At 29.8% G+C, this 72,089-nt stretch overlaps 6 protein-coding genes across 7 annotated transcripts; 4 read left to right on the top strand and 2 right to left on the bottom strand.

The window, feature by feature from the left end:
* Nucleotides 1-14,434: 14,434 nt before the first annotated feature.
* Nucleotides 14,435-16,059, top strand: LOC114173371 (probable inactive patatin-like protein 9). The gene is made up of 2 exons (XM_028057718.1): nucleotides 14,435-15,448; nucleotides 15,608-16,059. Exons 1-2 carry the CDS (start codon nucleotides 14,522-14,524, stop codon nucleotides 15,791-15,793), a joined length of 1,113 nt encoding a protein of 370 aa, XP_027913519.1. The 5' UTR covers nucleotides 14,435-14,521; the 3' UTR covers nucleotides 15,794-16,059.
* An 18,586-nt stretch (nucleotides 16,060-34,645) lies between these two features.
* LOC114177824 (ARM REPEAT PROTEIN INTERACTING WITH ABF2-like) lies at nucleotides 34,646-42,853 on the top strand. Its single transcript, XM_028063390.1, has 22 exons — nucleotides 34,646-34,653; nucleotides 34,737-34,822; nucleotides 35,948-35,977; nucleotides 37,380-37,592; nucleotides 37,690-37,877; nucleotides 38,449-38,621; nucleotides 38,762-38,882; nucleotides 38,956-39,030; nucleotides 39,131-39,225; nucleotides 39,402-39,477; nucleotides 39,569-39,676; nucleotides 40,124-40,252; nucleotides 40,547-40,615; nucleotides 40,765-40,824; nucleotides 40,930-41,053; nucleotides 41,143-41,288; nucleotides 41,380-41,443; nucleotides 41,549-41,625; nucleotides 41,745-41,809; nucleotides 41,879-41,996; nucleotides 42,094-42,218; nucleotides 42,309-42,853. Exons 4-22 carry the CDS (start codon nucleotides 37,385-37,387, stop codon nucleotides 42,394-42,396), a joined length of 2,109 nt encoding a protein of 702 aa, XP_027919191.1. The 5' UTR covers nucleotides 34,646-34,653; nucleotides 34,737-34,822; nucleotides 35,948-35,977; nucleotides 37,380-37,384; the 3' UTR covers nucleotides 42,397-42,853.
* Nucleotides 42,854-43,942: 1,089 nt separating this feature from the next.
* Nucleotides 43,943-48,219, top strand: LOC114179934 (DAR GTPase 3, chloroplastic). Its single transcript, XM_028066447.1, has 9 exons — nucleotides 43,943-44,193; nucleotides 44,358-44,507; nucleotides 44,600-44,716; nucleotides 45,730-45,873; nucleotides 45,963-46,049; nucleotides 46,477-46,592; nucleotides 47,061-47,242; nucleotides 47,488-47,545; nucleotides 47,657-48,219. Exons 1-9 carry the CDS (start codon nucleotides 44,074-44,076, stop codon nucleotides 47,778-47,780), a joined length of 1,098 nt encoding a protein of 365 aa, XP_027922248.1. The 5' UTR covers nucleotides 43,943-44,073; the 3' UTR covers nucleotides 47,781-48,219.
* A 543-nt stretch (nucleotides 48,220-48,762) lies between these two features.
* Nucleotides 48,763-51,285, bottom strand: LOC114179942 (cyclin-P3-1). 2 transcript variants are annotated; one of them, XM_028066468.1, is made up of 4 exons: nucleotides 50,896-51,285; nucleotides 50,517-50,606; nucleotides 49,604-50,008; nucleotides 48,763-49,268 (listed from the first exon to the last, which is right to left on the bottom strand). In XM_028066468.1, exons 3-4 carry the CDS (start codon nucleotides 49,999-50,001, stop codon nucleotides 49,013-49,015), a joined length of 654 nt encoding a protein of 217 aa, XP_027922269.1. In that variant the 5' UTR covers nucleotides 50,002-50,008; nucleotides 50,517-50,606; nucleotides 50,896-51,285; the 3' UTR covers nucleotides 48,763-49,012. The 2 variants fall into 2 exon arrangements, with proteins under 2 accessions (XP_027922269.1, XP_027922260.1); XM_028066459.1 differs by lacking the exon at nucleotides 50,517-50,606 and having other exon boundaries at nucleotides 50,896-51,281.
* A 12,162-nt stretch (nucleotides 51,286-63,447) lies between these two features.
* Nucleotides 63,448-65,572, top strand: LOC114179390 (KNR4/SMI1 homolog). Its single transcript, XM_028065719.1, has 6 exons — nucleotides 63,448-63,627; nucleotides 63,706-63,843; nucleotides 63,957-64,070; nucleotides 64,439-64,663; nucleotides 64,745-64,909; nucleotides 65,073-65,572. The coding sequence occupies exons 2-6, from the start codon at nucleotides 63,721-63,723 to the stop codon at nucleotides 65,400-65,402; spliced, it is 957 nt and encodes a 318-aa protein (XP_027921520.1). The 5' UTR covers nucleotides 63,448-63,627; nucleotides 63,706-63,720; the 3' UTR covers nucleotides 65,403-65,572.
* Nucleotides 65,573-66,355: 783 nt separating this feature from the next.
* LOC114195272 lies at nucleotides 66,356-68,946 on the bottom strand. The gene is made up of 5 exons (XM_028085688.1): nucleotides 68,769-68,946; nucleotides 67,461-67,961; nucleotides 67,290-67,367; nucleotides 67,106-67,177; nucleotides 66,356-66,684 (listed from the first exon to the last, which is right to left on the bottom strand). Exons 1-5 carry the CDS (start codon nucleotides 68,814-68,816, stop codon nucleotides 66,508-66,510), a joined length of 876 nt encoding a protein of 291 aa, XP_027941489.1. The 5' UTR covers nucleotides 68,817-68,946; the 3' UTR covers nucleotides 66,356-66,507.
* Between the last annotated feature and the right edge of the window lie 3,143 nt (nucleotides 68,947-72,089).

Here is a 72,089-nt window from a genome sequence, read left to right as displayed (position 1 = left end):
ACCCTCATGGCTTGCCACTGCCTACATGGCACACACGTCCATGTCTGGTGGAATGTGATGTCAGCACTGCGCACTTTGCCATGTGTCAATTCATTATATCTTTTCTGTCAACTCACACGCGGTAAACTGGCGCGTGCTTCGAAAACGCCTGAGTGAAGATATTGCTGTGGGGTAGGGTACACGTGTCATTTTGTTGGAACCTGGAAGAAGTACGAAAATATCTTGTGGTATGCCACCGTAGATATTAAAAATATTTTGTATTTATTAATTTAAAACATAATCACGAATATGGTAACCGGTATTAATACTACTGTTGATTGTAGTTAATAAACTAATAATGAAATTTTTGGAACGTTTAGTTAATTTCTTTTTTACCCTTAATACTGTGTTTCTATATATTCTTTCACTTAAATTAAGGAAAACGTTTATATTTTTTATTTTGGTACAATGTTAAATAAAGTATTTATTAACTTTTTCATTTTTTCATCTCCCTCGACATATGTTAACAAAGATGAAAATAAGGATATAATTGAAAAAGGTTATATTATTTTAAAATTTAAAAAATAGCAGTTAAAAAGAAATACATTTTCCTGCTTAAACAATTATTGTGTAGGAAAGTATCATTCATTAATTATTTTCTGGCCCTACAAAAAGACCAACTGCCACACTCATTAAATTTTAGGATTTTCTTAAAGTGACATAGAAAATGACTTCGAGACAAACTAGGATTACTTGCTTCGGTTAGTGTAAATTTAAAATTATTAAGTTTTGAAGAGATAATTTAATTAAGAAACTGATATCATATATTGTTTAACTGACACTAAAAAAATTTCAATAAACGAAGTACAAAAATTATTAAAATGTTTATTTATTTAAAAGAAATACAAATAAACTAGTTCGTTAGTATTATTTTTAATGATATATCTTGCTTCTTTATAATCGATACTCTCATCTCATGATGAATATCTACTTTTATTTATTTATACTAAAAATCAATATCCATCCATTGAGTAGTTTTTAAATAAGAATAAACATAATAGTAAAGTATACTTAACATATTTAAAATTGAATATTATCTTATTGATAAATTTTGAAGTGAATTAGTAATGGCGCATTCATTCATATAAAAATTAGGTAATATTTGGTAGTTATTTTATAATTAGTTTTATCTAATAAGATGATTGTTCAGTCAAAAATATTATACTGGTAATATTAATAATAATAATAATAATAATAATAATAATAATAATAAAAATATGAAGATTGATCAAACCAAACAATTAATATAGGATAAAATTTTAATTAAATAAGGGATTAAAAAGAAAACACTCCAATTACATGAGGCAAATAAAACCATGTACGTTCTCGTCAAATAGATAAATTAATTAAGAATCTCTTAATCTTATAAACATAAAGATAATATAGTAAAGAAGATTGAAAACATACATACATGTTGTATTTATAGGTGGAAGACAATAAATAATAATAAATAGTAATAAATCTTATTCAAATAAAATAATAAATAGTTTATTCAAATAGAATAGTAATTTGTTTATTCAAATAAAATATTAAAAAGTAATAAATCTTATTCCAATAAAATTTATTGAAATAAAATAAAGTTAAAAAATTGTTTATTCATAAATAACATTTTATCTATAAAATTAATAGTTCATACAAATATATGAATGATACTAGGATTCTTTTTTATTTACATTATACTAAATATTTCCAACATGTTCTAGACGTAAATAATGTATGAAAACTGAAAAGGTGTGAATAACATGTCTTACTATGGTAAAATTGTATGTTTAGTAGTATTATTTTGTTATTTTATGAATCGAGTTGTTGCAATTAATGACCAGAAAGATATGAAACCTACCGAAGATAATAAAAATTCATGAAAATCATAATTTTTTTTTATCGACAATAAAAATCGAATAAATAAAGAAGTACTTGTGATACTTCAACCTTTTTAAAAAAAAACATATATGCATGTTATAATTATAATAGCATAAACCACTTTAGATCTCATAAAACCCTTATAACTCTTACAAAAAATTATCATATTTAATACACCTTTTGTAACTATTATTTATTATGCACTTGTAAATGATTTTAGAGTTAGTCTTTCACAGTATTGTTCGTATAATCATTGCGGTTTTCATTATGATTTCTGAGATCAAATTCTTTATTTGTTATTCCTGCATACCTGCATACAACTAACAAAAATAAAATACAATAGAGTAATAGACCTCTACCTTACACTAAGCTAAACTTGAGATATAAAGTTATTTTTGGATACTTGTGATAATGTTAATTTTTACCATTATCCAAGCTATATTTCATTAGCAAAATTATCTCTTCCAAAGCTTTTCACCTACTTAATCCTCAATTTTACCTAACTTTTGTAAATAAATACATTTTGGGTTACATTTATCTAAATATACCACTAATCCCCATTTTTTTGTGTCCTTTTTGTAGATGGGAAGCTTTGTCCAAAAATCCAGATTAATGAGTGACCCGGAATAGCAAGGAGAAGAAGAAAAATGTCAACAAGAAGCGCCTGGCGACACGAAGCAAGCGCCAGGCGAAACAGACCGCCAGTCAAGCGCCAGCCAGGCGCCCCTATTACGAACCGCCTGGCGGTAACTGGACACCGCCGGGCGGTAGCTGCTAGTTTTGCCCCCTGTTTGCTCGATATCGCCTGGCGGTGAGACCCTTCCGCCAGGCGCCAGTGTTCGCTGATGTGGCAAGTTGGCTCCTTTTCTTCTGTTTTCGCGAGGGGAAAAGGATCTTTGGCATTTTGGAGGCACGAAGAACACATTTGGAGAGCTTGGAGGAGTGTTAGGACTTGTGGGAACAGCTCCATCTTCCTCTTTGTATCTCTTTCTCTGCCATCTCTTCCATTTTTAAGCTTGAGCTCTCCATGGCAATGGAGAGCTAAACCCATTTTTGTTGGGGTTATATGTAGCCACGAAACTCTTGTGTAAATGCAAATGTTTTGATTATATATATGACTCTTTCATTAATTGCTAGTCTTCTTATTTCTTCACTTAAAGCTTGCATTGATTTAGCCATCTCTTGCGTGATTTTTGGTTCATGGGGTGTGAAAATATCTTTTGAAACCTAGATTTGGAATAAGAGAACTCAATGGAGCTTGTACCTAGGAATGGGGCTTGACCCATTGGTTGTCTTAAGCCTTTGTGCATAAAGCAAATTTGCTTATTAAGAGTTCAAGGAATTGACTTTTAATAAGGAAATTTAGGCTCAATCTATTAAGGAATTAGGGTTTGAGTAATATTGTGGGTTGACATTAGCATATTAATGAAGAGGATGTTAAATTGTAGTTGCATGAGAGCATAGTTGGTGAATTCTAACCCCGGCAATATCAAGTCATATCATTTCTAATCTTTTCCATTCACTAAGTGTCTTTAACTTCCAAAGTTCAATTTTAATTATTTATGCAAAGTTTAATTTCATACATTAAAACTCAAAATATGGATTTATTCGTTAGTTTAAATTAGTCACTAATTACGCAAATATTTAGTATACACGAGTCTCTTGGGAAACGATATCCCGATCTTACCGGTTACTACTTGCGCGACTTGGTACACTTGTCAAAGTCCTAACAACTTGCAATACAAGTTTTCGAATAATAAATCCTAATCAGAGTATGGGATTGCACTCATCACCTTATGTTGCTCACATAATGTGTTAGTCGCTCAAGCAACGTGGTATATAGCTCAAGCGACAAGTTGTAACTTTAGCAAGAGAGATGCTAAGACAATTTTCTTTCCTTTGAAAGCATATCATTCATGTGTTCTATAGTCAAGCAATATGTCTTGTGGCTTAAGTGTTGTGTTGGATATTTCACACATGGTTTAGGAGCTCAGGTGCTACGTTGGGCAATCAAGTTCTGAGTTAGCTACTCAAGCTACCAAAGGCAGTGAAATTTTTTTATGAAACTTGTTAAATTCTTCCAACAAGTGGATGTCACCCAAGTAATGAAGTGGTTGTTAGAGCAAGGAGAGAATGGAGAGGTTGTTGCTTTAGTTTATTTTTTCTTAAGTGATGGTTGTTGCTTTTGGATTCATTTTACTTGTGTCACTTAAGCGAAAATAGAGGTTAGTTGATGAGGTTATTGAACCGAGAGGAACTCACTTAAGTAACATTATGTTGAATCGATGATGTTATGCCTTGATGTTATGATGTCTCACTTGATAATACATCACGCTTTATGTTATAATGTCTTGATTATGTCATGCTTGATGTTTATATTAATGTTTATGATAATGGTACAATGGATAAAAGCATAGATTGATTATATATGTTTTAGATAAATGTATAATTGATGTTGAGATACATGATATGATGTATACATGTGATGTGCCAATTTGGATGATCCTTTTTGGGTGATACATCCTATTTGATCACTCATGTACATGAATATGAATTTGCTATAATAAAGTTTGATCCTAAATGAGTCACCTGATTTAGTGATTGCAAACCCTTTATGAGTAATTTAGGAATAATAAGGATGGTATCAAGTACTGGATGATAAATTCATAACTCATGCTGAGAGTATTTTGACATAGACAATATTTCAATTAGTGAGAAAAAGAAAAAGACTTACATATAAATTAATAGCAGGTATACATGTGACATACATTTTAAGAAAACATTACTGTTAATATATATTTCTACTATAATCATATTTAGTATAGGAATAATTTTTATACATGTGACACAGTAAAAGCGAAAATTCTTCCAAAAGTACATTTTGTTATGTATTTTTAATTTATTTTGTTTGAAAGATTTATATTTACATACATGTGTGTTATCATGGATATAGCTTTATGATGTGTTACAATATATTGTTTAATATTAGTAGTTAATATTACAAATCATCTTCTTTTAACTTGTTTATAGAAATTATAGGTTCATCATGGGGTTGCTTTGAGAAGTGAAGTCGCACATTTACATTGTGTTTAGATGAAGCATTTCAAAAATGTTGAGCAATTGAAATGCATTGTATTTGAATTACTTGCAATTAAATTTCCTTCATTTTCTAAATAATTTGTTTGGATAAATAAATTAAAATACCTTACATTTAAATTTCTTGTTTGGATAAAACAATTGAAATTCTTATGAGATAAAATTTTATTTTAACACTGTTTATTTTAGGTTTAATTAGTTTTTGTTCATGATAAAATTGGAAACGAGCTTGACGACCCAGATAGGCCAGGCCGACCCGACTACCCAGTTCGACCTGGTCTACCTGGGTCATTGGCCAAACTTAGCCCCACTAGGTCGTCGGACCTGCCTAACCTGTCTGGGTCGTTGGACCCGTTTGTCTAAACAAGCATGTCCGACTAGTTTGTGTCATTGGCTTGTCCGGCTCAACTAGGTCGTCGGGTCAGTCGGTACCGCCAGGTCGTTGGGCCGGTCTAGGTCGTCAGGCTGATCAGGCCCGTTTAGGTCATCAGGCCAATCGAGTAAATCTAGGTCATTCGATCACTCGAGCCCGCCTAGGTCATTAGGTCGGTCGAGCCTATCAAGGTGGTTAGGCTCGTCTAGTGGCTTGGCCGACGGGGTTATCGGGCACGCCTGATATTTTTGGGTCGTCAGGCCCCCCGACCCATTTGTGTCGTCGAGCCAACCCAATTCGTCTGGGTCGTCGAGTCCACTTGACTTGTTTTGCTCGTCGAATCGTCAGCCAGGTTCGTCGAGCCTGCCTTTGGATGAGGCCAAATTGACAACTCTACCTGAGAGTCTAGAGTTTGAGGTTGAGTGAGAAGAATTTCAAATTCTACTTATTTTGAGGGTATTTGAATTTCTACTAATTTAGTTAATTGAAATACCTCTAAAAATTACTTACATTTTAAATACTTTTTAATTTCTCTATCCAAAAAAAATATTTTATTAAAAAAATATAAATTTTTTAAAAAATAAATTATTTCGTTAAAATACTTCATCCAAGTAAATTCAAAATGCTACTACAAGGTACGCCAAGTTTGGCTTTCATTGATGAATGATTAATGTCCACTTTCAGCAACTCATGAGAGTGAGAGATCAATTGAACTTTGATAACGTAAAACCAATTATACAAAAGTGGATAATCTTATTCTTCAAACTTTGAATGCTCTCATTTGCCGCTGTTGAGTGTTGAATGTCCAATTCCGAATACCTAAACGTGATAAACACCACGGTTCTAACTTCAATCATTTTTTCGAATTAAAGACTAGAAATTTTGATGGTTAAGTACCCTTTATTTGGTGCTAACTTATAATATTATCACACGTCTAAGATTCATTGTATTAAACTAATAATAAAAGAACTAAAAGTTTAATAATCAATGGTGATATTGGGTTGTAAGTCACAACAACTATATATATAGGAAGCGTAGCGTGAAGTGAAATAGAAACTTGGTGGATTTTTTATTCTTTTTGGTTCTTTTATCAATTACTATCAATTGTCAAGGTACATATTTTTATTTGACGGTTTCCACCAAAGAAAAGGTTACGTTAATTATTACATTCTAGAAAGAGAATCCGCGGATCCTTCACCCATCACGTCAATTTGAATCAATTTTCTTCCCATTCATGCATACTTATATAATGATTCATGATGTTACTTTTATTATTATATTAAAGAAAAGGGTCATCTTTAATATATTTTTTTATTGAGTCAATAATACTATTTAAAGTTTTTAAAAGGTTAAATAGTTTAGTTTTTATACAAAATTGTTTAATTTTAAAAATAAAATTAACTTTTGTATGCTTCATCACTCTGACTTTTACATACGAGGGAAATATGGAAATAATAGTACGAAACCAATCCATTGTATGTATAAATAGTAAAATAAGCGCAAAAGTTTAGATTTCAGTCACGAGTACTTGAAACATTTTCGGACAATATGGTTAGGTACGGTGATTGACTAATTTTAGGTATTTGCACTATCATGATATTGGAGGATTTTATGAATAATAAAAGTTATTCATTTTTCACTTAGTGATGTGTCGTTTTGGGTGAAATTTTTAAAAGTAACTTTTAGTTATTTTTTAAATCGTTGATTTAGGCAATTTTAGGGATGCTGGAAGTGAGTGAAAATGATGATTAAAGTTTTGTAGTCTTTTTTCACAACAAATTAAAGGAGAGACTAGGATTTCATTTGAAGAATGTCTCGTTCATTATTCTTTTGGTATCTACAATTTCTTTTGGTCTTTATCTTTTCTAGCAAGTCCAAAGACGATTAACCATCGTTCAGCTAATCCTTGTTGTCAGTATCAACAGCTGCATTGTCACTCATAATTGGAAGTGTCATTGGTTTGGTCTGAGTCGTCATCAATTTCGTCTTTTTTCCATTGATGGGTTTGGAGTTGTGATAGAGATTTTGTGTTGGATGTGGAGTGGGGAGCGTCAATCCACCAATATGAGAAATAAGTTGTTTTTGAAGGTAGAATCCACAATCTTTGTACTTCGCTAGCATCTAAGGTGGTCACCGACGAAGATCGTTGCTGTTAGAGTAGTGGCTCGCGAGATCAATGTCTCCTTTTCTTGTTCCGCGTGAAAACCCTTTATGTTAATACAATATCACTGCATCAATGACCACCACATTAAATATCTTTTTGTATATAACTATATGTCTTATCTTTGTAATATTTTGCACATAAGGACGTTCTTCTCCAATTAATTAGTTTCTTCAACTGTAAATTATTATTCCCAATAAAATATTAATTTTCATTAATTATTTCACGAAATCATACCACTAAAACACATTTAAAAGGGTCATCTCAATACCACAGTATCAACAATCCCATTAAATATCTTTTTTTTTAATTTTTTTCTTTTTAATATTTTCTACACATGAAACTTCTTACTTAATTTAGTATTTTTTTAACATCAAATAATTATTCTTGATACGATATTAAAATTGTTTTAAGAAACAAACGTCCGCTGATAAATACAAATGCACATTTAAAAAATTTATCTTAATACCACATTATCAATAATTGACCCCACATTCCAAATATGAGATAAGAAATGGTAGGAGAAAGATCCACTTGTCTTATTTGTTTATGATTTTTGTGAATATTGATTTATGTACATGCTCATTAAAATATAAAACGAAGCTTTTAAACGGTTTTAATTATATTCAGTTGTTAATTAATAGTTTCTACAAGCAAAGTACACATGCATGAGCATGACAACAACAGAAATTAGTAAAATACTTTATTTATTTATTCATTTATTAAAGTTAGCTTGCATTGTTGACCTAATCTTCTTTTTTCTGCGTATATATATATAATATTAAAACATTAAAATGTATTAGTGGGTAACGAACCGATTCGTTCAAAATTAAAATAATGAAATAATAGTTAACTAATTAATTTAATATGTTGAATCAAAGTTGCCTACTCCAAAGAACCAACTAGAAATACCATACTTTTATGTGAATATGATGTGGAGTTGGCAACCGTTGATTGTTCCACGTTGGAGTAACATTATAAATAATAATCTTGATTTTTGTGTATCAGTAGAAATTAAGCTTAAGAAACCTGTCTATTTAACTAAACTAGACTCCTTTACAATGTTTAGCTCAAAATTTATTCAATATTGTATTCAAAAAATATGAAAGTCACCATGATTAGAAAAATTAAATATTAAATCTTTTCCCAAGCACTTTGAATGTGTATGGCGGGTTTTATTCGATAGAATTTCAAATATATCTGTTTGGTTTCACGTTGGAAAGACTCGGAATCAATTTTCGATACATATGAGATAATCAAAATACCGTTATATTAACGATTAAGAAGTGATATATTAAAAAAACGTATCACTAAAAAAGATACCTTTAAACGGAATTCAATAAAAAAAAAAAAAACTCATTATATTTAGGAGAATTCAAATATAAACTCCAAACATTTAAACATACTAAATAATAAATACATTATGATAATTTGGTAAAAGGTATATTTTATTTTGATAAACCGTTTGCAATATAAAAACATAAAGGGGAATCACTGCGAGAAAAAAAAAATCAAAATTCGTTTGGACTATTCTAAACTTTCTACAATCATTTTAGTTGCAGACTTTCTACACCATTATTTAGTTCCTCTCCTTAGCAAACAAAAAAACTATAAATTAACTTTAGTCACTCTTATTTTCTCTTCATTCTTTCACTGACATTGTGATAAAATAATTTTTTTACTCGTACTAAACGCCAAAGTAAATGATTTTGTAAAATAATACATGAGTTGAAAAAAGGCAATAACTAATAGTGAATGCTAATAATAATCCCAACCACTAATTAAAAGTATTTTCAGTTTCCATAAGTATAGTTTTAAACTTTATTCAAATATCAAATAATCCTACCATACACAAGAAACTATTTAGTTGAGTATAATACAAATTAATGCAGAACTAGTATACACTACTTGTATCCAAATATTACCTTAAGGAAAACTTCATGAGAAATTCGTGGACTGTTTTATGATATGATTCCTATACGCCCAATTAAATGAGACCTTCAATAGGGCTTTTCTTCCTGCACGCCCAAATTTTCTTTCTACACCTCCTAAATTCATATATCCCAATTTTATCCTTATAAATTTGTAATCAAATATGAGAAGTTAACCTTCTCTTCAACTTCTCCCGTTGTGGTGGGGTGTGTTGCGTTTGAGATATTTTTCAGGCTACGGAATGCATAATTCAAAATACATTATCGGATTTTGAAAACATGTTTCATATTAAACATTTTGTAATATCTTTGTAAATATGTACATTTTGTTTTGAACAATCCCGAATATAATTCCAAGTCCGGTTCCGGTGTGACATTACAAAAAGACGAACATATTTTCTGGAATATCTGATCCAAAGTGTTTCATCATATTTAGGAGTGTATTCCGAATTGTTTAATCCGGAAGTGATCATTTGCTTAGTTCTTAAAGCCCCAAACCAGAAAAGAATAGTTCAGATGATCCCAGCGATCTTGTACGGGCTTGCCAGTCTCTTTTCTTGACCCCTATCATCTTTATATTTTTATAATCGAATCTTTTGATAAAATTTAGGGATGTTAAGATAAAATGTTAAATATATTTTTATTTTATAAATTTTTATGTAAAATTTTAATTTATTATCGTCTAATACTTTAATACATTTTAATTCTCAACTTTAACGTAGTGTTCCTTTAAACAGATTTTATAAATCTATTGATTTGCACAAATGGATTGTTATTGTTTGTCGTGTTCTGTTGCAGTGATTTAGAAATATATGCGAAGACAGATTTATAAGATTGTATAAAATTTTCATCCTTGCTAAAATGCGAAGATTGGAAAGATAACAAATGATTTTACCATTTAACCATCTTTTATACTTTCTTTATTTCATAATATTTCAAATATTAATAATTATAAAATATATTATTTTTAAATTATAATAAAAATAAATATTATTTATAATTATATACAATTACTATTATTTTGATTATTATTATTATTAATTTATTTATTATTATTACTATTATTTTATATATATATATATATATATATATATATATAAATAATAAAATAATAATAATAAATAATATATTTATATGCATAATGTATTATGAAATGTATATAAATCTACACAAATTCATCTTCATACCCTTTCTCAAATCCATCTATCCATACAAACACAGTCTAAATGAATTAATATAATCATTTTAACCTAATTACATTGTTTTTTTCATGTGTCAAATACGTTTTTCAATATGTTTAAACGGGAACATATAAGATATCATAAACAACTCAAATGTTAGCAAAAAAGACGTTTACATATTTTAAATATAAATTAAAGTAATTGGATTAAAAAAACTAGGGTTAAATATGTTTTTGGTCCCTTAACTTTCAGTGAATTTTGGAATTAGTCTATTTTGAAACTTTGAACCAATTTAGTCCTTCATCTTTTGAAATACGTAGATTTAGTCCTTTTAATCAAATTTTGTAAAGTTTATTTGACATTTCAAGCGCGTTTCACAATAGTATTTGACTTAACATTAAAACAAAAATGTGTCAAACAGTATAAACAACTCAAATACAATCCTAAAATGCGTACGAAATATCAAATAAACTTAACAAAATTTGATTAAAAGGACTAAATCCACGTATTCCGAAAGATGAAGGACTAAATTGGTCCAAAGTTTCAAAATGGACTAATTCCAAAATTCACTGAAAGTTAAGGGACCAAAAACATATTTAACCCAAAAAACTATATCCATCAATTTCTAATGTTTACGAAACAAACTATATTAAATTTTGAAATAAAAACAAATTTTAATTTCACATCAAAACTCAAAAATTTAAAATATTATATATATTTTTTACCTACAGAAAAAAAAAATGTTGGGAGGGAGAGGGTGAGGGGGGGCCATGGCCCCCTATACGTACACTATGGTCCGCCCCTGCCATGCATCATCTTCCATATCCTTTCTGCATCACGTTTTTCAGCTGACACATCTTTTCAATCCATTGTCAATCCTCACACCCGAAGCCTACATTGCTCAATCAACCCCCCTTCACCAGAGAAGGTGTTATGAAGGTTAACTTCTCATATTTTATCATAAATTTATATATATGAAATGCGATATGTCAGTTTAGGGAGGTGCAGGAAGAAAAGCCTCCTTCAAGATCCAACAAGTTTATGCACACAGAAAATACCAGAAAATAGTCAGCTTTTATATGTTGTGCCTGGGCCAAAGCCTGCCTTGTAGGTTGACAGGGAAGACTAGCCCAAAAAGGCTGCACACAAATGAAATAGGCCATCAGCTGATTATATTCCCTACTGGGCTACTATTCTCACCCTTCTTTCGGCTCTTTCACCCTTACTTACTGTTCTCTTTACACTTCTCACCTTTACTCCTATTTATTTCATACTGAGGTGGGTTCAACAAAATAATAGATTTATTAATATTTTGAGGTACAAATAAAGAACTCTACGCATAGATCACAACAATTAAATTAATTAATCACCTTTAAATCATTCTTCTGTCATCCTTTTAAATAATAAATACTTTCAATTGAATACAGTGTAAGAGTAAAAACCTTCTTGAACTTCTACAAGGTGATATATTTTCTTAAATTTCCAATATAAGTGGTACAGTTGTTTTTGAAGTAAACTGCGAGGTTTTGTAGTAGGTAAGAATGGGTATAACTCTTGTGGGTTTTGTAGTAGGTAAGAAGTGGGGGATTTGTAGTAGGTAAGAATGGGTATAATAACTCTCGTGGGTTTCATTTGCCAGTGAACAAGTGTTTTTTATCAAATTTGTTTAAGGAGTTCAATGTATATTAAGTTTGAACAAATTAATATAAAAAAAAAATTACTTAAATTTTTCCTTTTAAGCACCCCGTTGTCTAATTGACCAACTGGTTGAAGATTAGAGTAAAATGACAAAAAATATTATGTTTGTGTCTTAAGTATCAATATGTTTACTAACTAATTCACGAAGATAATTTATAGTGAAATCATTTAATTTCAAATAATAGTTTGCTTAGTTTATTTTTGTAACAAAAAATTAATAATTTTTTTTAAATATGTTTTTGTCTCTTAATTTTTCGATTTTTTTTTTAATTTTTGTTTACTTTAGTTGTACTTTAAAAAATATATGAATTTAGTTATTCTAACTAAATTTTATGAAATTTATTTAACATTTAAATTTTTTTTTCTGTCAACATTAAAATATAAATTTATTAAATGAGATAACTAATTCATATACTATCACAAGATGGTGAATATAAAATATTAGATAAATTTATTTAAAAATTTTAAATTGACATATTTTTAAGATTGAAAAATTAAATTGAACTAATATTTAAAAAAGAAATCAATTACAATTGAAAATTAAAGTACAAAATCACATTTAACCTTCTTTTTTTTTTATCAAATTGGATCCCTTTGAAATCACATTTAACCTTCTTTTTTTTTTATCAAATTGGATCCCTTTGACTCCGCCTTATATATTCAACTCAACTGATTCAGTGCCCACATGTGTAACTCTCAGGCCAATCCATGTGTTTTTTTCAGTATCAGTCTCTTCATTAACCATCCTTAGATACGCATTAATTGAAATAAGTCAGAAGTAAACACATTAATTATTATTGAATGTTGCCCAATAAAATAAATTATGATACCCCTTAAAAAATAAAGTAGAATCATAAAAAGTCATTTCCAAAGATAAAACAAATTAGTTCCAAAGACAAGTAAAATCATGACCAACATTTGGATTTGCATAGTGGAAATCATTAAAAAAAAAAAAAAAATAGATGATAAGGTAACAATGAAACTGAAATTTCCTATTTTCAAAACTTCCCGAGTTCAAAATTGCTCATCTTAAAAACGAATGAACTAAAACCATGCCCTTAAAATCATGGAGATCAAAATCGAGTTTACACAGTACTAGGGATGAAAAGTGTGATTATAAGGTAATATATTGTTTATAATTCCTTATTGTTTTCAAAGTTTTTAACTTATTCATGTGTTATATTATAAAACAACTAACAATTCCTCCAGTTTATCATTATTTATAAACTACATTCAAAATTGAAAATGTAGCAAGAAAAATTTGCTAATTTAGATAAAAAAAAAAAAACCTCAGTCTTGTGCATCAAAGTCCAGCAAAAGATACATGAATTAAGGTAAGCCATTATTTCTATGAAAAAATACACATCAAATTTCCTCTTTTGTGCACGTCCTTTTCCACCCAGGTGATAAAAAAGAATATAATAGTTTAAAGTTTAGTGACACGTTTGTTTTGCGTTTCTTTTTTAACTGTAGACGGTTAATTCAGACAAAACTCTACAACATTATGCTAACACAAGAATAAACAGGTAATATGAGTAGAAGCTGCATAAAAGTTTAGGAGGAAAACTCACTCGATTTTCTACGTTCTGGAAACGTCACGGAAGATTCTGAGATCATCCTCCACATCTCAGTGGTGTGCAATACAAAAAAAAAAGCTGGCAACAATAATTAAAATTTAAAAGGAAACTCTAACGAACTCACTCCAAAACACGAATTTATGAAAAAAAACAAGAGGAACACAATGACCAACCTTAAACATATATTAGGTAGCAGAGAAGCGACTGATATGGCGAGTTCAGCGCTTCCCGCAAAATAACACCCCACTTGCACGTGCAAACACACGTCTAACACGTAAGACTCTCACCACGCACTCTGCAACAATAGTAAACTGATGTAAGTGGCAACACGGGTAGTGTAGTGTAGTGACTAGAAGATGTGGAGTGAAATAAATAATTGTTAATCTGTGAATTAAATATGCACAACAAATACAAAAGGCAATAATAAATAAATAGACACACTAATAAAAAAATAGAGGAAGAAAAAGATCAACGACAAGGACGAAGAAGGACCGTGTGTGTAGAACCATTATAACTACCCCATTGCCAAACACACCTTTCACTCCCAACCTCTGCTTCTAGCGCACTCACCACCACAACAACAACGCACGCCAAAACTCTACACAATGGAGCTTAGCAAAGTAACGCTCGAGATCTTCTCCAAACTCGAGCAGCAATGGCTTTCCCACTATGAAGCCACTTCCAAAACCCGCATTCTCAGTATCGACGGCGGAGGAACCACCGCCATTGTCTCTGGGACGGCCCTCGTCCACCTCGAGGACCAGATCCGAGCCCATACCTCGGATCCCCACGCGCAAATCGCCGATTACTTCGACATCATCGCCGGAACCGGCATTGGGGCCATCCTCGCAGCCATGATCACCGCCGACGACGGCTTTGGCCGGCCTCTCTACACCGCCCGCGACGCTGTCCACTTCGTCGCCGAGAGCAACGGTGAACTGTTCAAGCCCAAGCGCGCCGGCGTGTTCCGCCGCTGCCGCAGATTCTCATCGCGGAGCATGGAAAACGCGCTGAAGCGGGTTTTCCAAAGAAAAGAGGAAGAGCGACGGTTGTTGACTATGAAGGACACGTGTAAGCCTCTGCTCATCCCTTGCTTTGACCTCAAGAGTTCTGCGCCATTTGTGTTCTCCCGAGCCGACGCGTCCGAGTCACCGAGTTTCAACTTCGAGCTCTGGAAGGCGTGCCGAGCCACTTCTGCCACTCCTGGCCTCTTCGCGCCCTTCCATTTCGCCTCCGTCGACGGTAAGACCTCATGCGCCGCTGTTGACGGCGGCCTGGTGATGAATAATCCTGCCGCTGCGGCCGTCACCCACGTCCTCCACAACAAGCGCGACTTCCCGTCGGTGAACGGTGTGGAGGATCTCCTCGTGCTCTCGATCGGAAACGGAGCGCCGGCTAAGAGAGTAAACACCGCCGGTGAGTGCTCCACATCGACGGTGGTTGACATTGCGCTCGACGGCGTTTCCGAAACCGTTGACCAGATGTTGGGGAACGCCTTCTGTTGGAATCGTACGGATTATGTCAGGATTCAGGTACGCCATTAATGCTCTCTGTAATTGAAATTCGATTCAGTTAATCGCCTCGGTCTCAGTGAACTGAACTCTACTTCCTCATTCTAATCAAATTGCAATATAACCATTTTCTTTCACGTTGTGTATCACGGAGTTAATTGACGGCGTCTGATGATGCAGGCTTTTGGTTTGGGAGAAGGAAAAGAAGAGAAGGTGCTGAACGAGAGAGTGCTGGAATCGTTACCGTTTGGTGGAAAACGATTACTGCAGGAAACTAACGCTAACAGAATCGAGAGCTTCGTGCAACGTCTTGTTGCTACCGGAAAGACTAGTCTGCCACCTAGTCCCTGCAAGGTGCCGCCGTAAGAAACTCGCTAACGGCGTTTTTTTAATATTTTTACGCTTTGACTTGTATCAAGATTAGGCCACGATTAAAAAAGGTCCTGAAGTTTTTTTTTTTTTATCTGTTGTTGTCGGAGTGAATAGCAGTTAATAAAAATGACATGGTAGAGCTTCCCTCTCTCGTGTTTCCGGTTTGGTTCCCTTGATTCTGATTTTGACTAACTTGGACTGGTGAAAGTTGTGTCAGACATTATTTCTTATTTCCAAACGGAGACATGATTTTTCGAGTTTTTTCTTCTTTTTTTGTTTGTAATTACGGTTTCTTTTCTGGGACATGTTTTAGTAAACGGTGATTACAGTTCCATGTGACTGTTAATTCCCAAAATGGCTGCGTGATTCGCGGATTTGGAGCACCACGACTACGCTCGTGATCAATCACTTTTTCATTTCAAGATAAAATTTGAAACAAAGTACTATCATGCAATCCAGGCTAAAAGCTCCCAAATCAAGTTTGAATTTGTTTTATTACTTTCTTCAGATTTTTTTTTTTAATTTTTCCAAACATGTTTCCATTTTAACTTCCAACATATCGTATCAATTCTATTCTATAATAAAACAAACATTTGATATGTTTCCAACTACTCCGAGATTCTTTCAACATTAATTCATACACACCATACGAAAGAGTACTTATGTTGATTTTATAGAATTTTGGTTAAAAATGAAAGTTGAAATGTGTGAATATAGAACTTATGTTGATTTTATAGAATTTTGGTTAAAAATGAAAGTTGAAATGTGTGAATATAGAACATTCATCATCAAATATGTGATTTCTCTCTTCAAGACTCCAATCCTTATAGAGAGGACTATGATAAATGTTAAAAAAGATTTCATTATAAAATTATTAACCATTTAGTTTCTTAAATTTAAAATATTTACTCGACCATACATGAAACAGTTAATACAAGTAATGGATATATCCTCAGCATCACATTCAAAAAAATTAAACTTTAACGACCTATATTGTATGTATTACACAGAGAGAAAGAGATTGGGAAAAAATAGCAAAAATTTTTCATAAAAGAAGGCAGAGTCCAAACCAAACCCATTTGTTTTACGTCAAACTGATATCATAGGGTGTTTTGCAAATAAGCTTTTAGGTTTGATTAATTCAAGTTTTTCGGAGTTTCATTTATAGCATGGTTCTCTGAATTATCCCCGTCCTTGTTTTGGTAGGTGAGTTTAGTGATTGCAGTGTAGTACTTCTTCCCCACTGCTCATTGCTGGCATAACACACACAGCCACCCACTGGTTTCTTATGCCACGGCATTAAATAGCCTGTAATTTCAGCTGCTTTATGTCACTGTCTTTCTTGGTTTTTCGTTTTTTTTTTCCATTGTGCTACGTGTCTGCTATTTTCACTGCCTTTTCTAACTACAGGTTACTTTACATTACGACACCTTACACAAAACCAGTGTCGCAGTGAACATATATATGCTATGCTCTTCTATTTTTTCATCATCAAAATAACAACGCCAAAACTCACGGCTCAACCCTTTTTCATCATCATTTCCATTTCTCCCATTATTATAGCAGGTGCTACTCAGAAACTCTGCATTCAGTAAAGTCATACCGCCAAATTTCTATTATATGACTGTATAAATAATGTATGCAGGAACATTCAGTCAAAATTATAGCATACTCTATAACAACATTTCGTCTTTGTTAACCTTAAATCTGGTCTGCTTTTGTTAATATAGAATAAATCTGTTCTGTCTATCCATTTTGCTACCTTTCACCAAAAAAATCGTTAGATTGTTTTTAGCAAAATGCCTTTTTTAATCGTGTCGTTCTATCGGAAAAGCAGCTGATCAGAGTGAAGTAATATAGTTAGAAAAACAGTAAAATAATATTTCATATAGTTTTAAATATTTTTTATCTGAAAATAACTAATTTTTGGTTCTTATTTAAATTTAATAACAAAATTACGTCACAACTCTGTAACATTTTGCATGTCATGGCTTTGGAATCCTAAGAACTTACGTGGCAGAGCTAAGTTACATCTTTTCACTGATTTACCAATTTAAGGCGTTCATGTGAGTGCGAGAAAACAACTAATAGTTTTATTTATAATGGTAACATGAGATATTATAATACTCTACAAATCACAGAAACAAAACATTTGTAATAAAAATACATTAATTTTTCGGTGGAATCTAGCAAAATATTAGAAAAAACGTGAGCACACATGCAAATGTTTGAAGTAGATATTTGATAGTATAATGTGACAAAATTTGAGAAAATAATTTAGGGTATGAAAATTATGAATGGGACATTTAAGGCACGTGCACAACACATATAACTAGATTTGATTAATCATAACCGACAAATTGAGTGAGATTTGTCCTACTCGTAGGAGGGGCACGAGGGCTTGATGTTATGCCTTTCAATAACTCAAATATGAGAGTACACTTATGTTGGAGAAAGTAATGGCAGTTCTAATGCTCCAACTACAACCTTACTCTCTCAGGATCTAACTCATACTTAAACTACATTTCACCATACAAACTCAAATTTCTAGTTTAGGAATTTAAGAATGACGTGGAAACACTATATTCAACACAAATAAATACAATTAGAAATTAACGACCTCAAAGTGAATTTGAAGATCAAAATTCTATTTTTTTTTTTCATATGAATTTGATTGTGATTAACGTAACCAGTGGCATAGCTTCATTGGGGTGACGTGATTTTCACCCTTGCCTGATCCATGGAAAAAAGATAGTAAAGTTAGATTAGTGTTTATGGTGATTAAAGAGTTCACATACAAGTAAAGAATATAAGAGTAAGAAAAAGTTCACACCATTTATTTCGTGTGTAAATAAATTTTAGTAAATTTGCGTAAAGATTAGACATTAAAATTATATTTAATTTAAATAAAAGATTGAATATGTTTACAATTTATAAATTTAGATGTAAAATTATAATTTATTTTATTTCAAATTTTTATATATTTTGGTTTTCAAATTTTAAAAAATAAATAAATATAATTATTTTAACGGTGATAATTTTGTTTTTTTCTTTAAACGGATTTCAATATGATATTTGAGCATGTCACTTTAAAACATCTTTCAAAACATAAAACATAATTATCACATGTATATTACAAGAAGTATATTTAAAAAAAAAATGAATGTCAAACTATATTAAAATTTAAAATATAAATGAGTTAGAAACTAAACATATTTAGCCCTTAAACAGTTCTCAGAGATCAAGATCTACTGCCACATAGATTCAAATAGATATAAGTTCAATATAAAATCGGAAGAAAACTAAATTATGATATTGTTTTGCTAAAATAGTATATATTTTACACTATGGTTTAAATAAATACCAGATAGAAGAAAAAAATAAAAAAATAATTGTAATATCTTTCTTCTGGTTAGCATTGATTTGAAAAAAAAATTGTTCTTGAAACAACAAAAGATCTTGAGCCCCAAATTTTTGCAATTCGTGCTTGGGGAAAACCGAGAAGAACGTTGTGTTATATATATATATATATATATATATATATATATATATATATATATATATATATATATATATATATATATATATATATATATATATATATATATATTTATTTATTTATTTATTTATTTATTGCTTTTGTTTTGTATACTTTTTTTAATGCAGATATCTGTGTAAAACAATGAAATGCAAATGTTAGTTTTCTTCTTTTCTCACTGTTAGCATTTTATTTGTCTTTTTAACAATAAGCATATTTATTATTGCGAAATTTTAATCTTATGACTCTATTAGTTAGCTTCTTTTATTATTCGAACTTTTGTTAATTTTTTTCTTTTTTGGTGACAGACAAACTTTCAGTATTAACTGTTTTTCTTTATCCCTTGGGTTCTTTCAGTATTGTTGGAAGATAAGACTTCAAATTGTTTTTGATTGAATTATACAGTGTAATTTCGGCGTAGTAATAATTGTCACAATACAAAATTTATTTTCACATTCATTCTAACAATATTTCAAACATTTTATAACATATTACCCATCTTCAATGCTAAATAACCTAGAATTCTTACCAGTTTATTTCAAAAATCAAACAATGTCCGGGTTCCTTTCCCATAAATTTTATTTTTACATAATTTTTTTCAAAGATAACTTTCAAGTATATAAAAAATCATTTCAAAACAAATTAATCATTTCTAGATGTACACCACTAAATCTTTACCTATGTACTAGAACTTTTCTTGTATTTTTCTTTTTTAAATGTAAAGAATGAGATTGCAGTAAATTTTGCAAAATCTCATTAAATATTTGTAAGAAAAGTTTTATAAAACATGAAAAATTATAACAGAACTAAATTATAACAGTAATTTTTATTTTATATAATATATATATATATATATATATATATATATATATATCAATAAATATAATACAGCTTTACAAAAATTTACAAATAAATCCACTTTATAAAAAATTTAGTATTAAATAAAAACTTTTTTGTCATTGAAAATTAAAAATGATGATTCATTATTTTATTAGTCAATGGAAGAGCCCCATGGTTTGACGGCTTAAAGTTGGGTGCTTGATGTGGTCGCGTGGCGGGGTACGTAGGGCAAATGTGTTGAAGAACAAACAACACCTGGACTCGGACAAAATACTAAAGTGGGTCAAATCTTAGAGAGATCCCTCCTGTCTGATTCACTTACATTATATTTCATAATTCGCAAGGTAATTTCACATATTTTATAGCAATTAAATTAGTGTTTTAAATTTAAAATAAATATTTCCTATTTATTAAGCCCATTTCAAAGTGAATATAATTATACCACTATGATAATTATGTAGAAATGATGCAGAGTAATTTTGAAGAAGTAGATGGATTACATAGAGATCCCCTGACTGGTTTACTCTTTTCCCGTGTATGCTGTCTACAAGTCAGAATTGTGCAAGAATTTGAACCATTTTTGTCCAGGCCTACCTGAAACAATTATACCTCTTCTCTATCTCTTTCTTTTTATTCCACTCTTGTTATCCTGATTAAATCATAGCCTAAATCATAGCCTCCTTGAGTTTGTCGCTACTTTCTAGAGTTCTAACATACTCATACATTGCCATAAAACTCACTTATACAAACTACTAAAATTTAGATAGACTTGTTTATAATTAACAAAACCAAATTTTGAGAGGAACCTAATCTAAGCAACAATAACATAATTTGTATTGTGGAAAAAATATTTCTACAAGGTCTTGGATCTTCACTTTAATATTCTACAAAGGTTCACTCAACGTTTTTTATTCCTATTGATTTTCTAATTCCAAGTTCTATAATTCATCTTGACTGTCTGGATGGTACTAACATGAGGTACTCTGATGTTCAAGTCAAATAAAGTGTATTTATACTTTTATGTTAAACTTTTATCTTTTCTGATGACCTAATCATGACCCAAACATATCATAATCTTCGTTTAGTGCTTAATATGTGTTTTAAGTTGCTAATTGTGTTTTACCTTCAATTAATGATTTTATCTGTTGATCGATTATCATCATGACCAACCGGTCAACAAAGAGACTAAGAATTTCATATTATACAAAAAAGTTTTCTCAAGTTAAAAATTTTATAATGAACTAAAAATTATATATAATTTTTATTTATAAACATCATAATTAATTTAGTTTAAAATATATTAATAAAATATTAGTGGTTCTTCCATCTTCCAAATTGTCAAGCCTATCAAAATTAGAAACATTAATTAAGAGTCGAGATGTCAAAAATATTCGTACTTGCGGATGTATGCGGATAAAACACGCAACATGTAGGAAATGAATATGGTAAATGAATACCCGCAAATAATGGGTATGAGTATTTTTTTTATACATGCATGTTAACAGCAGGCATGTGTATCGTAGTATCCATACCCGTTGACACTCATACATGCTATACTCTAATTTAAATTAAAAAACACATAATTAAAATACTCACATATTGATTTTGAATGAGTTATTTTTTATCAATTGGTTTAAAAAAATCTCCATTTATATGTAAATTGTTATTCAACACTATTTAAATGCGTTATTTGGACTTTGTTTTAAATTTATAATTGTTATGTATTATATGTTATTTGAATTTACGGAAAAATTATGTTAAATTTATTAAATTTTTTTGTAAATACTTGTGAACATTCGTGAATATTCGTGGATATTAAAAAATATATACGGGTACTCTATAAAGGATATCCACACATCTATATAGATGAGTACGAAACGAATATTGATCTCATATTAAGATATAAAGAAGTTACTATCAGTACTTTATCCATCTCATTGACAACCATAATTTAAGAGTTAAAAATTCAATCTAATAAGAAGAAGTGTATGAATTAAAAACACATACCAATGGGGTTGTAAATTTCATTTGATAAATAGAATATTCTCTAAAACATATTTGTATGTTTCCGCCTGTGTTGTTCTAAGAACATGCGTCACAGTATAACAAAATCTGTACTTGGTTAACTTTGTTATTGCCTTTGAAATTATTATCTCAACCTCGATTATAATCCGTAAACTACCAAACACAGGTTTGAAGTTGAAAGCTTGAATAGATCAGGCTAATTATTTCGCGTCTTTACTTATGACAATGTCTGATTAGAATTTATGTATAAGCTTTAAAAACTTTACATATTTTTTAATGGCTTTTCATTAATGCTTATTTAAGGGCTGTTCATTCTTTTGGTAAAGTAGATTCTAAAGTCGGGCTATGCTTTAAAGACATGCTCATAATTTAAAATGCAGCATAATGGGTTCTGCATCTTTAACTTACGGTTAGTTTGGTCCATCCATTGCATTTATTAATTTCTTTATTTATTGTAGTTTGGACCGAATAATTATTGAAAATATTAGAATAAGGAGACTCGGAATTAATGTGGGGATAAAGGATAAGCTTACTAGGTTAAGTAATTGGTGGCCTATCTTGTTCCTAATGACGAATTTTAGTGACGGCCAATATTTCAAGAGAATTTGAAAAAAAAGAGTTCAGTCATTAAAATCGTATCTCTAAACTGAGACAAATAAGTATTCCGTAAAGTTATTTTGTTTAAAATAATAGTCTAAATTGAGATAACATTTTAAATTGAAGTTAAGAAAGAAGCAAAGGAAGAAAATGAAAGTTTGTTAGTTCATTTTTTTAAGTGATAATTTGGAGAAATAAGATTGATCTCGTGAGATTTATAAAATAGATTTGTGAGATTGTGAGTTCAACCTTTTCAACTAACAAGAACTAACTGCTAATATCATCGATAAAAAAGAAAGAAGATATAATTATTGATTTGGTATCCTAATTGTTTTTAGTTTGTTTAATTTGGTTTCCAAATTTTTGAAATCTTCAATTTGGTATCCTTATTTTTTAAAATGGATCAATTTAGTACTATACCAAATAACTTGATCAATGATACATTAATAGAGAGACTAAAATGATGTTAACTACATCTAACAAACAAATCAATCCAATTAAAAACTTCACCCAAGTTTTTATTGCACAGTAATAGTTCACCAATATACAAACGGTGTTAACTGGAATATAACATGAGGTATCAAACTGAACCACTTTAAATAATAAGAGTACAAAACTGAACCTTCTAAAAATTCAGGATCAAATTGAACATTCCAAATATTCCGGGACCAAATTAAACAAACTCAAGAAATTGAGAGACCAAATCAATAATCATAAAAAAAAAAAACTGTTTTTTAATTATTTTTTCATTTTCACATAATTAAGATTAATAATTACATGCAAAATATTGTTTATTAGTGTTCACATTTTGGTCATGATTTTGTTCTATTTAAGAGATGTCTTGGAAATTAAATGAATAACATATATTAATTAGCTTTAACTTTGTTCTTCTTTTTGGAAATCCCATGCATTTCCTATGAAACCAAACTGCACCGAAGTTTTATTATGTAATTATTTGATACAACAAAATGCCAAAAGAGTAGGGAATCACAATGATCTGATGCGTCCAAACAAGTTCAAATCAGTGAGTCACGTTTGAGGCAGATGGATGGCACATTGAAGAAATCCATTTGTAGGCTCAAAAAGAATAAAATCTTATAGACGGCGTCACACACTATTTCACTATTTCTTAGGAAGGAACATATGAGATGTGGACATTTTCTTTCAGTCAAAAAAGCTATGCAAGTTTTACCTATGGTGAAAGTCAAGCCATTTATGTTCTCATTAATAACGTAAAAGGAATAAAACATATTGGTTGGCATTTTTCTTTTAGGTGGATATATATAAGTTAATGATTGGATAATAATATGAACAACCTCCTTTTATTATGATTATATTCTAATTTAATTAAAAAGTAGTTTTGAAGTTTTATGATTAAACTAATTCATTGTATTCCCAAATTGTATATCCTTAAGGAAATAAGGAAGAAGATAAAGAAGAAGAAATATTTTAAGTTGTACGATATCTCCTACATTTATATGTGAAACCATATCACAATAATTGATGTGATCATTCAAAGCCATTCAATAAATTAAAATAAAGGAAAGCAAACAATATCATCTAACAAGTTGTAGATTAACATAAACAAAAAATATAAAGGTAATCTTTAATGTGAATCCACTCAATGATGTTCTTCTAATAATAAATTGTGTAGAACAGTTTAATAATGTTTCTCTCCATTATAGAGTTTTTCACAAATATTCTTAAACTTAATCCGTAAAAGATACTAATAGATTTAATTCATTGAAACAAATATTATTATACAATTCAAAATGTAATCCGAACTCGATCAGAACATTTTAAAATGAAATTTTACGTAATCTATGAAAACCACCAATTATACAAAATTAAATATGGAGATACCACTCGCAACTTATAATAACCGCAACAATTACAATTCAAATCCTAAATTATCCTCGACGTCCATGATCATGCACTCACTAATTGAAAACATTAAGCATCAAACTTTAAACTTGTACACCAACAAATAAAAAAGGTAGTCATTTCAAACAAACCAAATCACAAATTTAATTTGAAATTACCACTTCATAATTTAAACAAAAAAGACATTTATATAATGAATAGTTAATTATACACACATGCAATGGCGGAGCTTAGTGGGAACGATGGGCCTTGGCCCCTCCCCAAATTTTTTTTATATTAATTTATATATAATTTATTTTTTTTAAACACTTTAAAATATTTTAATATATTTATTATTTTAAAAAATTTTATACATTTATATAAAAGTGTTAGTATTTTTAATTTTTTTATTATTGATTTTTAAATGTGATTAATTATCACATATTTTTTTTAGTAATTACATTTCACAATTTTTGATTGGACTATGATAAATTATTATTTAGTTTCAATTTTTTTAAATAGGTATATTGATGAAAAATAAGAATATATTTATTTTTTAAAACTAATAAAAGGAGAATTATTTGTGAAGACGAAAACAAGACAATACAATTATATATAATGAAAATTTGTGAAGACTTATCGAATCAACATTAGTAAAATGAAGGATGAATTTATTCTTGACAATGTGGTTATGTACATTGAAGGAAAAAAAATAACTGAAAATTTTAATTTTAATTCAATTATAGATGAGTTAAAAAATCTTAAAAAGAAAGGACAATCATTCATATATGTATGACTTATTTTACAATTACAATTATATTAACGTATATATTCATTTTTATTACATGAGTGAATTTAACATATGTAAATCTTGAATGTATTATTTTGACTCCTTCAAACATATTGTTCAAGATCTGCCACTGCACACACGTTTACTTATCAAAATAATAAATTAAAATTAACCACAAGATTGTGTTCTTTTTTTGTATGGATTTATTATTAGGAGACACATATTTATAATTTTATTTGTGTTTGTTTTGACATATGTGAAAGCGATGGCGAGAGCAAGAGCGGATTTAAGGGACGAAACCTTCTTTGCAATATCACTTATTAGAAAATGAAAGAGGGAATCGATTCTTTTTATTGGGATTGATTCCATTCTTTTTCAAATTGTTAAAATTAGTTTTGTCTAAAAATTAGGTTTATATATTATAAACAATAATAATGAATATAATTAATTACTAAATAATAATAATAACATAAATAATTATATCATTATTATAAAGGAAAAAAATAATCTCATATTTTAATGTATTAAAACATTTATTTATTCTATTATATCTATCAAACTTTTTGAGAAACTTCACTTTTAATTCTATTCAATTTCAACTCCAAAACTCCTAAAAGAAATAAATTGTACACTCAAATTCATGGATTCACTTTCTTTTAAATTCATTTTCACAGCAAATTCACATTCTAAAACTTCATCCCCTAAGGCAAGGTTTGGCTTTGATATAACGAAATGAGGATTTTACTGTATTCACCTGTTCCATTATTAATTAGAAAAAAAAAATATTAAATTTAAGAGAGAAGAAAAAAAAATATCGGAAGATCTTTGTTCCAAGAATATCAGTCGCCGAGGGCATTGATCGATATTCTTGATTGAAGATAGACACTATAACACCTCAGAGTACTACAAGGTACTGTCCTAACAACTCTGTCCGAATACCAGTTTCATGTTCATGTCAGGGCTTGCATTCTTACACTGGGGCTCCACCCCATTATTCAATCTCTCAATAAAATCGTGCTCGATCTTTCTCAACCCCTTTTCTTCTTTACGCAGTACATTTATAGATTTAACTACACTTAAATGGTGTGGGCAACAACAGAACTTCACTCAACAACTGTCATCTAAAGTTACCTTCCTCTCTGACACCTTTGTTCTTGGCAATGAATTGGTTCTGGGCACGGTTTAAGTGAGGGAGGAGAAGGACACAAGAGTTAGATGCATGCAATCAATTACCATAACATTCTATGATCAATTCAAGCTCCATTACCGCGTAAATTCTCTCAGCGTCTGCATTTACGGTTACGTACTCTGCAAACAAATGTTTGATAAAATCCCCCACTTCATATTATTGCACACAACGTGTTTGATTGTTTCACCGACACAAGAGGCACCTCTTTTTATCCTTATTCTTTTAAAACTTTGCTTTTCTTTTAGTAAAGCTTTCTCCATTTTATGGGATATCATATCTCACCTAATACTTTCATACACTTTGTTGTGTGGATAAACTTTCATTACCCTACGATAAATATAAATAATAACATTTATTTATATATATCATCATTGCATGATTCCAATAGCTAAAAGCTTTGAACCAGCCATGTACACGTCTCAGCCCCCTTTTTCCTTTTTTTTTTTTATTTCCTTATTCTGGACTTTGTACTTAAATCTATCTATATCACATAAAATATATTATCTTAATTTGTATCCATTGAATCTTATTATACTCCAGATATATACTCAAATAGTAGTTTATTATATATATATATATATATATATATATATATATATATTCAAAAAGGTTATGTTGTCATGTATCAAACATTAAATGTATAATAGTTTATTATATTATTGTTTCATCTTATTTTATTTATCCTGCATTAGAGGATCAAACCATGTAAATTCTAGGTTAACTCTTGCTTTAATTTATATATATAACTACTATTTTAATATACTTTATCCTACTGATATTAAATTTATAGTTTATATTCCTACAATCAATATGCAAAGCTGAAAAAAAAATGGTTAAAACGATCAAATCAACCTGAATTATAAGTTGGTGAATATTTACAAATGAAAGCTTTATGGATATTTAATTGTGTTGGTGAAACTTTTTCACAAGGATGTTTAATTTAATTTGTGTATTAGTTACATGTATTTAATTCCTACCGATATTTTTTTTTTGTAAAACTTATCTCTATATATTTTAATATTATTAATGTTGAAACTATACTATGTGTGCATCAGCACAGGTGAATGATACAGTAAGTAATGTTGTGGAACAGTTCTTGATCTCATTTCTGAGCACTCATCACAGAACCATTTCTTCTTTGGGTGTATTATGTGACACTCCTTTTGCAACATCTGCCAAATATAGTTTTTCATACAACTTTTGTATATAAATGCAACTTTTGGGACAACATAACTTTGATATGGTATATCAGTGATTGCATGCTTCTAGATAAGTTTTTTTTTTTTATTATTTGTTTTACCAGTTCTATCTCCAAGTAAAGTAGACTTTGCATCTTGTGCTTGTAGATTATTTATGATTTTTTACTTTGATTCTTAATTGTTTTATCTATAATGGATTTATCTTATTATTTTGATTTATTCAGAAACAAAATATCAGTATTAAAACACTTAAAATTTGATTGTTAAAACTTCTTGTCATTAAAAACTCCATCTTAAGATGGTTTAACTCAACAATATGTGAGCAAACATTACATATCTTTGTATATTTTTCGTGTTTCACAAAAGTTAACTTTACAAGAAAGGATCTTTGATTATTGGGCAAGATTATTAATTGTTTGCTCGATAAAACAAAAACAAAATCTTAGTGAAATTAAAGCAGTCTATATATTAACACAAATTGGATAGTCAAAATGTAAGAACATAATTCATTATTGAATAACACAAATCCAAAATGTTATACATAATTCTAAAAAAAATGTTACATTTAATTATTTAAATAGCATGCTGTTTTGATGCATAAATATTATTTCAAAAATGTTTAAATTTATATTTTTCATATACAAACTAAAGATTAGTTCTAGATCAGTGTTAGTTGCTCAATTATCTTCACAAAATATCATCATCTTACATTTTCACACGACAAAACTTCACCAACTCTGCTAACCCTTTTTTCATCATTTAAAACTTATTTTCACCGATTAACAACATGAATATTGAGCTAATCAAGACCTAGTGGACCATGAGGTCCAGTAGAAAATTACAGCAACTTTAAGAAATATCCTATCACGTGTGTTATTCATATATATGCATTAAACCTTCATTAAGGAATCTTCTTGAAAACATATGATCATTCACTTCTTGGGAAGCAACATCTATGATATTTTTTTCGTCCATTATAATGTTTTATGTGTTTCATTTGGAAGTGTAAAAATAAATTGTAACTTGTCAGTCAATCTTATTTATTACAGGTATGGTTTGTATTCAATTGAAGTCTTCTTAGAAGATGTGTATGAAAATGTTCTCCAAATACTCTTTTTCTCATCACAATCTCATCTCCACATTTCTTTTTCATTTTTGTTGTCGTGGCTTTTGTTTTTTCAAATTCCAATTTAGAACTCTTAAAAGTCAATTTCATCAAATTAAATTGTTTTAATGTACACACTTAATTATTAATTTATCTTATCTCAATTCTTAATACCGTTTATTTGAAAAAATATATATATTATTTTTCATGTTCTCCTTCGATATTTAACTATTTAGTATCCACCCAACTTACTCAAATTATTAAAACAAATTTTCTACTACATTTTATAAAAATAATAAAAGTTATAATTGTTTATATTTAGCATAATAGTTTTTTATTTAATATTTTTATAAAATAATTAAATAATATTTGACACAATAAAAACCCAAAATTTAATATTAGTATATATATCTCGTGTCTCACAAAAACATAAATGAAAATACCTTTTTTGTGAAGTCAACCAAACACTTATATTTTATAAGACGCATAACGACACATATTTCGGTGTAAGATTTTCTTGTATATCCTGAACATTTTGCATTTTACTCTTATATTATTTTCTTACATTGAAATACAAGACTTTCAGATGACACACATTTTAATGTAAGATCCATCATTACAGTATGATAAATTTGGATACTCATTCCAATACTATTGAACATCCTAAGTCAATAATAGATTCGAGTCATACATAGTATTAAATTAATATTATTCATGAAAATTTCCTGTAAATGAACCTATATTAAAATACATTGAAAGTTGTTTACAACTTTTGCGTGATACATGACATGCAATATATTAAACTATAGAGGAGGTTAGATCCAATTCAAACAATTGACACTACACTTAGAATATACTATAATTAACTGAGTTACTCATAAATTTTAGTTGTGTGGGTTTTTTTTTTTTATGTGGGTACACACAACCGTACAAAGAAGAAAAGGACAAACTAAGATGTTTGGGGCAGTGAAAGTTGGCTGCAAAGGTGGTTCGCAGATACAGCATGTCCTTTCGAAACTTATACGAAACTTCTTTACCCTCGCCGACAATTCACAATTACGTACACAGCTTCACACTATACACTACTTACACTGTTTATATAATATATATTATTTACTTGCAAAATGTTTTATACTGCTGAATTTTGCGTTTTTGGAAGGTTTCGAAAATTTATAGATCAATCCAAACATACGTGATAACTACTTTAAATTTATTGGAGAATTTTAAAGACATTGCAAAATTATTTGGCCAAATAATTACGACGAAGGTTCTTAGAAAGCTTTCATTTTACTGATATATTTTTGTGATTTAAAAAATATTTTATCTTATAATTATTAATTTTTTGAATAACTATTATACTTTTGAAATATTAGATTTTATAAATAAGAAGACAACTTCAAAGTTTAGGAATTGATATTTTTCTTTCTTAAAATTAAATTAACTTTTAATCATAATATAATTTTTATATTTGGTGGTATTTGCTTATTTACCTGAGATTTCATGTGCTTTGTGTTATTTGGGTAAAAGTGAAAGCTAATGATATTTTCGATTATTGGACTCTCGTCATCTAGGGTGTAACATTTTATATTACTTTGTCTAACAGCACAACACTTATATAACTTTCTCACAACTTCATTTTCACGATTTAGACTACTCTCATTTCGTTTACCGCTATTACGAAAATTGCTTTAATTTTCGTTTTAGAATTTCAAACTGTAATTCATAACATATTTAAATTAAATAAATAAAGATAAAGTTTTCTATTTTTCTTTATAATAATTAGCGAAAATGCATACGTTTGTGTGTTCGCATTCTTTAATTTTTACAAAAATTTGAGTTAAAATCAATAAAAATATATAATTAACTTTTAAAATAGTTAAATATAAAATTAAAAAAATAAAATATGTACATAAAATAAGTTTTTAAAATAACGATTAAAGATAAAAAAGGTTTTTAAAATAACAGTTAAAGATAAATTATTTATAAAATAACTAATTTTAAAACAATAATTAAGGATAAAACAAGAATAACAAAATATGGACACAAAAGAGTGTATCATCTTGATATAGTGTTATAGATTAAAGCTAAGCTATTTATAAAATAACTAATTTTTAAAATAATAATTAAGGATAAAACTTTAAGAATGAAATGTAAACACAAAAGAGTGTATCTTTTTATATATTGTTATAGATATTATTATAGATATCCATGATAATTAATTTTCGTTACAAAATAGTTAGAAAACTCATTATACAATATTACAATATATTTTGTGTGTTTTAAACATTCTGTTCTAAAACTTTTACTCCAAAATTTTGTTCCAAAATTCATGTTTTGGAAATTTCAAAAAAAATTGTTCTGAAATATTTCCCAAACAGATAATCCAAAAATATGTTTTTTATGAAAGTAAAAATGGTTTTAAAATTATTGAGTGAAGTTAAAAAATCCGGGATACAGGAAGCCTTCAATCTAAAGTATAATTGCATTTATTTGGGTCCGGGAAGCCTGACCTTGATCTTTATTTAAAGGCCCGTTTGATCCCAATGATTGTCAGTTGGGCTTAGAATACAATTTCCTCTTCTTCTATTTACACTTATCCTTTTGCTTAATACAGTCCTATTCATGCTCTTTATTTTTCTTGTTTCGTGTTTCAGAAAACATTTCCCTAAACACACTTTTTAATTTTCTTAGCATTTAAAGTATATTTCATGCAACAGAAGAATAAATAGAATGCTCCAAATACTATTCTCTATATAATTAAGAAAATAAAAAATTATTTCGAAAAGTACATTGCCAATGGCAAGCAAACGTATTGAAAAGTATTTTGTAACTCACTTCTTTACATTTCAAAGAAGCGTTTTATTTTTTTCTTAATATTTTATAAATCATTGTTTGTTTTCCATCAATAATTAGTAGTCTTTTTTTTTGTGTCTTACAAGCTATTGTTAATATTTTTTTTTCCCTGTTTAGTTGACACCTCTTTCTTTGGAATGACTTTGTTGACGTTGACCTGCTAACATGATGTAAAGAAAGACATATATTCGTTTTCATTCATGTCATTAACTTAACATAAATATAAATTTATAATTACTTATTGTTTAACAAAAATTTAACAAAGTAAATGAAACGAATAAGATCAAACATCATCAACACGTAATTTTTTGTAAGAGTGGCAAAATGGGTTGGGTCTAACGGGTCAGTCTGTCAACCCGTGTTAAAAATGACGGTTTGGGTTAAAGATTTCAACTCATCATCCTATTTTGGTCTGTTTTGTCTAACCTGTCAACTTGATGGGCTAAAGTATGGGTCAGCCCATCCAAGCCCGTTGGCCCGTTTTAAAAAAGTAAAATAAAATAAAAGTAATTAAAAAGATTAATTTTTTAGATTATATTTTTTAAATGTATAAATATATAATAGTATTATAATTTAAATCATTAACACCTACAAATTAAGTTTTAATTATTATTTATAATTGAATAATTTAATATGTAAATTTAATAATTATTTTAATTTATCTAATTAAAAACATTAACTAATCAATTAAAAATTTGAAAAATAATATTTTATATGTAAATATAAAGAAATTTTAAAAATTAAACAAATTAAAAAAAGTTAAAAAAAAAAAGTGGACGGGCCAGCTCGGCCCGGTCCGTCAGCCCGTCCTATACAGGACGGGTTGTAATTGTTGACCGTTTTTGTTTGACAAGCCAGCCTGACCCAATTTTTTTTACGAACCACAGGTGGACCAGGCCAAAATGGCTCAGACTGACCCTAATTTTGTATATTAATAACCTCATTTTACATCTTATTTCGTAAATAATTATGTTTAAAGAATATTTAAACTCGTTTCTTTTTATGTACATTTATTTAATACAGAAATTTATAACAAAAATTAACAATTAATAATTGTTGATAAAAAAAAACGAGTTTAAAATTCTTTTAATGAGTGAAATTTTGAGGGATCAACTAACTTAAAAAATAAATCAATAACTAGTATAAAAACACTTAGATAACACATTTTAATAAAAACTAATATTTTAACACTTTAAACTATTTGATCTAAAATCAAAGAATCAGACACAAAATACTACCTAAAGATATTCAGTTAGCTTATAAAAACTTGACCAAATTGAGACTCATCACTGACCTAAGCACACACTGAATTATTATAAAACCACCAATGTAAGGATCAAAAAGTGCCCAACTGTCCCAATAAATTTAATAATTTTGTTTTCAGACTTCTAATTGTATAATTTAATTATAAAATATATTTCTTATATAATATATTTATTGTTTAAAGGTTATTATTATTATTATTATTTATTCAGTATTTTTTTTTACTTTGTATTCTTTCTAAAAATAACCCTAATATACTCCCGTGCATATAATTTATTTTACATATTACTTTATTTTATTGTAATCTTAAATAATTGTAATATAGTTATTTTAATATATGTCACAGAAGTAGTAATGTAAATTTTGTATTATGCATGGTCTAAGTTCAGACCCTAATACATGTATGTATAAATAGAAAAGAAAAAGATAGGTATTTAATTTTGCAGTTGAAAGGTTTTGAACCGATAAAAGAAAGACAAGAGAAAGGAAGTACTCACCTAATTTATATGGTTAACACCCGTTATCACTCTAACATATCATTATTAACTTAAGCATATGAGATATTTTATTGGTGAATTTTCTCTCAAGCTGCACCTGAAGCTTGATTCAAATTACTCAACAACAAAAACGACACAAGGGTTTCAACTTCGTCGTCTAAAAACTCTTAGATGAATTCTGATAATATAAAATAAAAATAAAAATCACTATTTTCCTCTTAATTCTTGTGTTTGTTTGTTTCGTTTTATTGTTATACAGTGCATATATATTTATACATTTCCATTCTATTGAAACAAACAATATACTATATATTTTTTTAATTATTATTTTTTTAATTATTTAATATAAAAAGTATAAATTTTAAAATATAAATTAAATTCAAAACAAATTATATTTTTACGTATAAAATTTAAATTTTTAAATAGTATTACATTAAAACAAGTGATTTTACTAGAATCCAACATTTAGTTTAAATAATTTTATTTAAATTATAAAAAAATAATCAATTAATTTTATCACTGGATTAGTGATTGTACATACTCTGCCCAAATCTTTAGAACCCAACAAAGAATTATATGAGGTTACACTTTCAATGAACATAGATTTCAAGATACAACGACAAAATCTTAAGTTTTATATGTATTAGTATCTTGTATATATGTTAAATCGATATTTATAAACTTAACAATCCTATAAATAGAGCCCTCAAAGTGGTCAGAATTTGTGGGTTAACCCGGCCCACTACGGGTTTGGACCGGGTTGTGTTAATTATTTTTGTACAAATTTCAGTATGGGTCAATTTTTGACCCGGCCCATCAAGAACCTGGTTCACTCGGGTTGAATCCGTGGTGAGTCAGGTTGGCCCACCAACCCGCATGGTGACAGACTTGGGCTTTGCAATGTTGATGTTGGACTGTTTTTTTAACCAAACTGGTGGGTTGGCAAATGGAAACCTAACTTCACTACAAATAAATAGTAAGGAGACTGAAACTGTATCTAACTCAAGGACCAACATCAATTGCGACTCAACAAGCTGATAAATCTGCATCTCTCACTCACTGTTAACTTGATTTTTTTTTTCTTCCATTCTTCTGGTATTATTTATTGATTATATAAGCAATCACTTTATAACCTCGTGTTTTCTTCCCAGTTGTAATTTTCCTATTTTTCTTTTCAGTTCAAGTGTTCACCGAACAATTAGGGTTCGTGCTCTGCATCATGTACCTGTTGATCTACTGAAGCTGCTTCGACGACAAATCCAAGGTATAACTAGTTTGCTGAAAAAAAACATTGCATTCTATAAAAGATTGGGTTCTTTTTTATTTTCATTCTTCTAGCATATAATAATGTTTTCATTCTTTTCTTGAGATGCTTGTGGGTCCTATTGCACTTTTAAAAGAACTATTTAAATACTTTGAATATTATCCACATGAAATGCATACAAAATACCTTTTTAAGCTTTAAATATTTAAATGCATAAACAAGTACTTCTTTAATATTTGAATATTAAATAGCATGATCAATACTTGAAGTGCATGATTTATATAAATACAAAGTTGATATGATGAAATGGAAAAAAACGTTAACTTCCATAATTTATATTTATTGGTTTGTGTTTTTATTACATGCATGTCTCTCAAAGAATCAAATAATTAAGTTCTTACCATTTAAAATAATTAAGTTTATACTTTTAAAGTAAGTTATTTACTATATAGTTTTCATATTTTTTAATTAATTATTCAAAAAATATATAAAATAGTAATAATATAAATACACATACAATAGCATGAACTTTCCTAATAAATTAATAAATTCATAAACACGATGTTTTGAAAACTCAAATTTAATCATATAATAAAATTACGCTCATAGTTCAATTAAATAAAATTATCAATCAATCAACTGAAATTTCTATAATAATTACTGTTAACAATATACGAGGTAAGTGAAAAAATTCAATATACCCATCTCCATTAGATCAAACAGCATGCCATAAAGTTGTTTACAGAGCATAAAAAAAACTGACTATTATAATTTTAACATTAAATTAATTGATCATTTATCATTTTAAAACTATTTTATTCATTTCAAAAGTCAATTTATCACAATTTTAATTATGAAATTAGTATACACCCTATTTCAATGGATATCCTTATGTCTTAAAAACCTATGAGGCTATGCTCATATTAAACATCCTAATTGTTGGATTATGTGTGATTGGATATAAATTTTAAATTATGCTAAAAAGCTCTAACAATCTTTAAGCCCTTTATATAACTTACCTATAATTATTTGCATGGAATTGTGCACGTGAGTTTGATCTAAATCATCTGTAGTTCTTTAGAAAAAATGCACGCTGAAAATTCTTATTTATTGTTGTATTCACAGGACTCTCGCTTAATCTGAAAGTTTCTCACGGTGAGTGTTTACTTTGTTAAATATTAGTTCATACTTCATAAAATATTAGTCATTCGTTTAGATTTGAATGAATGATTAATGATGTTACATTGTACAATTATTACAAAACAAAATGAATTCTGAAACAATAGATTATCAATATGTTAATGATAATTTGCATGATTCTTTACCACCAATCACATAAGAGAATGAGAATGAGTGTATCGATTTTGATAGAAAAAGTAAGAGATATAGGAGAACTAGGTTTAGGATCATTTTATAAAAATTGGTATAAAAGATGGTAAAGAAAAGGCGAAATGTAATACATGTGTTGCAGAATATGTTTCTGGTCGTACCAAAGTAGGGATCTCATCAATATTATGTCATTTGTAAAAGTGTATGTCCTAAAGAAATTAAAAGACAATAACATAGAAAAAATGATAATTGATCATGGAAAAATTAATGTCTAGGAAAATTGACTAAATAGCTATAAATAACTTTATTCAATGACTATTTTAGTTTAGGGAAATTGACCAAAAATCTATAAATACTACTTAATATTGGAATAACTTACCTAATTCATACATTTAATATTGGTTATATCAGAAACAGAAAATTATTAAGTTAAGCAAATGAGAGTATTTTGTTAATGATTTTTCTTTCAAGGTGCACTCAAGCTCAAATCAAATTACTCAACAACAATAACGACACAAGGGTTTCAACTTCGTCGTCTAAAAACTCTTCGATCAATGAATTCTAGTAATAACAAATAAAGATTAAAATCACTATTTTCCCTCGATGTTTGTATTTGTGTATTTAATTTTATTGTTATACGGTACATATATATTTCTACATTTCCATTCTATTGAAACAAAAACAGTTATGTTTTTTTTTTTTTAAGAAGCTAAATGATATTTTTTACTGATCATTTTATGATAAAAGATTAAAGTGCAAGTAAATATTTTCCCAAAAATAAATTAAACCGAGAGAAAGAAAAACTTTTTCAAAATCTCCATTAGACTATATTTAACAGAGTAATAACTAATTAATTATGTAAGTTTTTTTAAAACACTTTCCCTGAAAAAATCACAAATATGTTACCTGATTTTTTGTAACGGCTCAAATGAAAAGTAAAAATATCATGATGCCCTTAGTTAGAGGAAATTTACTAATTACTCAAATGAAAAAAGAGTAAAAATTCATAATTTAAGATAATTCATATATTCAAATTTATAAAATGACAAGACAGGATGTGCTGCAATGATCTGGCGGGAAAGCTAGCGCCAAAACTCAAATTAAAACAAAGCCTTATATATAAGAGACCCATGGATCTTGTTCTTTGATGGTTTCTTTCGAAGTCTGAGATTTCCCTCCAATTTTTTTCCATCTTCTACCTTCTGCATCTCTTTTATCTCTTTTCAAGATTCCATGGAAAGCCCTCACTCTCCGTCAAGGGGCTTGAAGCGTAAGCCGGAAGGAGATCTAAGCCCGGACCCAACGGATTCGGAGGCGCCGTGCCTCACGTCAAAGATCAGGAAGAAGATTCTACATCAGGTTTCTCTCCTTAATTCCGCTGCCTCAGATTGCGCCACCGTTAAGAGAGCAATTTACAACCTATCTGTACTCGCGGAAAACGGTACATTTGTGTTTTTTCGTTGTTAACTGCTTTGATTTGTGCATGTTCTGTTACTGAATCTAATGTTTTCCTTTCATTGCTGCTTCTTTTTCATCAGAGGATCTTGCAGATGATGTACTTGATTGCGGTACTGTCCCTGCTCTGGTGAGGCATCTTCAACTGTCAGATGCAGGTAATGCTGCTGATGATAAGCCGGATAAATGTTATAATGACGGAGTTACCGAGCATGACAAGTTTGAGGTAGCCAAAGGATGTTCGCTCATGATTGAGCTTCTGGCCGTCAAAGTAATTAATTTCTACTATTCTTTTCACTTTAGTAATTGAGCAGTTTGGGTGATTTTCTTGGAAACATGCAATGGTTGGGGACATGTAATGGAATTTTGATTGTTTGCCTTTGATTTTCCATTGAAATTAGAACCTGTCTCAATCTGTATTGTATAAAATGACTTGTATTAGGATAATGGAGTATTTATTTATTAATGTTATTTGTCATATATCGGATGGAGAACACTTATATACTATATTGTAGGACATAAATTGTTGTTTTTAACATGTGATTGTTGTTTTTAACATGTAATTGTTGTTTTTAACATGTAATTGTTCTAGTACTGTTGTTAGTGTTTATGTGCTGAAGAGAAATGACTTATACTTTTAACAAAGTGCGTAGCAGGTTTGTGTTGGTTTCTTAATGTTTCAACTAGAATGACTTTCACTCTTAGTCATGACAATTTTATAGAACGACTAGTCAATTTTAATAGATGTAATTGTTGACTATTTTAATACATTTTTCATTGTTTAAAGGTTGGTAACATTTGAATTCTGATTTTATTTTTGCTTTACTTTCATCGTGAAACAGCAAGAGCATCAGGACCTCATTGTAGGTGCCGGAGTCTTGCCTTGTCTAGTAGAATCTTTAAAGAGACACAAGCTCGGTACTATTTCTGAACCACTCGTTAATCTTTTAAAGAGAGCAGCTGATGCAATAACAAGCTTAGCTCATGAAAATGATGATATCAAGACCCGTGTCAGGTTTTTCTCTCTTTTTTTTAATCTTCAGTACTTTCAATAATATATATATATATATATATATATATATATATATATATATATATATATATATTCATTCTACAAATGTATTCGTTATCCTTATATAGATATGTTATATTCAGGAGGGAAGGTGGTATACCTCCTTTGGTTGAGTTGCTTGAAATCAATGATGTTAAAGTGCAGAGAGCAGCCGCACGGGCCTTGCGAACCCTTGCATTCAAAAATGATGGCAATAAAAATCAGGTAGTTAATTTCCTGCATTAAAGATGTGATAAATTTTGTTGTCTTGGTTGTTTACAAGATATAAAAACTGCAGATAGTTGAATGCAATGCATTACCCACTCTTGTACTAATGCTTGGATCGGAGGATACTAAATTACATTCTGAGGCGGTAAGATGCTTGAATGGCTTTACATGATTAATGTATTTGTTAGTCTGTTGTTGCTTGCAGAGTTCCACTACTAACACAACTTAATTTACGCTTTTTGTAGATTGGTGTGATTGGAAATCTGGTCCACTCTTCGCCAAATATCAAGAAAGATGTTCTTTTAGCTGGTGCTTTACAACCTGTCATTTGTTTACTAAGGTATCGTTGTGCTTCAATCTTAGATTTCTCTGTTAGAAATCAATAGAAGAAAAAATATATGCTTTTCAAACATTTTAGTAATTTTTTGAAAGTGAGTTATTGCTTTATTGTTATTGTTTAGTAATTTGTACTTTTCCTTCTAAGTAACCTTCGTTAGTCTATAATTTCAATTATAGTTCCTGTTGTTCGGAGAGCAGAAGAGAAGCAGCCCTTTTACTTGGTCAGTTTGCAACGACAGATTCGGATTGCAAGGTAGATTAAGTAGTTTTGAGAACTTGTAAAACGATTAATCAGTTGCTACTAAAGTCCACTTATTGACTTCCGTATTTTTTGGTTCATACAGGTTCATATTGCCCAACGAGGGGCTATTCCACCATTGGTTGATATGCTGAAGTCTTCTGATGCTGAGCTTCAAGAAATGTCATCTTTTGCACTTGGGAGGTTGGCACAGGTGATTTCTAGAATCAACAAACATTTAGCCCTGTGGTTATAAAACGTAATATAGAATTGAAGAATCCAAATTGATTTTTTTATTATCATAACATAACAGTGCCTGATCAGCCCGGTCTAGGATTGTCAATTAATCAAGTATTCAAATATAAACTTTGATGAGCATTATACTCTTTACCCATGGTACATCATTTTTTGGGTAACATATTCCTCAAGTTACCTCTGATCTGATTTCTATAATAATTAAAATAATGATTATCTATAACTTTCGTAGAGTTGTTATGCGTCACTATTTCGAATTGATTACTAAAGTTGTGTGTTTATAATGTAGCATACGCAACCTTGTATGTTTAAAGTTCTTGGCTTCTGTAATATTATGCACTGGTTTTTTTACTCTTGCCATTTTCTATCATAACTTTATATTTTGCACATGTCGTTCCAATGTTAGGACTCGCACAATCAAGCTGGTATTGTTCATAGTGGAGGTATAGAGCCTTTGCTTAAACTTCTTGACTCAAAGATGACGCTTGTCCAACAAAATGTTGTTTTTGCTCTCTATGGTCTTGCTGATAACGAGGTGAAGTTAATCTCCTTGTTCATTTCTCCGTCAACAATGTTTGTTGTTCTTTAAAATTATTATAGAGTGGTGAATCTTTATTAAAATATTTTGGAGAGACAATTTATTTGTAGATGCAGAAAAAAGATTTAGAGGCCACATATACAAAATATACTGTATATATGTGTGTGCATGTATGTATGTAAAAGCAATTGGAGACGTAGTCTCTCACATCCGAGAAAGCTCCGCCACTGCATTGATGCACAGTGATAATATGATATGCTGTCACTGATGTAACGACTTTTTTTATGATAGGACAATGTTGTTTGCATTGTTAAGGCTGATGGCTTTCAAAGACTGAAGACTGGAAATTTCAAGAGTCAAGTATGTTGATTTATTCTTCTTTGTGATAAGAGTAATAAATTTGCACTTAATACATGATTACATTTCTAAATGATAACTTTGTAATTAATGGAATACACAACTCCTCACTCACTAAGTGGATTTTCTTGTGATTGTCACTTAACTTGCAGCAAACTGTAGAGTGTGCAGTGAAGGCGTTAAAAAGATTAGAGGAAAAGACTCAAGGGCGAGTGAGTTTTCTTGCAAACTCTTTGCGGGTGACTTGTATATGTTTTCCATTTATTTTAATTGTACCGTATTGGATAGTTTTTTTTATATCTATTCCTCTTCGGCAGGTGTTGAAACACCTAATACGTCTTATGTGCTACCCTGAAGAAAAGGTTCAAAGACGTATAGTTATTGCTCTTGCGTACTTATGTTCTCCTCGTGATATTAAAACTATATTCATTGACAATAGTGGTAAATAATTGATATCTGCATTTTCTTTTTATTTCTCACTCACCGTATATTGTACATGCGTTTCATTCAGCATTACTCTAAATTTCCAGGGTTAAATTTGCTGATGGACATGCTTAAATCTCCAAACGTAAATCAGAAGGGTGATGCTTCAGCTGCGCTTCACAATTTAGCTGCCAAAGCCCATACTTCTGTTGTCTCCCTTTTTGAACTTCCTCCTCGATCACCAAATCAACAGGTACTTTACTCTTCTCTTGTGGGGCTTAGCACGTTTTCGTTGACGTTTTCTTTGTCATAATTTTTTTGTTAACCAATAATATTTGCTGCAGATGTACTTGGGCGAGGAATATGTAAACAATCCAAAACTTTCTGACGTTACATTCCTGGTTGAAGGTGGAGTATCTGCTGTGAAATTTTCTCCTGTTATTAATTTTGTTTACTTTCTATGCTCACTGGTTTCGATATACGATCTAATGTACTTTGTTTTCCTTTCTTCAGGTAAAAGCTTTTATGCTCATAGAGATTGTTTAGTTTCTTCAGACATATTTCGGGCTATGTTTGATGGCAGTTATAGGGTAAGCATTAATTGATTAGTTGGTTGTATTGTGCTTTGGTTTTAAGTCCTAAATTTTTTATTTATTGTGACATGGTCTACCAATAAAAGAATTTCATCCCTTTTTGAATTCTGGTGCAGGAGAGGGAAGCAAACAATGTACTGATTCCAAATATAAAGTGGAATGTCTTTGAATTGATGATGAGGTGCATTTTTAGCCATCTTTTCCTTTTCTTTTTGTAATATCGCAACTAATTTTACGTTGATACTTCTAGATTTATATATACTGGAACGGTAGATGTCAGTTTGGATGTGGCTAAGGATCTCCTCAGAGCGGCAGATCAGTATCTTCTGGACGGTCTTAAGCGTATTTGTGAATGTGCTATTGTTCAGGTACACCAAAATTGCGTTTCATGATTTGTTTCTTTTATATAGAAAGCTTTTATAATCGCTTAATTTTATCTGAAGGCTAACCAATTTAATTTTATAGGAAATTTCAGTGGAAAATGTTGTACCACTGTACAAGATGGCTGAAGACTTCAATGCTGCTTCATTAAGAAATGCATGCATACTGTTTATGTTGGAGAACTTTAATGTACTGAGTCGTGAACCATGGTATGTTATAATTTTTACAATCTGGACAGTACTTCCAAACTTCATTTCATTCATCATTCTAATATATATTTTCACCTTTTCAATATGCAGGTATAGTACAGTGTTACGTCACGTTCTACCAAACATATGCATGTTCTTCTCAGATTTACTTGCCAAATCTAATCCAGCAGACTTGTGAGAACTCCTAGATTTGAACCATGACTGGAGGGAAAGGCGAAACAATGTACAAAGCTGTAAATTTTAGTTGGATATAGAAGGCTCAGTGATGGATCTTTTGAGAGAGCGGGTATAATCAGATCATTCTTTATTTTAGTGTATGCAGTGGGGAATAGTAATTTTGTTTGATTAAGTAAAATATATTAATTTATTATTTTTACAGTCATGAACTCTTCACCTCAATGGAATCCTCCTTAGGATCTGTCTTTGAAGGAACTGCTAAGGAAAGCTGACTTATATCCAAAGTCGTAGTCAAATTCATGAATGTTATCTCAAGCTGTGAACAATTGGGCAGTCTTACAACTGAATTGAAATTTCATTCTCCAAAAGGCATGCCTCTATTCCATTATGAGTGGCCATCAAACTTTAGAGAAATATTAATATTATTAGTAATCATTGTTCTAATTCTTGAACTTTACTAAATCTGACAATAAGCCACTATAACTGCTTTTTTAAATTCAATAATCACTACGTTGTAGCAATTAAATTAGTAATTAATAAAGTATTTAATTCTGAATATCTATGATATTTCTATTAAATTATTACATACAGATATTGAGACTTGGGTAAAATACTTGCAATCATTTTCATAAAAAATTTGCAAGTAATTAGGTGCTGAATAAAATATGTATCACATAATATATTTTATCATTAAAAGGAATTGATTGAGTTGAAATAATTGAACTTTCTTCTCCGGAGAAAGTTAGAGGTGAAAGTTTTACATCGTTTTTTTTTGTTTTATAATTTTGTTTTTCCAATTTTTTTTACCTTTTTTTTCTTTCTTTCTTCTGTTGGAAACAAAAACACCATTAGAATTTTTTTTCCATCATGTTTATTTTTATCTAATTGTTGGCCTGTGTTTGTCATACTCTTTGAAGTGATTTTCAGCATCTCTTTAATCCATTCATATTAAATTCGTATTCTTTTCATCTAAAAAATTCTAATAACACTAACTCTAACAATGAATAAGTAATTTCAACTCATAAAGAAGTATATTTAGGGATGGCAGACTTCTAGTTCGCTGTAAAAAATGTCAGTTTGAATATTTAAACCCGTTAACTTGCAGACCCTACATAACTTGGGAACGGGTAATTTGTCCCATCTCATCTCACAATCCACATTAAATTGCTTTTCTTTTATTTTTTTTATGTTATATAACTATATAACTATATAACTATATATATATATATATATATTATTTTTTTATTTTCATAATCATCAATATACAAGTGCAGATTTTGTTTCATAATTTCATAATATGTTTCCCTACTTACTTATAATAAATAATAAATTATTAATTTTTTTGTAATTATTATACTTGTAATATATCTTTGTTTCTATAAAATATTTAAACTAAGATTAAAAAATTATAAACTTTTTTTAGTTTTTAAAAATTTATATGAATCATCATGTAAACTTACAAACATTTGAGACCTATTAACTCAAAATACAAATACTTATACCCAATTTATATGAATGGCCAACCTGAGCGTGTTACATAAAGAAAACCGAAGTGTTCAAAGATTTTGGTAAGATAAAAAGAAAAAATCCACTCTCCTTTCAATTGACACGTCTTTCGTTCTCCTTCAGTATTATCCCAAACAAAAGAGTTGAGAGTGAGTAGTCGAACAGCACAGTGATGAGTGTTCAGTTATCAGGTTTATGGGTCCCCAACTCTCCGTCAATTCCCACAAACTTCCTTCCCAACCGTGGCAGATTCTCCGTATCGGCTCTCTCATCCCAATCCCCCACTATTCAGGCAACCCTTTTTCCCCTTTTCACTCAGCTTTCTATCTTTTTCCGATACACTTTCACCTCCCGAGATTGCATCTCGCGGGTTTTGTTATTTGTGTATGTGTTACTGCTTGAAAAATTCAAGTTTTCATCTTTTTTTTCGTAATATATTCAGTTTTTTTGATGCAGATAATTGGTGTGGGAGGCCCCAGTTGGAGGGATAATGGATATGGCAATCCCAGCGGCAACTTATTTGATGGGTTTCAAGAAGAGAGTGATCATTGGAGTGACCTGGACACTGATCTTTATCACTGGACAAAGACATTGCGCCCTGTGCAGGTAAGGTATTTGTTTATGTGTCTCCCCATTAATACGCACTGTGTACTGTTGCATTAGTGCAAAATTTCATATTCTTGTGGGGCATGTGGCAGTGGTTTCCTGGTCATATTGCAAAAGCAGAAAAAGAACTGAAGGAGCAGCTCAAGTTGATGGATGTTGTGATAGAGGTGCGGGATGGACGAATTCCCATGTCCACAAGTCATCCACAGGCAAGTATCTTTCTTTCTTTTTTAAAATTTAAAAATATTAACTTTGTTAAGTATCCGCCTAAAATTGACATGAATGATGTTTGTGCTTTACTTTTGTTGATAGAACGATAAAACTATACCTACTCTTATGCTATGAAGAAGGCGGCATATAATATGCTAAAACTGGCTTTGAAACTTTCATATTTTGCATTGATCGTTACACATTACAGAACCCAAATTAAATAGCTAGCTAAATGAATGACAACCCTATAAGTGTCATCATCTAGTGTTTAGGGAATTAAGATTAACGTAAAAAATAGTAGTATAAATAACTTCTCAAGCCCAACCAATAAAATCATTTAGCCATTTAATTTTATCTCTTGTTATCTTGAACTATCGTTTAAATAATAGTATAAATAACCTATCGTTTATCCTTTGCACCCATTGTTATCTTGAACTAAGAGCCTATTTGAACAAACTTCTCAGCACACACAGAAATAGGAAGTAAAGTGAGTTAAACTAATTCAATATATGAAAATCAACTTCTACACTTCCCTTGTGGGAATGTTGGTGGGGAAAAAAAATTTGAGGTGCATAACTTGATTCCTTTTGTTTTCTTGTTCTTCTTGAGAAGTATATCCAAATTAGCTGTGATTGCTTTAGTAGAACTTTTTTATGTTTTCCTCACTCCTTCGCATTATTTAAATCCAAAGAGGTTTTCTTTTATCATCTTCAATTTGGTTGAAGAAATATATACTTGTTTCTTGCAGTTCTATATTGTTGGTCTTAGTGTCTTTATTTAACAAGTAATTTAGTTATAAAGTGTTACAGTCATTTTACTCAGTTTCTTTGTTTTATGAATAACAGTTTATTTTTTGTGTCTATCCTAAAAATTTTTACTAATGTCACAGAATTTTGGGACATTAAGTCTTAGTACACGTACGAGACATTACATCCCAATACCATATTAAGGCCACGTGTTCTAGGATGACTCATTCCTAGACTTCATCTTACTGTTACTTCTTCTTTTGTAGATGGATGTATGGCTTGGAAATAGAAAGAGAATTTTGGTTTTAAATAGAGAAGACATGATATCAACTGCAGATCGCAATGCTTGGGCAGATTATTTTACTAGGAATGGCACAAAGGTTGTCTTCTCCAATGGGAAGCTTGGAATGGTATTGAAACAATATCTTTCTTTCTACCATAGCTCTCCGTATTCTGAAGTTTCATGTACAGGATGCCTGATCACGTGTTATCAGTACAGGGAACGATGAAGCTAGGCCGATTGGCAAAGGAATTAGCAGCTGATGTAAATGTTAAGCGTAGAGCCAAAGGTCTACTTCCTCGAGCGGTGGGTTCCTCCTAGCAATTGCATACCCATTTTTATTGTCTTTTCTTTTGTTCGTTTTCTTATGCCAAGTCTATAGTAAAAGTCCTACTTTTCTTTCTCAAAGGATAAGGAAAAAATACCTTTTATCTGAGAAAGAAATAAATGTACTGTGTGCACACTAGCTTTGGCTTTTCTCTTTCTCACTTGTAACTTAAAAGGGCTACTTTTCCATCTAAAAAAATAACACATGGTTTCCTAGAGAAAGAAAGAGATAAGTACCTTCTTGTTTTCACAAGTCACAACACTCTTTCTCATTGATCCGTTGTTCTCTAATTTAAAATGTGCTCAGTAAATTGTATGATAAATAAAAATTTGCCTGATTGTTGTCATTCACTTGAATGTCTCCCAAATTATTATTATTTAAAGAATGAATGCTACTGTTTAATAGATTCGAGCTGGAATAGTTGGATACCCTAATGTTGGAAAATCATCTTTGATCAACCGTTTGTTAAAGCGAAGAATGTGCCCAGCAGCTCCCAGGCCTGGAGTTACAAGAGAGTTGAGGTAGGTTATTCATTTTGTTTTACTAAATAGTTATTTTTATTGAGAATTTAGGAGTATTTAAAATTTGCAGCAATTTTTTTTTATTCATAAATTAATTTGTTTTTTGTTTAACCTATTATTCAAACTAGCTTCAGTACTTTTAAGTTTGTATGGCATCTATTCTTTATTCTTAAATGACAACTAAAATGAGAAAAAAGGAATGCACTACAAAATCTCATGGATGCATCCTGTCCTCTGAATTTCATCAGTAAATTTTATCCCAAATGTTGAAAATTATAGCTTCTGTTTTTTTTTTTTTGCTCAACTGACGAAAACGTTAACGATTTACATAGTACATTCTGTTCAAGTGCAAATGGCTTCAAAAATCAGTTTCCTACAAAAGTATGCTGCAACTAATTTGTTCCGACTTGGTTTCTCATTATAAGTGCTGAATATGTAATTTGTCATATTTCTTTCTTAATGTGATAGGTGGGTTCGTTTTGGGAATGATCTTGAACTGCTGGATTCTCCTGGGATACTCCCAATGCGAATCAGTGATCAGTCAGCTGCTATAAAACTCGCCATATGTGATGATATTGGAGAGAGGTCCTATGATGTGGCTGATGTTGCTGCAATTCTTGTGCAGATGCTCACAAAGCTTCCCACAGTAGGTATGTGACGTGACAGAATCCTATTTTAGTTGAGAAAAACTTCTGTTTCTAGAACTCAGTTAGTGGTTTTCTTTCTCATGGGTACCTTATGATATTAATGTCAACTGTTTCACTGACATTTTACGCGATATGCTTTCCAACGTTTTTTCTGTTTATAAAGTGATACAGCGCTGTGGTCAATATTGCATTGTTTGATATCTCTTTCCTCTAAAACTACGGATTCTCAGTCTTTGTTTTGATTGCAGGAGGAGACACCCTTCGTAAACGGTACAAAATTGATGTAGATAGTCAAAGTGGTAAAATGTATGCGATTTTTTTTTAATTCACATCGATACATGTCTTGCATTTAGAGTTTAGACAGTGCTAATGTTTCTTCTTAACATAATACAGCGTGTTTTATTTACTAAATTGCAGATTCATAGAGAAGCTTGCAGTTCGAATATTTAATGGAGATGTTCATCAAGCAGCATTCCGTGTCCTAGCAGATTTTAGAAAAGGTAAGTTTGGTTGGACGGCACTGGAGAGGCCCTCTAGGTGAAAACACATGTTTGCATAAAACCAGAATTCTCCGAAGCTTGATTTGAAAATTATGAGACTTCCTGGAACTGACTGCAGAAGACAACTCCAGATGAATGTGGATATTGTGGTTATGAATGGATGGCATTGTGGAAGAGAAAGATGAATGTTCCCATAATACTACATTTGGAGCCTTGAGGCACACGAAAGAAAGGATTGAAAGCCATTTTTTGCTATGTAATTTGGTATCATGCATCACCGTGTCTGTATATAACTAGTAGTGTGCTTTGGGATGGGAGTTTGTATGCATCAAGCATATTTGGTAGTATATATTTAATCATTATAGGGAGATGTTTTTAAAAATTAGGGTTGATGCTTTTACTTTTTGAATGATCTTCTAGCTCATATTGCTAAATAGATAAACATGGTTGAGCCAAAGCAATAAAATGGTAAAGACGAAATGGTGTAGCTTTGCGCGGTTACATACATATACTACCTGATCTTGCCCCCACCTATCTTTCAGGGTGCAGTGGTGTAGCTTTGCTCTTGCGGCCAAAAAAAATCACATTCCGTGGAGCTGGAACACGGTACCGATTATGGGTCTAGGATTAATTATATACCATGAAGATGTAATACTATTAAAAGATAGCTTTGATAAATGACTTTTGAACCAATGGCAATCCGATAATCTATTCATTTACATTCTTAACCTCATAATACTTTAAGCCACTCACCTTTTTTATATTTGGTGATTCTTTGTCTAAATCTCAAGGAATAAAATCACAATGTTTGCCAGCATAGTAACACTTACCTTGAGAAGGGGGAAAAGTGGATACCAAGTGGGAATATATGAATGGTATATATACTTCGTCCATTGGAGTTTCGGAGATCCTTAGAAAGTGCCGCTTATTAACAGTTTTGTGCTGTCAATAAGTTATCTAAAGCGTTGATGGAGTCCACTCTTTACAGTGCTTACCGTCAAGGCCATAACACATCCAACCAGGTACTAAAGCAAAGTCAAATGAATTGTAAGGAATAAAATTTCATCACAATCTCTGTGGTTCCAAGCTTGCAATTACAAACAAGGGGCAAACAAAATACAAAAAAAAAAAAAACAAGTAAAACCAACCACAATCGTGTCCGTAAAAGAATGGTTGAATTGTATACAACAATCTTTTCTCTCTTTGAAACACTTCAAATTTCAATGTCCCCGTTAATTGCGGACAGCTATATTACATTGTTGCAGCCATATTTTTATCTTGCAATTGTGGAAGCACAAGTAGGGTCGTCTTTGTTTGACCAGCTTTCTTTAATTCGACAAGCCTGCATTGGCCTTTCAATTTGTAGTGTTTCTGCTGCTTCCTTTTCCAATTGCCTACAATATCTTCCAAACGTGTCTACACTAACCTGAAGTCTAAAATCTACTCCAAACAGAAAACTCATCTCCAACCTGTTTAATTCAGATGTGCTCACTCCCCCAACTTTTGCATAGTAAGCATTATTGTAGAATCTGTAAACCAAACGCCAAAGTAAGCTAACAGCTTCTGCTGAATGAATCAAATATAGACAATGACAACAACTACTCAAAATGGTGAAAGTATGAAAAACCATTCTTTTTCTTTAAAACCATATTTTTTGTCAAATATATAATTGATTCCCCATACTTAACACTGTTAAGGTTGTCATTATCAACCGACTATAGCAGTTACTGATAAATATAACCATATCAGGCCCACAAACAGATAAGTTTTACATATAACATTTCCATATCACCACAAGATACATAACGCATACAACGACAGCTAGATATTATGTGCGCTTGTTCAATTTAAAACTTGCACTTACGCGTCATCTATAAACTTTGCGGCTAGCATAATGCTTGTTATCAAAAGCCGGTGCACATTAAGTGAAGTCAATTTCATTTCTGTGTGCTGAATAAATCTATCCACATATATGTGTGCCACAACAAAGCAAGAGGGGCTGCAACCTGAGTACTTGAATATACGATCAATGTACTTACGAACACTCAGAGTAGGAGCTCTTAAACCCTGAAATACTGTGACAACATCTTTTATGTGATTTGCCTCCAATAGCGTTTCATTTCTCAGAACTAATCTCTCAAGAACAGAAGAGAGAAGTGATAAAACCCGAGGAACTCCTACTCCTTTATCTGTTTCCTTAAGCCCCAATGAAAGGTACATATCTGAGCTTACATCCTCAGTTTCAACCGCAAGACTCCCCATATCCAATCTGCAAACAAATGAACATGATAGACTTAGCGTTGAATGTCAAGGCACAAAAAAGAGAAGCAACAATATTAATAGATTCAAAGAGAAAAAGTGTGTGAGCTAAGTTCAGCTGAACATTTTCCCAAACACGCCACAAGTGCTTAGAACAAAAGAATAACAATCTATGAACATAGCCAGAAAAAGAGTTCTGCCCCTCCCTCCCCAAAGAAAATAAAACTGACTCATCCTATGTGTTCCAAAATCTTCTGATCTGAAGTACTCGGAGAGAAGTTCTAATCCTATATATAGTCTCAGTCAAGACACAACTTGATCTTTCGTTAGATCTGAACAACCCCTTCATTGATTATCTAGCTCGAGCAACCTAAAACATACTATTCCCCAGATCTCGAGTCTCTTGTCCCAAACCACGAACCAAAAACAACAAGTCCACTCCACTCGAACCAATTCTCTATCTCCTTAACATAAACAAGAATTGATAATTGTCTCAACAAACAAAGAGAATAACATACCCAATTTGTTCATTCCCGTAATCTCTGCATATCAGCCCCACCCAGATCTCAAAGTCACCAACTTTACTTCCACCCCGCCACCCCCAGAAGCTAAACCGCAAAGATTGCCGCAAATTTCGTTATAGAGACAAAACTTTTAGCTCGTGTCAGGTAAACACACTCCACAAAATCCTCCCCCCAGAAAACGAGAGACACACAGAAAGAACGAAGAACAGAAAACAACCCAGCCTTGACCAACGAAACCAGCCAGAGAAAAGTGAAAGACAAGACTAAAAAACAGAAACAAGAAATCCCCAGCAGAAGGAAAAGAAAAAAGCAACCTACGCTGCAAGTACAATGCAAGTAGCGAGGAAAAGAGGTAAAAAGATGTGAAACTCACAAGATTGTGAAGTACTAAGGGATTGCTATATCTTGCGGTAGGGCTGTGTGGTGTTTGTTCTTCATAAGGGTGAGGCAGAGGAACAGTGGTGCTGCGAACACAGATAGATCATGTCTTTCTCCCCACCCAAACTGACTCCAACATTCTGTGTGAACAGAAACAGTTGACAGTGTTGTGTCTTTGTAGGATTTGTTCACACAACAACACAACACAACACAAGGATTTCTTCCTTCAATTAATCCCGGAACCTTCTTCCTCTCTCAACAGATAGCGTCGGTAATGTATGCATTCCACCACTGTCATATCATATCATGCCAAAGCCAACATGTCCCAATACCATTCATGTTCCACAGGAAACTCTTTTTAATGCTTTCAATTATATAATTTTAGTCCCACCTTCTTTAAAACAACTTTCTTAATATATATGTATTTTATATATACATATGCACCCGTTATTACAAACTTTTCCAACATCACAAATCCTGTTATACAGGAGTTTATCAATGTAAAATTAACCAATTGACATTTTTTTTTTAAGAAAACAAAGAACTCATAACCACAACGGATTATTTTTATATAATTAAATGAGACAATAATTCTTAGTTAAAAATATTTTACTAGAATATCAGTATAAATTTGTTTTCTGAAGATTAAAGAATAAATGAGATCCATATTGTAACAAAAAAAGAGTTTATAGGTGTTGTGGGTACAGTGAAAAATTGGATATGCTAGTGATGTCACAGAAAGAAGAAACTAGCTTTATACGCAATTTGGCCATTGTTAAAGCACCACAATAAAAATAAAAAACAGTCTTTTTTCCAAAATGTTCTTGCTGCTACCACACATTTATAGATACATTTTTTTCTTTTAAATTTATTTGATTGAGATGCGTAATGAACTATCATGTCCTATAGTGGAATCTGAATACAGTGATTCTGGATAATTTAATCTTTAATGTTACATAAAGCAGACAAGAACATCTGTGAAAGGTCAAATATTCCCACAGGAAAGATTAAGAATTTAATTTCAACATGTTAATAGTATTAGTATAAATGCACGTTAGGCGATTTTAAAGACCATAAGTGTATAGTTAGTGAGTCATAACCGATTATGATTAAGAATAACAATGATGATAAAAAAAAAAAGTGGAAGATGATAAGAAAGATAAATGCCTTGTGACTCAGTTTTGGTCACTAAAATATTTGCTTTTCACTTTCTTTCTTTCTTGCCGTACTTTTTTTTATTGCTGCTTATTTGGACCGCGCTTTTCACCTTTTTTTTTTCCTCAATCGTTGTATATAATATTTTTCGCTAAATTTCTCAAAATAAAAAATGTCTGAACAATGCATTTGTTTGTTTGTGTGGTTGTGCAATCGCTTTGTAGGTTAATAGCTTAATTAATCTCTTGTTTTATATTTCATAATAATTTCAATAAAAAAAATGGTGTTACGTCGAAATACTACTTTCCTTGGGGACCAATAATTTTGTCAATTTAAATATAATGACAATAACGATTTTGAAAGGCAAAGTTATAATGTGAAGAAAGTGATGTAGTTTTTGTGTATTCACGAGTGATGTAGCTATTTGCATGCCACGACATCGTTTTATCATTTCTTTCTGGTACGTACGTATTTCTTTTGTACAGTTGTTATTTAATATTGCGTTAAAACACTGCCAATAAGTTAAAATGTTTTTTGTATGATACTTTATATGAGACAAAATTTCAATATATTAAAAACTAGCTATGTACGATATTTGTATTCGTGAATTTTGTTTGGCAGAAAGAAGCTTCACTGACTTGTGTCTATTTTATGTTTATCAATTTAAATTCTTAAAATTCATACATAAAATGTTGTTTAGTTTATTGAAACTTTTTAGATGCCCTATATTAAGATTAAACTTGAATTTTAGATAAGTTTGTCTAAACATTCATTTGATTCATGATTTTGTATCATCTAGTGTATTCAACAAATGTGGAAACATAATTGAAAAAAAAAAATGAAATCATGTGCGTGACTCATAGTTCCTCATGCTTTAAGAAGAATCTTGACCTACCATTTTCCTTCAATATTTGCCATCATAATCGACGAAGACACCTAATGATCTGGACAGGATACTGCTGCAACCATCATCACCATTTTAAATAAGTAATAATAATGTTGGTTGAAGGTGAAACAAACATTTTTTATTACTATTTTTCGATTATTCAATCACTGAAATTCCGTATTATATTTATAGCAAAAAGTCAAATCTTTTTATTTTTTTCTATTGGTATCGGATAGGTTCAATATGGTATATAATATAATTAGTGGATGATTTCATAGTTGAGTTTTTAAGATATGCAAAAGGACGGTTTTCATGCCATTTACTAATGTAGACAATAGTTTGTGTGCAAGTTCAAGTTCAATAATGCAATGAGAAGTTTCCATGGAAGAGAGAGGAGGAAAAAAATCACTAAATGTATTTAGGGATGTTAAAAAATTTCCACAGATATATGCGGATAAAATACGCAATGGGTAGAGAATGAACATTGTAAATAAATATATGCAGGTAACGAGTATGAATATTTTTAATACCCAAATGTTAACGGGAGGGTACAGTATCATAATATCCAAACACATGGATATTCGTCGACGCCCATACACGTGGACACTCGTACATGCTATAATCTCATTTAAATTTAAAGAACATGATTAAAATATTAAAATATTGATTTCAAATGAATTATTTTTTATTAGTTAATTGTAAAAAAAAATTATTTTTTTAAATTGTCATTCAACATTATTTAGATGAATTATTTGAACGTTGTTCGAAAGTTATGAATATAATGTATCATATATTATTCTTTTACACTATTATTCTATGGCAGTTTTTTTTATTAAATTTTTAAAAACTTGTTAATTATACTAACAACTAAAAGTTATTCATGATTTTTTTTTCATTAATCATGTAAAGTCTTTACAATAAATAAAATAGACCCTATGTTCGGGACAAGAGGAGAAAGAAAGTCCTTATATATATATATATATATATATATATATATATATATATATATATATATATATATATATATATATATATATATATATATATATATATATATATATGCTATTAATCGATGATGTGAGAGTTAGGGTCTCTTTAATTCCTATTCTTGAAAACTGTTTTTTTTTGAGAAAAAAAAAATCACGATAAGAATAGTTTTTGAAAACAACTTTTACAATTAATATATTAATTACTTTTAATATTTGAGTAAAAAAAATTGAAGTTTATTATTATTTTAATTTAATATGTAGTTATGTATATTTTCATTTCTCTTGGCTCATCTTCTACTTTCCAAAAAAAAGAAATCTTGAAAATTATTTTTAAAGTCTAAATCTAAAAACAAAGTCAAATATATCTCTATAATATAAGATTTTTAAACTTATTAAGCAAGTTGGTGACACTATGATTAATTGTTATCCAAAATTTAAGCTTTTGATGGAGTACACGGTGTTGATGCACAAATGAGACAATCACTGAGACAGCAGAAATATGCGATGTTATGGCTGGCATTGTGTCGGTGCTCACAATACAAACAAATCAAAGGTGGTGGTTGCTGTGCTATATTCAAATGAACTTTGGATTTATGACATTAATAATGTTGAAAAAGCCAAATGGTTCAATTTTTTCAATTTAACTATTATTTTTAGAAAAGTAATTTTTCACTCTTCAAAAAATTACATATTATATCATAAAATATAAAAGAAAATTTTCAAATTTAAAATAAAAAAATCATTATTTTTTTATTTATGTTATCATCATGATTCAGTTATGGTCAAAAGACATGAATAATAGTGTACGACTAAATTGCCGATGATTGGATATGAGGTGTCTCCAATTTTGTCACTCATGTAACACGTCCAATAAAGTATATAAAATAAAAACAATATATACTACTATTGGAAATTGCAATTAATTAGTAACTTTAAGTTAGCCATTGAAAGTTTCTTTTGAAATTTTATGTGTCATTCTTTAGAGAAAATATCTAAAGCTAAAACTTATTTTTGCAAGTTTTTTTTTTTAAAACAAAATTATCGTTAAAAAACATAAGAGCAGTACTGAGAAGGAGATAGATAGTAAGAGACGATAATTTCTTGAGATCAATGTCAGTAATTTGGCCATATATAATTAATTAGTAGGTAGAGAAATAAATATTTAATCAATCGGAAGGAGAAATAAAAGATTTACGAAAAGTGTGAATTCTCCAAAAGCTCTTGTAATGACAAAAATTAACCTTTCTTTTTTTGACATTTTTTTAGAAACTCATGACCAAAAATAATTAATTAATGTAATCACTAATTTAAATATCATTTTATAAATTAAAAATTATATATATATATATATATATATATATATATATATTCCGATCTCACACTTATTTTTTTCAAATAAAAATTGGGAACAAAGTGTGTGAATGACTAACAGTATTACTTTCCTTTTGGGGCTTCCAATCCAATTTTGGCACATCAATCAAAAGTTGGATTTGCTTTCCCATCTTCCAAAATGTGGTTATTCTTCACGTCTCTTTCTATTCTCATTTTAACAAGATATTTTAATCATAATTTTATATAAAATACAATAAATAATATTTATAAATTTTAAATAAAGTTCAAATAACCCTTTTAAATAATGTTTAATAACAATTTAAAAAAAAAAATTTTTTAAAAATCAAATGATAAAAAATAACTCATTCAAAATTAATGTATTAATATTTTAATCATTTTTTTAATTTTATTTTTAAATTTAAATTAGAGAATAATGAGTACAGATATCCACATATACAGATACTATGATACCTGTATCTGTTTCTGTTAACATGCAGATATAAAAAATACTTGTATCTGTTATCCACAAATATCTATTCATAATATTTATTTTTCATTCATTACGAATTTTATCGGCATATACATACTGATATTTTTTTTTATATCTAATCATAGATAAAGAAAACAAAAAAAAAAAAGTGGAATCATATAAGAATTTTGTAATAAACCTTCCTTATTTCTTTTCATTGATCATTTCTACAAGCAAAGGACTTATTCTTTTTTAAATAAATATTTCTTTTCCAGGTTTTCAAAGTACTCAGAAATTGAAATAAATATAAATTTAATTAACTCACCAAATTATTTAGAGTTTTAATAGTTTCTTATAAAATCAATTGTTTGTTTTAAAAAAAAATCATTTTTATGACTATTAGTAAATATAAATTAGCTTTATTTTACATGGTTTTTTATTTAATTTATAAGAAATTATCCAAGTCCCTTTTCGCACCACAACCCATGATACTGCAATATGAAGTAATGGACCTATCCAGCCACCTCCTAATACAACTATTGGGCTTCATCAGATAATCTCCTAAGGGCTGTTGCTTCCTACATCCCCATCAAATTCCTCTCTCTACCCCCATAAGAGACTTCGAAAAATCTTTTCCATAATATGAGGGGATGATTAATTTCTGAAAAATTATTTCCATAGTTTATAGTATTTCAGAAAATAAATTCTAGAAGTGATAGGTGCTGGAAGAAATATGACAGGTTGCAGAAGCAATAGTCTCTCCTAAAATACCAATTGGGCCTCGTCTAAGTCCACAATTCATTAGGGCATTCACCTTTGCCATTTGAAGTGTACAAGATTAGCATTTGGGTATTCTATTTATAGTCCATTTTGCATTTTAAAATACTTTTAAAATTTTGGAACGAATCTTCTAATAAGTAATGTTTTAGATTACATATATACTTTTATATATATATATATATATATATATATATATATATATAAATTTATCTTTTTATGTTCACATTTGTTTTTCAATTTTATTGTTTTTAAATTAAAATAATTATTTTATTAATTTTATTTTTTTAGTAACTACCTTTTTTATAAATTTAACTAGTTTTTATAATTTGACCATTTTTTTAAATTTAATTATTTTCTTTAATAATAAAATTATCTATAAAACAAATAAAAACTATTTATAATTAAATTATAAAAATTATATATATATATATATATATATATATTTAACTTTATAACAACAATAATAATAAATAGTTATTATAATTTTGTTATTTTTTACTATTATAAAAAAAAATTGAATACCAAACGCACGTAGCATATATGATTTTACTGGTTTTTTAGGATGTGTTTAATAGTTAATACATTTTGAAGAGTAAATTTGTCAAGAGTAAAATTTTCAAAAACTTTGGAAAAAATAATAAAAATTAATTATATAAAAATAATATATAAATTATTATTATTATTATTATGTTTAGTGGTAGATCTTCGACAAATATTTTAAGGATGTCAAAATTTTTATATAAAAATATAAAATTTTTAAAAGATGCCAAATATATAAAATATATTAAAATTAAAAAAAATATTTAAATGATATATTAATTTATATAAATATAAAAAGAAATTGGGAGGGCCAAGGCCCTATGTCATAACAAGGTTCACCCCTGATTATGTTTACCTCAATTTTTTGCAAAATTTTGAATGAAGGTGAAGAAAGTTTTTAAGAAAATTACCTCATTTTTGTATTTTTTTACATTAAATTTCAAATTTTGCACATATGCACTTTCTATACTTTCCTAGTTGGAAACAAACACAACATAAAAGTTTATATAAAGTTACAAACTAAAATTACTATTTCTACACTTTACAAAAACACTCATGATTGATGTATGAAATAAAGAGATACTATATGTGAAGATACTTGTGATAATGTGATATAGTATTTGATAACATTTATTTTGTTTTATTTTACATCCATAAACTATAATTGTTTCTTTGTTAGTTCCTCAAGGACAAATAATTCAGTGTTAGTTCTCCAATTAAGGATATAACTTTTTCAGCAAATGTACTAAGTCTATTGTAGCACAACAAGGTTGTATCCATAGGGATTTGGTAGTTAAATTAGTGATCTATAATCTACTCAAGCTTGACAATAAAACATCAACAAATGTGTGGTTTTGGCATTGCTAAAATATATTAAAACTAATATTGAGAGAGGTGATGCTGATTACGGTGTTGGGATTAAACTTGGCTCTTAACTTTACTGTACTGCCTTTAATTATCTTTAAATTGTGTTTTTATTTCTAGTGTTTATGGAAGTACACTTCACTTGTAAATCTAACCTTGTGTGTGAGAGTTATAACCTAAGGGTGTTAGACATAGGATTTTCTAATTCAGGTGGAGGAACTCTTGCTTTAAGAATAAGACTCTTTAAACCAACTAAACCCGCATATCCATGTTTGGTATATGTCAAAGATTAGGAGACTTGTTTATCTAAACACTAGACCAGATGTCTCTACATTTAGTGCTGATGAAGTATGATATTGCCAAATCACCACGGAGTGTAGCACAAATCAAGTAACCAACACATAGAAATAAGAACACAATACATATATAATCAAGTACAATATAAAGAGAGTTTATAAGTTACATTCAATCCAAACTATGAAGGATTTAGCTGCTCATAATGATGTATACAATAGGAACTTGGAGTAGTTTTCCTCTTTCCATAACTTTACAAGAATATATAATACGAACTAAAGTAGTCTAAGAGTTTCTCTCTCTAAAACAAATGTACAAAACTAACACAATAATCCTAGGGACATGCCCTGAATTTATAGAAATTTAGGTGCTGCTCTAGCTTCCAAGATTAAAGTTTAGCCATGGAGGTTTCCTTCATGAATGAGTTTCTTCCAAAGTTTGGGTAATCAACTTTGGAGGTCAACAATGGATGTTTCCTTGCCATGGATGTTTTCTTTTGATGCTCAACTTCAAATCTGGTGGAGCTTGATGTTTCCTTGTAATGAAGGTTTCTTAAAATGTGACTCAACACTCAAATTTTGCTGCTCAGTCGTAGGCTTAAAATTTACTTTTCTCAGTTCATCTTTCTAGCTTGAGTTGCAACTTTTGGGGTTTACCCCAACTTTATAAACACAAATATATTAAATTTCACTTTTTATAATTTCTCCTTACCACATTCTTTATTTATATAAGACCATTCTAATGATTTTTAGATTGATTTAATAAAATATCTAAATAATTTGTAATTTAACTAATACTAAACATTTATCGGTGATTATCACTCGATCTACATTTTATATAGCATTATTAATAAATAAGAAATTAACACAAGATATTTCAAGAAAAGTTAGTTTTTTTATGAAAATCAAATAGATTATACGGAATAAAACATTATGATGAATAGATTATGTTTTGAGATATTTAATTAAATTTGATATATATTATGAAAGTTAAATGAAGATAATAATGAAAAATGATTTAGTAGTAAAATTGTAGTTTGAAAGATGATTTTAAATAAACTTTGTCTATTCTCATCAAGGAATTATGACGTGATGTAAGTCACCAATAAATAAATTATAGAAAAACTGCAAAAATTTAAAGTTTTCACAAAAAGTATAAGACTAAACACTGCAAAATGAAAATTCATAAATAAAATTTTATTTATGGTCAATGTTCACACATAATCAACTATATATTGTTTCTTTTACAGTGAAAATAAAAAAATATTAAAAATACACATTTTGAACGAAAATGAATCCCTGCAACTATAAACGAGGTGTATAAATAAATTTTTATAAAAAAAAAGGATAACATTTCATAATGCAGAGTATAAACCTTTTTCTAATCGTAATACTTTTAATTATATTTTATGTTTATCAATTTAAATTCTTAATTGTTTAATGAATGAAATGTTGAGAGGGGGAGCTTCCTCAAATTCAGTGAAGATGATTTTGATGAAGTCCAAAGCTATACAAACATGTGCATCACTGGTTTACGCTTAGTCCTGAATTTAATCTCTTACATTAGGTGTTGTATATCTAGAATTACATGTAAAACAAGCTTGAACTGAATTAAATCAGTTATCAAACTCTTGAATGTGTCAAACACTGAACTAAATGGATTAAATACTTAACTAATAGATTATATGAGGGCACTGCACTGATGCAATGAAAATACACCCATGATAATCTATTAGGTAAATTCCTAATCCATTAATTACTGCAGCAGAACTTTTGAAATCAGTTTTAAAACAGAAAGAAATAACTGAATTACTTGAGAGACCAACTGAGAGATTTATTTTCTGAGATCAAGATTCACAGAGTTCTTGTGCTTTCTTGGGAGATCATTCAATTGGACATTCAAGAAGATTGATGGTGGATTCAACCTTGGTGGGTCAAGCTTGGATATAGGATCAAGTGATAAATCTGCACATCCAATAGGTGTATTCGTTCCTTATTTCTTTTCTATTGTATTTTTGTTTACAGTTGATTCATTGTGTGAAGTGAAGGTCCATGTGCAATTGTATGGATGCATTGCATCTAGGGGGAGTTCTTGCTTTGTAGATCAAGCTCCTTAGTCTTTAGGGTCTTGAATTATATAGATGCTCTTGTAATTCTTGTAACTCTATTGATTTAGTGGAATCCTCCTAAGTGGGTTACTTAGAAGAATACTGGACGTAGATTCATTTTGAATTGAACCAGCATTGTGTTCTTTGTTTCTCTCATCTCTTATACCTTTTCTAATTGTTTTAATTAGTCTATTAATACAGAATTAGAAAACTGGTTATTTGGAGTTATAAAGATTGAAGAAACTTTCAAGATCAATTTAAAATTAGTAAAAGATTGAATAACCAATTCATCCCTCTCTTAGTTATGTTATATTAGACATATCTGATTTAACATGAAATGGAAATGGATAGATGGATGTACTTGAAGAATATTTCAAAGTTCTATGACTTCCGATCTCAATCATATATATATATATATATATATATATATATATATATATATATATATATATATATATATAGGGCTGGGCATAATTTACTAAACTATACTAAACTATAGTTAATTGTACTATATTAAACTAAAGTATACTAAACTATTCATAATAATAATTGAACTGTACTATAAAATAGTTCAGTTTTAAGAAACTAAACTTATGATAAGTTAACTAAGTTAACTAAGTTAACTATTGAACTATAGTAGATTGAAATAGCAAAATACCTCAAATAAAATATTGGTATTAGGATAAGAATTGGACTTATGTGTTTTATGTCTTACGTTCTATTCTTTCTCTTTCATATTGAAATATTTATTTTATTTTGTCTTAATTTTTTTCTTTACTCTTTCTTTGAGAAAAATATAAAATATTTATAATTAATTTATTAAAAAAATTATAAATTAATTCAATATCTTATTTTATTTTGAATGAATTTTACTATGTAATGTTATTTTTATGTTATGATTTTACAGAAGTTATTTTTAAAAATTAAATTTTGTGACAGCTAACATTTTTATAATTTTTTATTTATATTAAAGTTTTTTGTAACTTAAATATTGAAATTAGTATAATAAATATAAATATTGGTACTAACATATTTTTTATTTTAAAATCTTATGTAATATTATTTTTTAGTTTTAAAATATTTATTATGTGGCATCAACTTTTTTAAAGAGAATTTATTTTAAAAAATTCTTAAAATATTAATTTTAGAACTTCATAAAATTTCTATAACATTTTTCACACAAATATTAATGAATACAAATGTTAAAGAAAATATTAATTTTGAGAATTTTCTAAAATAAATTCTTTTAAAAAATTTTACGCAACATAATAAACATTGTAAAAGTAAAGAGTAATATTACATAAGATTTTAAAATATAAAAATAATTTAATACCGATATTTATATTTATTATATTAATTTTAATATTTTAATTACATTTTAAGTTATGGAAAACTTTAATATAAATAAAAAAAATTATAAAAATGTTAATTGGTATATTGAAGTATGATGCATATTTCAAGTATTATTTTCTAAGCACTTTCAAATTATAAACTTTAAATTATTATTGTGTAGTACAATCATATGTAATTAGTGCAATTCGATTCAAAATAGTATAATTCAGTCCAAAAATAGTGTAATTCAATTCAAAATCAATGCAATCCGGTTCAAAAATAGTACAATTCAGTTCAAAAAGAGTGAAGTTTATTCAAAATCAGTGCAATTCGGTTAAAAAATGGTTCAAAAACAGTGTAGTTAAGTTAAAAATTAGTGCAGTTCAGTCCAAAAAATAGTGTAGTTCAGTTCTGACGTAGTGCAGTTCATAAAACAGTTCATTTTGTAATAGTTCAGTTCAGTTTATATTATAGTGCAGTGCAGTGCAGTTCAGTCCAATTTATTTTTAAGAATAACAGTTCAGTTCATCTGAATTGTTTCTCAGTTCAGTGCAGTTCATGCGAACAGTTTTTTAGTTCAGTGCAGTTTTTGGTAGTGCAGTGCAGTTTGATTTATTTTTCCCAGCTCTATATATATATATATATATATATATATATATATATATAAAGTTCTAAAGAAATATTTAAATACTCATTAACTTTAAAAAGTTGAATTAATTATTATACAACAAAGTTTAAATTGTAATAACATTTAATTACTTATTACAACTAATATATAACACTTTTAGGATTTATTTGTTAAATTTATTCTAAATTGAACAACTTGATTTATATCAAATGACTAAACAAAATATTTGAAAATAATTCATATTATTATAACTAAATTTATCATAATTTGTTTTAATTTATTATTTCAAATTTTCTTATTATTATTCTATTTTAAAAATATTACATAAAATTTCATCATTTTTTATGTAATAATAATTAATTTTAATAATATACAGGAAACTTTGATTGAATAAAACTATATGGTCAAAATCAGTTTATTACAAACAAAACACTTACAGATAATTAAAGTACACATTTGTTTATACCTCCTTCCATAATTGTTGTTAATTTTGCTATACTTTATAAGAATCTAGATGGCTGCTATAAAAACAACTGAACTTCTTCTAAAATTTTCACCTCATCCATATTGACACACATAATTAAGATCTAAAGTTTCATAACATCTTTAAAACTATCCATGCTTAAAATTAAATCAGAATCATTTAAAAGAAAAATTTAGAACCAAGTTTGCATTCAAGATTAAAGATTACAAACATATTTAATATTTTTTTTCTTTATTATTATTTTTTAATTCACACAAATCAAAATAATATATAATTATGATATGAATTAAAGTTAAATTACGCATAATTGAAATTACCATAATATATATAAGTAAATTTCACTGTCAATGTTATTTTATCCCTTCTTTTAGTTATCCAAAAATTATATTTAGTGATATTGTGTACAGAAAGTATAAAATAATAATTACTATTTTTAATTATATTGTTATTAATTTAATACTTTATTTTCCTTTTCAAATCTTTCTTTTTCTACTGTACTAAGCTTACCAAAAAAACTTAAACCTTTATTTATTTTTCGTTTTTAATTCCATTAATATTTCTATACACATACTACCAAAAATGGGAAGCACCCCATATCATTAGTTTAAATCATTAATTACTTACTTAACCACTCTAAATTCAACACAATAACATTAACTACACAGTCCCTCTCATTGAGAGTTGTCACACACATTTTCTAACGTTAAATAAACTCCATTCATTTATTCATCTATTCATATTCAAACACCATTTTCAAACTAGCCGTTGAACTCAGCTTCCTCCTTAGTTACCCTTCTCAAACTTTCTCTTCCAATCACAACCTCCTTTGACGCACCTTCTTCTCCGCTCCATCTCCACCCAAACCAGGTTTCTCTTCTCTCTTAACCTCGGAAGTTGCAAACTTTCGTGTCTTGTTTCTCAACCTTTGTTTTCTTGTTGTGATAGAAGGGCACGCGGGTTATGGCTTCTTCTTCTCCTCTGATCAGCCCTTCCTCTGATAAACGTTTCTGGAGCACTCTCAGGAGCAGAGTCGACACGCTTCTCGATGCTCGTGAACCCAGAACCTCATCTCACTCCCCCAAGGTTGGTGTCGATGCTACCTTGTACAATCCAAGTAATTTTCAATTTTTGATTGAATTCTGTGAGATTTGAATTGGTGGGATGTGTTTTTTTGTTTCTCTGTTTTATATGTGTAGAATGTGGAACGAAACAATCGGTTGAAGGAAGATTCTATGTTGCTGATGAGAGGATTTGACTCAGTTGCCAACACTCTGTCTATGTTGTCTAATAATTTGGACAATGCCCTTCAGGTTTGTTTATTTACTACTATTAATTTGGGCAAGAGGGCTTGTTTTGGTTACTATGTTATTCTTGTGCGATTTTATCGATGACCCAATGCTGAACTTAACCCTGTTCATTTTTTCTTTGGAGTCTCTCTTTCCAAATTTATTTTAATTATAAGATTTGAAATTGAGATCTTGATTAGATCCGAATTTTGTTTCACTCCGATTCGGTTGAAAAAGAGAGATTGCTACACAATAACTTGTTTGGTGAAGTTGTACTTTGATTAAATGTGACAATTTATTATCGGTCATTACTTGTAGATTTCAAATATTACTAGAATTAAATTAAGATCGCTTGTAATCAAACTTCTAGCTGATTTTTTTGTTCTTTGCAGGGTGCTAGAGAATTGGCGAATCCACCCACCTTAACTGATATATTTCACAGCAAAAATGATAAGGTGGAAAACAAGGAGGATTCCGGAGAGAAACAGAAAGAGGAGTCAAAACAAGGAATGAAAAGGAAACTTGACCATGTTGATTACTCTGAAGAAAGTGCCGTGGAGTCACAAAAGGAGAATGGGAAAAAAGTAGTGGATAGAAACATCAAGAAAGCAAAAAATGTTGGTGTTTGTTTTTAGTATACGATTTAGTTCGCTGAAGTTACCAGCTTGTTGTTTATTTATTTCATTTGCACATTGCAGCTTGCAGTTTCAATGGCAACGAAAGCAGCTTCATTAGCAAGAGAATTGAAGTCCATTAAATCAGATTTGTGTTTTATGCAAGAAAGGTGTGGTTTGCTTGAAGAGGAGAACAGAAGACTGCGTGATGGATTCGCAAAAGGAGATAGACCTGAAGAAGATGATCTTGTAAGGAATCAATCAATCACATAATCATTTCACTGCATACACACTCTTTCAAATCAAACACACTTTATTACTTTATTGTTCAAATCTATTGAATTCTCACTTTGTGATTGTATTTAGAATTATATATACATTGCACAAACTGATCTTGTTGTGGTGAGTGTAGGTGAGGCTTCAACTGGAAGCACTTCTTGCTGAGAAGTCGAGACTGGCCAATGAAAATGCAAATTTGGTGAGAGAAAATCAATGCCTTCATCAGCTTGTGGAGTATCACCAACTTGCTTCTCAAGATCTCTCTGAGTCAGATGAAGATGCTGCTATTCAGGGAACGTACTTAGATTTCTCTTCTCCTCCTCCAACAATTCCTGAAGAGGCAGGGGATGAAGATGAAGACGGTGATGATGATGATGATGATGATGATGAAAATGGAGAACCACACACACCCAGAAACGATGTCCACAAATTTTCTGCTTCACTTGATTATGGAGAAGAGTAAACCTGAATATTAGGAAGCATCATAACACCCCTTATAATGATGCTACAAAATATTCCCTGTATTTCTGCCAAAATTAAATTCCTTTTCTGATCATAAACAACAATTAGTAATAATGTGATAATAGCTCTAGAAATAGAACAATTATTAATCTAAATTATTGCTAAGTATAACTACTTATGAAACCAAGCTGCATGTTATCAGTTAGGAATTTTATTTATGCACTTACTGTTATGACCAAATGCTTCTTTAATTGACTAAACGCTGGCTATCATTGTGTGTACCTTTTGCTTCTTTAAAAAGGTTAGCTGAAGAATCGTCTATTTCTTTCCTTCATGGTTTTTAATATAACTATCTTTTTGGGGGATGAATTTTTCTTTACTAGAAAAGAAAGTCTTTGTTACGTCTAGAATTCAGGTCATGAAATCAAATGAAAATAATATCGTAACACAACTAATTAGTACAACGTAAACATAACACATTTGGTAAAAGAGTGATATTTTTGTAATATAAAAAGGACATTTCTAATAAATTCTAACGTTATCAATAAAAAATATCAATTATTTTTGAAAAAAATTACACTTTTGTACCTGTCTCAGTAATTTTATAAATCTATTTTATATTTTGTAATTTTTAATAAATTTCAATAAATAGTAATGCAAGTTAAAAGTTCTCTTTTATGTATAAACATCTTTTAATTTTCTATTTTTATCCCATCCTCCATAAAAGCAATTAACAAACTTCCTAAGAAAATGCATTAAGAGTATAATTAATAATCAAAATGCTTGAACAACCTCCATTTTCTTATTTTGATCAGGGAAAGCACAAATGATCCAGTTTATTATATCATCGCATATTTATAAGATTTAAAACATATTAAAGCCTAACTTTCTTTCTCCTAATAATAATACCTGGAAACTAAAAGAAAAAATGTATGAAGCATAATAATACCACAATTATAAAATCACTATATTAAGAAAAAGAAATCCATACAAAAAGGTTCAAAAGCCCCACAAAAGCAAGGTGGACTAGTCAAGCACATTAGGCGTCAAGTTTTTAATTTACTTTTATAATGCATCAATAAGTTGAGAAGCATTAGCTTCTTACTTCAGCCTTCCTTTCTCTTTCTCTTAATAGCAGAAGCAGAACAAACATTATGGATTGCTTGAGTTGATACATTAACAGCGGCTTCTACAGATTTTGCCAGATTTGAAATCGTATCATCCTTAACAGAATCCCTCGTTTTTTCCAGTACACCAATCAAAGCAAGGATCTCTTTTTCGTACTACAATGTAGAATTATCAAAGAGTCAGATTCAGATACATCAAGATAACTAAAAACCAAGTTACTTTCAATGTAAGGTTATACTTTTGAAACAAGATCATATGCTATATCAGTACAAAACACGACTATATATCTGCAATCACAAGAATCATTTTAAGAAATGTTTATCCATTCCATGTAAGGTTTCTTGCTCCTCAACTAGAAGTAACAGTTAATGAAAGAAATACTAAACTGCTCATGGAAAAAGATATTCCCTCAAATGTGTTATTATTCACAGTAGAGATAACCAGCGACGAGGACAAAGAAAAGGAAAAACAATTCTTTTCCAAGAGATTATAATATTGAATACAGATGCCTTATACGATAATAAGAATCAAGATGAAGGAAGTCTACGATAATAAGATAATAAGGTTGGAACATACCGCTTCTATTTTGCCCAAAGCATTTTCCAGCTTTCCATTTAGTCGTTGATTTTCTTCTATCAAAGCTTCAATCTGCATATATGTAAGGCAATAAGCAACATAAAAATAAATGAGTATCATACCAAAAGATAAGCTTAAAAGATGCATCAGAAAATTAAAATTGTAAACCGGGAAGAGAAAAAACCTTCTTCTGTGAATCAAAGTACATGCTCTTGTAACCTATAGGTACCACAGAAGGTGCTTCACAAAAGCTTTCTTCCACCTGTTATGCATTTAGCATACAAAGCCACATATCACAAGAAAATAACAACAGCGCAGAATCTTGGATTTTGAATTTAGAAAGACTTATGAAGACCTTGGATTTCAACCATCCCACGATCTTGTCAAGAGAATTTATTCTATGTAAGGCAGAGTCAACTTTTTCATCCAAGCTCTTCTCACTTTCATCTTGCTCTGGCTCTGACTCTGACTCATGCTCCTGCGGGGGCTCCAGCACCAACTCAGGCCCTGCCAAGACTTCCTCTTTCTCACTATCGCTAACAGTTATATTTTCAACTTCAACGCCAAAGTTGGCTTTGGTAGAGCAAACAATTGCACTTTTTAGACGTTCTGATCGTCTCACAGATGCACCACAAAATTTGGATTTTTTCTTAGTAGTGTACTTCTTTTGAAGTCCATGATCCTGGTTCACTTGTTCCCCTGCCAGACTCCTTTCATGAGGCCTTTTCACTCCGTTCACTAATGAATTTGGTTGCTTCTGTGGGGAAAGTCCAGGAAGATGGTTATCATGGTGAGAGTTTGATGCCCCTAGCAATTCCACCGTTCCATTGGAAGGTTGTGGTTCCACAACATTAGGCTTCAAGGAAAAATAGTGAGTAATTAGGAAATATTAAATATGATTCTTTCTCCTCATTACCAGCTTGTACACATAAAATACACACTGAAAGTCAAAATCACATCAAACAAAGATAATTAATAACAGAATCGAAAGCAGAACCAAACATAGACATGTGACACACATTCATACAAAAAAAACTAAAAGAGCACTCTGAAGTTGAAAGCAGTTTTTCAGAAAGTGATTGCAAAAATAAGAAACAATTGCTTAGTCTGGTACTCCCACACAGACATTACATAGTTACTGGTATTCAGGTTCTAATAATTAGTTTGTCTTGAATTGAAACAAAAACAGCTAATCAAATATTGACCAGAACCATAACTTTGTCATGATCTTGGACTACATAATAATATCTCTAATTATAATAAAGAAAAATAAATAATAAAAAAAAACCTACCTTTCCCTTAGAAAGTGTAAAAGTGATAAATTGATCAAACCCATACATGCACGTGTTTCAAGCCTGCTATTACCCCTTTATTGTTCTTCTTAAACACACTATTCCACTGATATGTATCCATCTATTCCAAAATATAAAACCCTAAACAACCAAACCAAAAACCCTAAGCCGATGCATGCAGCCAACACCTGAGGCAAAAAGTAAAATAAAATAAAACAATTTCGTATAAACACTGAATGCAAGCGATTATGAGACCTGCGTAGAAAAACTTTTGAGAAGTTAAAGAAAAAAAGGAATCCATTATGATTAGTGATAAAACTAAAGCATAATGTATACAAGAATAGTATACAGACATGATCTTAATGACATACCATGAAGTGAGCCATGTGGATATTTTTGGAAGAACGTCTTCGACCCATTTTTGTTGGCTGGGAGGAAATGCAATTGTGGCCAAGGACAAGGACCCTGCCTAAAGAGCAACCTGCTTCTCACAGTAGGTGTATTGGAACTTGTAGCGGCAAAAACCAGAAACTGTTCAAAATTAGAACAGTTGAGGAATGAGGGTGTATAGAGAAAGAGAATTAAATTATAATAATTTTTTTACTTTATATGGTATAATTAATATAAACTTAAAAACTTGAAGATAAATAAATAAAAAAGGAGAATTAATTTTATTATTAAATTTAAATTTCGTATCTAATTTAATTTAATTTAATTAAAATTAAATTTCATCGGCATAAGGACATTCACAACAGTAGGAGAGAACTTGTTGATATTAAACTTTTTAATCTTTTGTAAATTTTATAAATAAAAATATTTTATAATCATTACAAGAAAAAAAAATGTTAGAAATATCAAAATTGATCACTCCGTGAGTCCATATGAACTTCTTATTTGTTAATAAATTTAAAATATTTAAATTCAATCCAATCCAACTCCGTTTAATAACTTAAAAGAGTTCACTCATTTAATTAAAAAAAATATAATTATTTTCTTTTATCTTTACAATATTAATTGGTAAAGTATTTTTACAGAAGTTTAGATCATTAAAATCTCATGTGCATTAATTTTAAAAAGATATGAAGTACCACCGCATATCAAAACTACTATAATTTTGATGTAACATGTCAATACAAAAAATTAGACTTTATGTACCATTATATTTCAAAAGAAATAATGAGTACAGAAATTAAAAGATTAGCTTACCACGTGTTTAATCACGTAAGCTGAATTTTTAGTTAATCGAGTTCATTTTTAATGTGTACTTAAAATTGTAATTTTTTTAAATCTAACCCAATTTAAACTTATGATAAATTGAATTTATTCACAAATTTTAATCTATTTTGACAACTCTATTATTCGTTATAAAATTCTGTGATCTACACCCCAATATCACTATGTAAAAACATTAATAACATATTATTTTACTTAATTAAATAATACTGCGAGTGAAATTCATATCCATAGTTGGAAAAAACAGACACCCAAAAGACACCCAAAATTTCTAATTGATTTGGTTGACACTGTTAAGTCCATTTCAGCATTAACTTTCGTCCTGTACATAGGAATGTATCACACAATTACACTAGAACATTCATTCAACTTTCTCTAGAGTGTGTACGTGGGGTTGATGTCAAACTTTGTCATCTTTGTTTCATTTTAAGGTTGGTATTTTCTATAGCTCGAATGTTGTTTTAACTACTCTAGAGACATTTTTTTGGAAAATACTTTATTGGTGATGTTAGGACTAAGCATGATATTTGAAATAAAATATTTTGATTTATTCTTGCCCTTTTGCCATTCCTCGAAGTTTTTTTTTTGTCTTTTTAACATATTGTTAGTTATAAAAAAAATTAACCGAGAAAAATATTGAGGATATTAATTCATTTATTAGAAAAAATTGAAAATAAATTATTGTTCTATGTTGATAATCATATAAAATAGAAGACACATAGATCCATTGTCTTAAGGTTTTGGATTGGAGGTGATATTATATTTTTATGTGATTTGACTCGGGTCTTATTGGTGTTTTGTCTCTCCACTAAACCTCCTCCATCAACAAACCTATCAATTATATCAGAATCGATGATTAACTTTGGTAACTTACTCAAGAAAGAAGTACGTAAATTGAACGTGGTGTCATTGTTTATTATTTTACTTACATTTTATATTTTGCATTCTTAACCACTCTTTTATATTTGATTTCAATCTCTTTGTTTTTTTATAAGATTTATTTATGTAACTTTCCTTACTTTCTTACTTTAGTAATTTCTTTAATACATGATTGCATGGGTTTATCTCTTCTTAGTGAGTTCCATTCTCTTTTTTTCTAAATCTTTTATATTAATTTTAATTGCTTTATATTTCTTTAAATTGAATCGTATGATCTTATAATTTAGAGAGATCGACCCAAACAGAAGGGTGAGAAGGTTAGCTTGGGGCATAGGTCGAGATAGATCGTCTAAGGTCGAAGGTTAAGATAGGTTGTTCGATGTCGAAGGTTGAGACGAGTCGACTTGAACCGAATGTCAAAATAGGATGGCTTAGACAAAGGGTCGAGATGGGTCAGACAAAGACTTAAGTTGAAGGTTGAAACAGGGTAGCATGGGATGATGGTTGACACGATCTAGTTTGGGTAGTACATTGACACGAGTTGACCTAGGTCAAAGGGCGAGAAAGGCCAAACTGAGTCAAAGATTGAGACGTGTCAACCTGGGTCAAAGGTTAATTTGGACCAAAGGTCCGATCGACCTAGGTCAAAGGTCGAGACAAGTTTGTCCGAACTGAAGGTCAAGTTAAGTTGGCCCGACCAAAAGGTTCAGATGGGTTGGCTTGGGCTAAAGGTTGACATGGCTTGACCTACGTCGAAGGTTGACATGACTCGGCTAAGAGCAAAGGTTTACACGACTCAACCTAGGTTGAAGGTTGACACAAGTTGGTCTAGGTCGAAGGTTGACACATGTCGACCCAGGTTGAAGATTGATACAATTTGAACTAAACCCAAGGTTAACATGGTTATGCTTAAGTCACATTTCAACTCATGTTGAAGGTGGAGTTGAGTCAATTCGTTCCTATAGTCAAGTTAAGTCGGCCAAAACCCATAATCGAGTCGAGTCAACCAAGACCTATATTCGAGCTAAGTTAGCTCAGGTCAAAATTTAAAATGAGTCAACCCTAATTGAAAATTGAGACGAGTAATCCAAACTAAATGTCAATCTAGGCAAAAGATCTAATAAAATCAGTTCACATAAAGGATAAAGCCAAGTCTGGTTCAACCTTGTATATATTATTTTTAGTAATTACTTTAAGCTAGCCAATAGGTTAACCCAACCCATCCGACTTTTGTCACTATTTTTCTCTTGTTGACTTTTTCTTTTGAGGACATTTTATTCTTCTGGACTTCTTTACCTAACACAAACATAAGCTAGGCCGAATTCATAGCTCCACTTATTAATACCCACCTATTTTTATAATGACTCTGAAATCATTATAAGTGAGATAAAAAGTAATTGTTATTAAGAATATAATCCTTATCATTTGCCAGCAACTTTTATCGCTTGTTAACATAGTGAAACGTTGATAAAAAAAAGTGAGCCTTACCAATAATTTTTAACCTTATATTAAATCAAAATTTGTTTTTTACGTCTAAACTTATAAGTTATATATAAACTATTCTTAAAATATAATAAATA

Source organism: Vigna unguiculata, chromosome 1 (genome assembly GCF_004118075.2).
Source record: "Vigna unguiculata cultivar IT97K-499-35 chromosome 1, ASM411807v1, whole genome shotgun sequence".
Lineage (NCBI taxonomy): Eukaryota > Viridiplantae > Streptophyta > Magnoliopsida > Fabales > Fabaceae > Vigna > Vigna unguiculata.
Note: the sequence above shows the minus strand (reverse complement) of the source record. Positions and strands in the feature narration are given on the sequence as shown.

Excerpts from the sequence above, each read along its gene's own strand:
- LOC114173371 (XM_028057718.1), top strand. The coding sequence starts at position 14,522 with ATGGAGCTTAGCAAAGTAACGCTCGAGATCTTCTCCAAACTCGAGCAG. Across the intron at positions 15,449-15,607 it reads CGGATTATGTCAGGATTCAG|GCTTTTGGTTTGGGAGAAGG; the intron begins GTACGCCATTAA and ends CTGATGATGCAG.
- LOC114177824 (XM_028063390.1), top strand. The coding sequence starts at position 37,385 with ATGGAAAGCCCTCACTCTCCGTCAAGGGGCTTGAAGCGTAAGCCGGAA. Across the intron at positions 40,253-40,546 it reads ATGGTCTTGCTGATAACGAG|GACAATGTTGTTTGCATTGT; the intron begins GTGAAGTTAATC and ends TTTTTATGATAG. Across the intron at positions 41,444-41,548 it reads CGTTACATTCCTGGTTGAAG|GTAAAAGCTTTTATGCTCAT; the intron begins GTGGAGTATCTG and ends TCCTTTCTTCAG.
- LOC114179934 (XM_028066447.1), top strand. The coding sequence starts at position 44,074 with ATGAGTGTTCAGTTATCAGGTTTATGGGTCCCCAACTCTCCGTCAATT. Across the intron at positions 44,194-44,357 it reads CCCAATCCCCCACTATTCAG|ATAATTGGTGTGGGAGGCCC; the intron begins GCAACCCTTTTT and ends TTTTTGATGCAG. Across the intron at positions 47,243-47,487 it reads CACAAAGCTTCCCACAGTAG|GAGGAGACACCCTTCGTAAA; the intron begins GTATGTGACGTG and ends TTTTGATTGCAG.
- LOC114179942 (XM_028066468.1), bottom strand. The coding sequence starts at position 50,001 with ATGGGGAGTCTTGCGGTTGAAACTGAGGATGTAAGCTCAGATATGTAC. Across the intron at positions 49,269-49,603 it reads GCAAAGTTTATAGATGACGC|ATTCTACAATAATGCTTACT; the intron begins GTAAGTGCAAGT and ends TTTGGTTTACAG.
- LOC114179390 (XM_028065719.1), top strand. The coding sequence starts at position 63,721 with ATGGCTTCTTCTTCTCCTCTGATCAGCCCTTCCTCTGATAAACGTTTC. Across the intron at positions 64,071-64,438 it reads ATTTGGACAATGCCCTTCAG|GGTGCTAGAGAATTGGCGAA; the intron begins GTTTGTTTATTT and ends TGTTCTTTGCAG. Across the intron at positions 64,664-64,744 it reads ACATCAAGAAAGCAAAAAAT|CTTGCAGTTTCAATGGCAAC; the intron begins GTTGGTGTTTGT and ends TGCACATTGCAG.
- LOC114195272 (XM_028085688.1), bottom strand. The coding sequence starts at position 68,816 with ATGGGTCGAAGACGTTCTTCCAAAAATATCCACATGGCTCACTTCATG. Across the intron at positions 67,962-68,768 it reads TCCACATGGCTCACTTCATG|CCTAATGTTGTGGAACCACA; the intron begins GTATGTCATTAA and ends TTTTCCTTGAAG. Across the intron at positions 67,368-67,460 it reads TGGGATGGTTGAAATCCAAG|GTGGAAGAAAGCTTTTGTGA; the intron begins GTCTTCATAAGT and ends AATGCATAACAG.